This window comes from Nothobranchius furzeri, chromosome 17 (assembly GCF_043380555.1).
Source record: "Nothobranchius furzeri strain GRZ-AD chromosome 17, NfurGRZ-RIMD1, whole genome shotgun sequence".
Classification (NCBI taxonomy): domain Eukaryota; kingdom Metazoa; phylum Chordata; class Actinopteri; order Cyprinodontiformes; family Nothobranchiidae; genus Nothobranchius; species Nothobranchius furzeri.
Window position 1 is genome coordinate 31,340,227 of NC_091757.1, and position 72,089 is coordinate 31,412,315.

At 42.8% G+C, this 72,089-nt stretch overlaps 2 protein-coding genes across 14 annotated transcripts in view; one reads left to right on the top strand and one right to left on the bottom strand.

Annotated features, from left to right (window-relative positions):
- Positions 1-283: 283 nt before the first annotated feature.
- Positions 284-15,618, top strand: LOC107373459 (zinc finger protein 845). 2 transcript variants are annotated; one of them, XM_054731257.2, is made up of 4 exons: positions 284-582; positions 727-833; positions 920-1,001; positions 11,832-15,618. In XM_054731257.2, the coding sequence occupies exon 4, from the start codon at positions 11,951-11,953 to the stop codon at positions 13,934-13,936; it is 1,986 nt and encodes a 661-aa protein (XP_054587232.1). In that variant the 5' UTR covers positions 284-582; positions 727-833; positions 920-1,001; positions 11,832-11,950; the 3' UTR covers positions 13,937-15,618. The 2 variants fall into 2 exon arrangements, with proteins under 2 accessions (XP_054587232.1, XP_054587233.1); XM_054731258.2 differs by lacking the exon at positions 920-1,001.
- A 15,522-nt stretch (positions 15,619-31,140) lies between these two features.
- arvcfb (ARVCF delta catenin family member b) overlaps positions 31,141-72,089 on the bottom strand; it is a 364,725-nt gene continuing 323,776 nt past the window's right edge. For 11 of the 12 annotated variants that reach the window (XM_054731269.2, XM_054731267.2, XM_054731259.2 and 8 more), the window contains 8 exons: positions 48,744-48,871; positions 46,926-47,076; positions 44,962-45,154; positions 42,862-42,973; positions 41,811-41,898; positions 36,894-36,985; positions 34,415-34,527; positions 31,141-31,353 (listed from right to left, as the gene is read on the bottom strand). In XM_054731269.2, coding sequence (XP_054587244.2) covers positions 34,426-34,527; positions 36,894-36,985; positions 41,811-41,898; positions 42,862-42,973; positions 44,962-45,154; positions 46,926-47,076; positions 48,744-48,871 — 866 coding nt within the window. In that variant the 3' untranslated portion in view covers positions 31,141-31,353; positions 34,415-34,425. The remainder of the gene's footprint in view (positions 31,354-34,414; positions 34,528-36,893; positions 36,986-41,810; positions 41,899-42,861; positions 42,974-44,961; positions 45,155-46,925; positions 47,077-48,743; positions 48,872-72,089) is intronic. The other variant, XM_070546407.1, reaches the window with a different exon arrangement.

The following is a 72,089-nucleotide window of genomic DNA, read 5'->3' on the forward strand; positions in this document are numbered from 1 at the left end:
TCAGAGCTGCTAAAAATAAAAGTAACAACATCAAAAGTTTCTATCACATTCTTTATAGAAAGTAAGATTTTTTACTTTGTTTGAAGTTCATAAAGAATAAAACTGGTCAGATTTAGATTAAAAACATAATAAAGAAAAACATATTTTACTTGTTTTTCGTGGCTTTTGAAGAGACCACCTAAAATAATAAAAATATAATATATGTTATGTGTGTTTTATTAGTCCCATTCTGAACACACAGGTGTGTTTTATTCTGCTCCAGCAGGTGGCGCTATTGCACCTTTACGCTAGTCACCGACCACCAGAAGAAGCAGAAACCGAAAGCTGCTAGCAGAGCTAGCTTGTTGTTGTTCTGGTGTGTGAGGAGAATATTTGAGGCTCTGCAGTAAAAGTGTCTTCACTTCAGTCTCTGGGAGAGTTGGTCAGCTAAAGCGACTAACTGCTGCTGCTGCAGAAATCTTCTCACCAGGCTGTGGAAACTTTCTTCTCCTCCTCAACAACAACTTGGTGGAGTTCTTTCCAGAACCAGAGAAGATATTCTGCGGTCTTCGTGACAATCGGAGCTCCAGAATCAGGTTGTGGGTGAGAAAAGCTTTTCTCTAGACTTCCTGCCCTCTGGATCTGCTGCTGTTCCTTTGGCCAGAACCAAAGCGTTGGATCTTTAATCTCCTGCGTTGTTCTGACGTAGCATCTTAAATCAGCTCTCCTGCTTTGTTTCTATTGCAGCTGTTAGCTAAACACGGCTAAAGAAAACCTGCTACCACTTCAGGATCATCCATCAGCTGGGACTGATTCATCGTGTGTTCTTCACCACCTGGACAGCATGGACACAGGTAGGGCTGCCACCTTTCAGATATGTAAATAAGTAAATGAGTTGGAGAAGTGGTTTTTCTCTTAGACAGCTGTGTTATTCACACAGGTGTGAAACATCTGTAAAAGCCAGATCTGGTGCAGGAAAATAGCTGAACAGGGAGTGGGGACACACTTTGCCTTCTGCGGTTGTAAGTGATAATAATAATAATAATAATAATAGTACTAATAATAATAACAATAATAATAATACATTAAACTTGTATAGCACTTTTTAGGTCAGTCAAAGAGGCTTCACAAAAAATGCAATAAACATAATAAAACAACATGAAACATAGTAAACAGACTGGGGGGTGCTGGGTTGATCTTAAGAGAAGGCCAATTTAAAGAAGTGGGTTTTAAGCAGTGACTTAAAAGTAGAAAGAGAGACGGCATTCCTGATGTTTAGAGTTCCAAAGTGTGGGGGCAGCGGCTGCAAAGGCTCCATCCTAGCCTAGTGAACTAGACCAAATTCTACATTTATTTAGTCTGGCTTGCCAGGCTAGCTCCATCCCCCATGGTGCCATGTTTTGTTCTGAAAGGGGAAAGGAGGTCGGAGTCAGCAGAACGGAGGTGCCGGGAAGGAGAATGGTGATGGACTGATTATCTTTTTGATTTAAAAGTTGTGAAACTATTCAGTATTTCCATGCTGCAATAAATGGTCTGCAGTAGGGCTGCACGATATTAGGAAAACCTGCGATATTTGATAACAGTGCTTAATATTGCGATATCGATATTACTCACGATAAATGAACAAATACTAAAGTATGCAGTGTTGATGTCGTCTGGCGTGTGACGTCTGCTCTGGGTTCAAAGCAAACAAAATCTAATGCATGAATTCCATTACAACATAACATTTTTATAGCAAAAATATGCAGCTGCACCTGCTACTGTATTAGCAGCTGCACCTGCTACTGTATTAGCAGCTGAACCTGCTACTGTATTAGCAGCAAAACAACAAACTGCATGCATGCAGTTTCTCAGTGACTTTAAAACATCACCTCCACCATAAAACTTTTTCTGATGCTCCAAATACAGAAAAACATCCCTTACCAGGGTTTTTTGAATAAATAAAATAATCAGAAAATAAGTTTAAATGTTAAATAATAGTTAACATCACTTACATGCAACAGCAAATTCTCTCATTGCTACTGAGCATTTTCTCCACTTATGTGCTTATGATATAAGGCTGTTGCTGTAATTGGGAAGTGAACTGTGCTGGGCCAAACTAGGAGAATATTAAGATTTTCTGAGGGAAAGAGAAAAACAATTGTCTACCTTTCAGAAGAGGAACTGGCAGAAAAAACTACATGGAAAATATGTGAAAACGTTTGTTTTTAACCCCAAATTGAACAAGTTTACCTAGATCTTAAAAAGCAGCTCAGATGATGAAACTGCAACTATGATTCTGATAACAAGCTAACAAATTGAACTAGCTCCTCTAAAGCCGGGCGGACACTGTGCGACTTTTTCACTCGTAGCACTCAGCTTCAGCTCAAACTGTACGACTTCCTCGCAGAGCAGATCTCACGAGTCATGCGCTCACACTGTACATCTGGTAACAACACGTCGGACGTAAAAATATGCTAAAAATAGCAGTTTTTACTCAACACGTCAGACTTTTTTGTCTCGTTTTGCCTGTTGTCCTTCGGGAGTGCTGCAGGAGGACACACAGGGATTTATGGGGGTTGGATGAACGAAATAAAGAAAGTAAATCTGTGTTTTGTGATCAGTTTAATTTGACATGAACACGACAAACATGCTTTCTTGACAATCTTTGTGAGTAAAAAAACGTGTAGAAATTAAAACGAACAACGTGTGTTATCAGGGAAATAACGGGCGAGCGGTGTTGATGCAGGATTGCGCATGCGCCGTGAGCGGTTCTGATACTTTTTGGGTCGCAGCTGCTCGCAGCACCGCTTCAACAGTGCGATACCCTCACGAGGGATGAGCAAAATATTAAACACGCCAGAAGTCCGTGCGAGCTCATGATTGCTGATTGGTAGCTGGTCACGTGGTGTTAATCGCCTCTCGTAACCCCCTGTACACTACACGACCGCTCGGCGCAAAACTCGCCCCGATGTCGTGGATTCTCGCACGACTGGAAAATCGGCTCAAAAAAGTGAAAAAGTCGCACAGTGTACGCCCGGCTTAAGATAACCGGCTAGCAGAGCTTCTGACTGACAGTTTATGTGCAGCAGCAAATCAACTATCCTGATTAACAAGGTTATAAAAGCTCATAAATGAAAAATCACTTTGATGTGTGGGGGAACTTTTCCAGGCCCTCTTTAGCAGGGTGGGACTGGGAGGAGAGTGCTGTAGCCTTTTAGCTGGAAGCTAACCGGAGCCTGGGGCTAACATCACCAGCCTGAGGAACACTAGCGACATGAAGGTGGGTTGGTTCACCGGCATGTGTCGGAGTCAGCCCGTTCGTTGCTCTGAGCCAGCATGATGAACAAGGGAAGCGAGCGGAAAGCGGGGGCGGCGGAGCGGAGATAGTGGAATTTTGGGGTAAGGGTCTACGTAGGGGGCGGGCATATTACGTGAACGGACCCATCTGATTGGCCGCATATCAGAAGGGCTGCATTTGATTGGTCAAATAATACTTCCGCGTTAAAAACAGAGCTGGTTTACAAAAAGTTGATGTATTATACGGATGGAAATGTTTGAACCAAACATTTATCGCCGTTTTTGATGTGCTTTGCGATGGGCCTATCGCACGTCCTGTTATCGCGATGACGATATTTTTTTGATATATTGTGCAGCCCTAGTCTGCAGCGCTACAGACAAAAACAAAATGCTTACTACAGCCTCCACATGTGACTCCAGAGTGCAGTCGCTAAGTCAGCATGCAGCTCAGTGAATTTAATGTCCTAGTCGAGTGGGTGGTGGTCTTATTCAAACATGAGAGCAAGTCAAATAGCAACTTTAAGAGCTCTCTGAGCAACAGTTGTTTTTCTACACATCTGTGTTTGATTCACTGTTTAGCAGTTGTCTGAATTTTCTATATTTTTCTAAAGGAAAGCTGTCATTTACAACTTTTTCTTGTGTTTCTTGTTTTCTATTTTCATATTCAGGCCAGTTTACACACGGAACTCCAGTTATTGCTTGTTTTGTCCAATCTGGGCTGCAGCCAAATCACACAGTCAGTACACCAACATGCTGCTCCTCTCAGCTCACATCCTCTATACACACACATCCGACGTCGGAGCTGCACACAGGCAAACTCAGAGTGAGATCATGGAATTGGATCAGGAACTTCCTACAGACAGGAAAAGATCTCAGCTACCGTAGCTGTAGATCACACTGGATAACTTCCTGTGGTTGCATTTATTTGACTTATTTTATTTTGCTCATATTTTACCACCTCTTACATGAGCTGTCTTTAGTCCATTTCCAGTACAAATACAGACAGAAGGACGATATGGGACCAGCTCAGTGGCCTTGTGGTAGTGTCCTCCCTGGGACTGTGAGATCAGGTTCCATTCTCGGTCGGGTCATACCAAAGACTAAAAATGGGTCCCAATGCCTCCCTGCTTGACACTCAGCTTTAAGGGGTTGGATTGGGGGTAAAACCACCAAATAGCTCCCGAGCCCAGCCACTGCTGCATCTCACCACTCCCCTCCAATGAGATCACCAGTGTGTGATGATGACTATGGGACTTTCTCCATTTTCTTCTTCTTTTTTAATGCATTGCATCACCACCTGGTATCAGAACAGGACTCAGTATTGGAAGATAATCAAAAATCAAACAACTTGGATTCAGCAGATGAGCATGGTTGTGTATTTATAAGCTGTTCACAAGTCTAACGGCAGATGGAAAGAAGCTGTTCTTATGGCGGGAGGTTCTGGTCTGGATGGACCGTAACCTCCTGCCTGAGGGAAGCGGCTCAAAAAGTCTGTGACCCGGGTGAGAAGGGTCAGCTGCTATCCGACCTGCACGCCCCCGAGTTCTGGAGACGTACAGGTCCTGGAGAGATGGAAGGCTGCAGCCTTCTCAGCAGAGCGCACAATGCGCTGCAGTCTATGTTTGTCCCTCACCGTGGCTCCAGCGTACCACACAGCGATGGAGGAGGTGAGGATGGACTCAATGATGGCCGTGTAAAACTGCACCATCATCTGGGTCGGCAGCTTGGCCTTTTTCAACTGCCGCAGTAAGTACATCCTCTGCTGGGCCTTTTTGAGCAGGGAGCTGATGGATGGCTCCCACCTAAGGTCGTGTGTGATGGTGGTTCCGAGGAAGCGGAAGGAGTCCACAGTGGTGATGGGGGTGTCCGTCAGGACGAGGGGGAGAGATGGGGCTGTGACTTTCCTGAAGTCCACAATCATCTCCACTGTCTTCTGAGCATTGAGCTCCAGGTTGTTGCTGCTGCACCAGTACACCAGCCGTTCCACTTCTCTCCTGTAGGCGGACTCATCACCGTCAGAGATGAGCCCGATGAGGGTGGTGTCGTCCGCAAACTTGATTAGTTTAACGGAGTCATGGCTCGAGGTGCAGCAGTTTGTGTACAGGGAGAAGAGCAGAGGAGAAAGTACACAGCCCTGTGGAGATCCTGTGCTAATTGTCTGAATGGTGGAAACATTCTTCCCCAGCCGCACGCACTGCCTACGGTCTGTCAGGAAGTCAGTGATCCACCTGCAGGTGGAGTTGGGTACGTTGAGCATTATGTTGTTTGAAACCAAGGGTCTCATTAACTTTTTAACTTGTTGGATCGTGAATCTGTTTAAAACTTTGCTCTATGTCAGGGTTTTTTCCTGGCTCAGACTGAGGCAGAGGTGGTACCATCCTGACCGTGCACCAGCACATGCATACTCTGTGCATTCAACTGCCTCACTTTTTTAAAGGCCAACTATGTTATCGTTAAGTGTTCTAATCTAAGCTTCTGTTGATTAATAGAAAATTCCATTTGACAATGTTTCAAGTGAAACAAAACTGGTTTGCTACTAAAAAATATGAAATAAAACAACAAAATTATCAGGAGGGCTGCGCAGTGGTTAGAGCTGTTGCCTTGTAGCAAGAAGGTCCTGGGTTCGCTTCCTGGCCTGGGATCTTTCTGCATGGAGTTTGCATGTTCTCCTTGTGCATGCATGGGTTTTCTCCGGATACTCTGTCTTCCTCCCACAGTCCAAAAACATGACTGTTAGGTGGATTGGTCTGTCTAAATTGTCCTTAGGTGTGAGTGTGTGTGTGTGCATGATTGTTTGTCCTGTGTGTCTCTGTGTTGCCCTGCGATGGACTGGCTCTCTGTCCAGGGTGTAACCCACCTACTTGCCCGTTGACTGATGGAGATGGGCACCAGCACCCCCGCGACCCAGCATGGACAAAGCGGGTTCAGAAGACGGATGGATGGGAAATTATCAGGCTGAATAACAGACTCTTATTAAGAAAGGCTCAATAATATGCATTAGATTGGTGTTTAGTTCCTTTTTCCATCTGATATTTATAGTTAAAATATTTGTATAAATTTGACCTACATTTCAGTAACATTTTAGGTTTGTATTAATAACACTCATCTTAGTCTAAATGACACATAAATATATGCAGTAAAATATAATGCATTTCATTAACATGCATTTGTGTTGGAAATGCTAATAACTTATAATTTCTGCTGCTAACAATGTAGTGGTGGCATGTCTATAATGTATGGGTTGGCAATAATCCAGTTTAAATTATGTTCAGAGATTGAAGTGTTTGTGAATTAAATACCACAACAGCTTGCCGTAGCCTTGTAGCAGTAATGTGACTCGTATCTGCAGCGGTTCTGATCCGTAGCGCTGCAGGATGCAGAATAAACAGGATGGTGGTGACTTTTCATCCGCTTGTAGAGTTTAGTCTTTCTTAGTTTTACCATCATCATCATCATATATTTTTCTGTGCGCCACCTGATCGTGAGACTGTTACTCATTAGCTTTAGCATTAGCCAGTCTGCGTGTAGCTGCACTTTTGATCCCAAACTTTGGACCGGTTCTGCCTTTGTGCCTTTGCTGGTTCCTTTATTTTCCTCCACTGCATCCAGATGGCCACACTGTGCGCCAGTAAAAAGCATTTTCTTACACGTAACTTACTTTTGTTCAACAAAGTTCTGGGGAAAATAGTAATTCAAAGATGTTGCACCCGTGCTACATTTAAAAATAGACAGACACGCACAGACAGTTACAGCCCTGCTCTGATATGGAAGAGCCTGGGGGAAAATCAGGACGTTAACAGCACCAACCATAGAGACATATGTACCACCTAGCAAGAAAAAGCTATTTTTGATCTTTTTCTGCTGCGGTTTTAGTGCTTTTTGGTGCACCGCTGCTGATACAGCGCCCTGTAGTGGCGCAATGCTGCAACTACAGTTAAAATAACATCCATATAGCTGGGGGCAGAGTGAAATCAGGCTGGGGTGGCACAAAAATAGCTGGAGGCGGCCGCCACGCTAATTTGAATGCAGGAAAAACCCTGTATATGTGCCCCTTTTTTTAACTTTGAGCACCCACCCCTTCAAAGGTCTCTGCACGGCCCTGCTCTATCTGCTTCCTTTACAGCACCTGCTGAGCTCATTTATAGGAATCTCCTACCGTCTTCACACGGATGACATCCAACTGTACTTTAAGCCCCATGAGATGTCTAAGCTGCAGCTGTTACACACCTGCTTAGACTCTATCAAAGCCTGGATGGCTGGGAACTTTCTTCAGCTGAATGAAGATAAGACTGAGATCCTCATCTGTGCCCCAGACAAGCTGGTTCCCAAAGTCAGACTCTCTTGGTCAGCTTGCTTCTCACACCAACCCTTCTGTCAGGAATCTCGGTGTGACCTTTGACCCAGCTCTCACCCTGGATTCTCATGTCAGTTCTCTTGTTCGCTCTTCCTTCTTCCATCTTAGGAACATTGCTAAGCTGAGTCCCATTCTGTCCCGCTCTGAACTTGAGAGTGTTCTCCACACCTTCATCTCCTCACGCTTAGACTACTGTAACTCTCTTTTCACGTGTCTGAGTAGAACCTCCCTGAACCGTCCACAGGTGGTTCAGAACGCCTGTGCTCGGCTTCTGACCAAGTCCTCTGTAAATGGTTAATTTACATGTTATTTAATGAACCCTGAGACATGAGATTCCATAGGAAATATGGAATCAACCTTATGGATCTGTGGGTACCTTTAACCAGAAGATTGGACCTTTTTATTGCAGGGATTATGTAACACTCCATATTCACTCAGAGACAACAGAAGAGAGAGTCAAGTTTTAAAAGTTTAAAGATTTATTACTAAACAAATTAAAACTAGACTAACTTAAACACTAAAAGTATGGTGTAACTAAGGTGAAATGAGACGGAGAATGGTGTAGTGTGGAATGTTGTTCGGAACCAGCAAATCCAGAGAAACGGTTAGTTCTGGTAGAAGTGAAGGTGATGTCTTTGCACTAAGCTTTAATTCGGAGATTCATAAATACATAAGGTCTACGTACCCTGGTGGAAGTCCCCGTCTATATCAGGAGGTGTAGAGGTCCATCTTGGACGTTTGGAGCCGCAGCTTGTAGAACAGCAGTGGCAGCCGACCAGTCCAGTCTTTGAGATACTTCCGGGTCACGACAGTTTATCGGCATCTAACAAGACCCAAAACGGGGTCGTGATGGTTCATCTGTTATTCTGAAAGGAACCGTTGCAGCAGGTGGAACGGCAACAGGTTTATCCAGCTTGTCGTTGGTTCTTTCGGCTGAAGAGGAAAGTTACGGATTGGCCACTCCGTCAACTTCTCTCGAACGCTTTGAACTGGCGTTAAAGATGACGTGGGCATAGTTTTATACTTCGGATGCTGGCAGATTCTGTTTGGATCAGTAAAAGCAATGTGTCATGTCGTAACGCTACGTGAGATCAGTCCTAGTGGGAACATTTAAAGTTATATTACTTATTATATTCTATAGGATTATAATAAAGTCATTAATATTTTCATTTCACAGATTGGTCACATCTTGCTATTAACTAACACTTTGTTTGATTAGCTTTATTAAAAATAGAGTTCTTTGATTTATTAAAAAGAGAGTCCTTTTCTTCATTCTTCTATTGGGCTGGAAAGGAAAACAGTTTAGAGCAAATTAGTGTTGTCAAAAAAATCGATACCTAGATATAAATCGATAATAAAAGTGGTATCTAAATTAGATATTCCATCCCTGTGGTATCGATATTATGGACTATTATACACAGCCTTCTTCAAGTACACCGACACACACGGCAGCCAGATGCCGTAAAGCAGCCTCCGCCTCCCAGACAAACAGAAGAAGATGCCGCATGGCTACATTGCAGTTTCCCACGCGAGTTGTCTCCGATCCAAGTTTTGTCTGCCAAATAAATAAACAAAAACATAAACAGTGAATTTGGGAGGCGCTTCACAGCCCAACTTAATTAGCATACCAAGTCCAACACGTAGTTGTATATTCACGCTTATGTGCTTAAAGGAAACTCCTGTTTATTGCAACCCGGACTTAATTTCTAGCATGCAGTAAGTTTGTTTACTCACGCTGACAACTTTGGTAATACTTGGATTCCCCGGGGTAGTTAGATCCATTGGCGAATCACCATCAGTGTATATCCATATAACGGGTGCGGACGGGCACCCATGGTGCAGCCTCGAAATAAGACATTATCTGCACCAAAACATCTTCATGTCGAAAGGTTTTGTTAGGAATCATTAACGTGATTTCCCTGTTCGTTTGGAGCGAGTCTGGGATTTCTAGGCGTGAACAGACTAGCCGCGGCTAATCTAACCGGCGCTTTTAATGACGTCACTGCCGTGCGCCAATCTGTTTTCATTAAGATTACCGGTAGATGTACCTTTGTCCTACTGTGGAGAAATTCGTTTTCTCCCTTTATTGACCAACAGAGTTGTTCAAAAGTACAGAACAAAACATATGGCATTACAGCTTATGACAAAAATGCTACTTAAACAGAGTTGAAGCAGCAAAACATCACTGTGTATATATAGTGAGACAATTCATGATTTAAAGTGTTAACTTTCGCCAGTTTTTGTATGCACGTTTTAAAAAAAATGCTGATACTTGAAAGGTTTAAGCACTTTACACACTTAATTCTTAACATTTAATTTTTGCAATATAAATTGAGGAATGTTATTTTTTGAATAAACTTGTTCAATAAATTGGTGTTTTAAATAGTATCGAAATCGAGCATCGAGGTTTTTTTTTCAAGTATTGAATCGAGTTTGAAATTTTAGTATCGTGACAACCCTAGAGCAAATGCATGAGACCTTGGGGCAATATCTCATGCAGATTAGTTCTGTGTCAGAGGAAAGGGGTAAACAGTCATTTCATTTCGTTACATACCCCCCCTTTTCAATGGTATGGTGGTCCGTACAGAGACCACCTGGCGTTGAACAAACCAGACTCCTAAAGGGACCCAGACGAAGGTGCAGTTCCCCAGGAAGAGGCCAAAAGTGGTGAGGTACGAACCCCACTCCGAAGAACAGTACATCAATCAATCAATCAATCAATGCTTTATTAATCCCAGAGGGAAATTAGAGTTTCAGTACACACAATTCAGAGATCAGACATACATGGGCAAGACACTTGACAAGAATTGGTGACTATAGTCATTCTCAACCCGAGTCGAGCTACCTTAATAGAGATAAGAGGGTTACATGTGGATTGGTTCAGGTGGAGGGAAAAAAAAGCACTTCAGAATTACCCTCCACCAGGAGGGCAGCTTTGCTCTGCAAAAAATCACCTCAACAAAAATGCAAAAGACTTCAGACAACACAACATAACATGAGACTCCAATAGGAAGGCACGGGGAGCTAGGATCTTGTTTCCCCCAGCGAGAGCAACCATCTGCGGCGCTCATCTACTGTACAGTCACAGGTCGGGTTTTCACAGCATCTGTCTGCATTCCGTCGTGGGGGTTTTAGTTGCTTGCAGCTCAAGGCTACCAGGGCGTATGATTCAGATAACCAGAATTTGTTTGGGTCAGGCTGAGGTAATTTTCATCTCTGCCTTCAGTCTTTAAACTGATCATTTCCAGTCCTTCAGTGAAGTCAATTTTGGGGTTTTAAACCTGCGTGCACTAGCACCGTGTCCTCAGAGAGATTAGTTATTATTTATCAGCGTGAGGAACTTATTTCTACCTTATTTATAAACTATTTATTTACAAGTCCATCAGTTAATGTAATAATTGTCCCAACCACAGCTGCACCTCCCACCCCCCAACCCAGTCTCACAGCAATCAGGGGCAAGCACGCTCACATTAGGTGTTTTTATCAGCTCAGGAGCCTGCAGGTATGGTGTGTGTCACTCGACTGACACATCATTACATCATTCCCTTTCCTAATGTCCTGAAGAATGGTCCGGAGCGCAGGCGGAGTGTTTATCGTTGACATTTCCTGCAGGTTAGCTAGTTATCCAGAAAGTAGCTAAGGGTTACCAGAGATTGTTCTGGGGTGTTCGCTAGGTACTTTTAGGATTTAAAAGTAAAGAAGGAGGTCTGAAAAGCTGCTAGAAATAGCATCAAAGTCGCTAAGTTGGCAACACTGTGGGAGGAGCGCTTCATTTGGAACTCAGGGCAGCGCAAGTAGGAGGAGCAAATAATCGGATTGTTTTGTTTTTATAATCGTTCAAAACTCAGATCGTAATTTGGATTAAAATTCGATTAATTCAGCAGCCCTACTCAAAATGATTGAATTTTTTATGTTTGAGCAGGGCTGAAGTTGTTCAACAGATCTATGAAAAAAAAAGTAAAAAAAAACATTAATGTATACATTTTTATAGCCACTTTTACAGGTGGACGTTTTTGTCCTCTAATGACTCTTTTGTATGAAAATTAAAGTGAAGCCTGAGGGTTAAGGCTCATATGATTTATAGAGGCTCAAAGTTCAGTTTCCAATTGTAAATACATTTCATTCTACTGTCAGTTTAAAGAAATAATACAACTGTTATATGTGTGAAAACAAAGTTACAGCTGTCTGTAATTCATATATGTTTCTGTGTTTCCTACAGATTTTCAACAGGTGGTTCTGGTTAAATAAGAAGCTTCAGAAGAACAGAGTGCTCGTGTCAACCACCAGCACCTAGATTTTCTCCACAAAAAGGAGGAACAGGAGAAACTCTGGTCTAGTATGGAGGGAGAGCATCTCCATTTGAATAAGGAGACTGATGCTGCCAGGTTTCAATCCTTTAGCCATAAAACACATTTAAACAAACACACAAGAGTTCACACAAAGCAGAAACATTTTGCTTGTGAGCACTGTGGACAACGGTTTCACCAAAAGAATAATTTAACCACACACATGAGAGTCCACACGGGACAGACACATTTTGCTTGTGAGCTCTGTGGAAAGAGATTTAGACAAAAGACAACTTTAAACATTCACATGAGAGTCCACACAGGAGAGAAGCCCTTTCCTTGTGAGCTCTGTGGAGTGAGATTTAGCCAAAAGACAACTTTAAACAGTCACATGAGAGTCCACACAGGACAGAAGCCTTTTGCCTGTGAGCTCTGTGGAAAGAAATTTAGCTTAAAGTCAACTTTAAATGGTCACATGAGAGTCCACACAGAACAGAAGCCCTTTCCTTGTGAGCTCTGTGGAACGAGATTTAGCCATAAGACAAATTTAAACAGACACATGAGAGTCCACACAGGACAGAAGCCCTTTCCTTGTGAGCTCTGTGAACAAAGATTTACCTTAAAGTCAACTTTAAACAGTCACATGAGTGTCCACACAGGAGAGAAGCCCTTTCCTTGTGAGCTCTGTGGAACGAGATTTAGCCAAAAGACAACTTTAAACATTCACATGAGAGTCCACACAGGAGAGAAGCCCTTTCCTTGTGAGCTCTGTGGAGCGAGATTTAGCCGAAAGACAACTTTAAACATTCACATGAGAGCCCACACAGGACAGAAGCCTTTTGCCTGTGAGCTCTGTGAAAAGAAATTTAGCTTAAAGTCAACTTTAAATAGTCACATGAGAGTCCACACAGAACAGAAGCCCTTTCCTTGTGAGCTCTGTGGAACGAGATTTAGCCATAAGACAAATTTAAACAGACACATGAGAGCCCACACAGGACAGAAGCCTTTTGCCTGTGAGCTCTGTGGAAAGAAATTTAGCTTAAAGTCAACTTTGAACAGACACATGAGAGTCCACACAGGACAGAAGCCTTTTGCCTGCAAGCTCTGTGGAAAGAAATTTAGCTTAAAGTCAACTTTAAACAGTCACATGAGAGTCCACACAGAACAGAAGCCCTTTCCTTGTGAGCTCTGTGGAACGAGATTTAGCCATAAGACAAATTTAAACAGTCACATGAGAGTCCACACAGAACAGAAGCCCTTTCCTTGTGAGCTCTGTGGAACGAGATTTAGCCATAAGACAAATTTAAACAGACACATGAGAGTCCACACAGGACAGAAGCCTTTTGCCTGTGAGCTCTGTGGAAAGAAATTTAGCTTAAAGTCAACTTTAAACAGTCACATGAGAGTCCACACAGGACAGAAACCCTTTCCTTGTGAGCTCTGTGGAATGAGATTTAGACAAAAGTCACATTTAAACAGTCACATGAGTGTCCATAGAGGAGAGAAGCCCTTTCCTTGTGAGCACTGTGGACAAAGGTTTCACCAAAAGACTTTTTTAACCACACACATGAGAGTCCACACAGGACAGAAGCCCTTTCCTTGTGAGCTCTGTGGAGTGAGATTTAGCCAAAAGACAACTTTAAACCGTCACATGAGAGTCCACACAGGACAGAAGCCTTTTGCCTGTGAGCTCTGTGGAACGAGATTTTGCCAAAAGACAACTTTAAACAGTCACATGACAGTCCACACAGGACAGAAGCCTTTTGCCTGTGAGCTCTGTGGAATGAGATTTAGCCATCAGACAACTTTAAACAGACACATGAGAGTCCACACAGGAGAGAAGCCCTTTCCTTGTGAGCTCTGTGGAACGAGATTTAGCCAAAAGACAACTTTAAACAGTCACATGACAGTCCACACAGGACAGAAGCCTTTTGCCTGTGAGCTCTGTGGAACGAGATTTAGCCATCAGACAACTTTAAACAGACACATGAGAGCCCACACTGGTTTTTCGCCTGTGAGTTCGGTGGAAAAGATTTAGCGAAAAGACAAATTTAAAAGGTCACAAAAGAGTCCATAAAGGACCGAAGCCTTTTGCTTGTGAGCTCTGTGGACGTAGATTTCACTGAAAGAAAACTTTAAACAATCATCTAAGCATCCACTAGGGCTGAATGATCTATTGCAGGGGTCTCCAAGCTTTTTTGGCCCGTGAGCTACTTTTACACAATGAAAGTACAGCAGAGTTACTGCCATATGATTTATTTACATTGATACTTTCCATGTGTGAATGTGCTTATGTTAAACATGCTATGCTTACTATATTAACATGCATTGTACTCACAAGTTGATTTCTCTGTATTTCAGTACATCAGTATATATGTTTTATTAAAGTATAAGTAAACTAGTGACATTCTGAAAACCAAATTAAACAAAACATATTTAGTTTTTTAGACTAATCAGATACTTTCAGATAATGAATAACAAATCTACTTCATGTGAATGATTTGGTAATTTTTTAGAAGGTTAGTAACATAACTTTTTAAGCACACAGGAACAGCTAACCTGTAAAGCTGATTATATTTTATATAAAATACAAGCTAAATGTGATGAAAACACAAAAGTCTAAATAGTTTGAATTGAAGTAAAAAATGTAAAATCAGAAATAAGACTTGTTCCTGCTCTCCTGATTTACTGAATAATTTTTATGGGGTTTTTTTGGTCATGAAAGTAAAGTTTTGCTGCGTTTATTGCTGACAATATGAAGGTTGGAGGTTTATCCTTTTTTTCTGCATCTTGTAGGTTTTTTTCTCCGCAGGTCTGAAGGCTGTGCGTTACACAGAGCAGAGAGACAGGGAGCAAGAGACCAGAACCAAAAGAAATGATCACATCACACCAATCTTAAAATATTTACATTGGCTTTCCGTAACTTACAGGATTGATTTCAAAGACCTTTTACTTACTTTTAAATCATTAAATGGCCAACGACCTCTGTATGTAGCAGAGATGTTTGAAACGTATCACCCTTCAAAATCACTTAGGTCAGCAGATAAATCCCAACTGGTACAACTCAGAGCCCGCACCAAGCACGGAGAGGCTGCCTTTAGCTGCTCTGCGGTCCGTCTCTGGAACTGTCTTCCAATAGACATTAAGACCTCTCCCACCATTTCCATTTTTAAATCCAGATTAAAAACTAAACTTTTTCATGATGCCTTCCATCAACCTTTCCTTGCATCTGTGCTCTACTAGGCCTTTTTCTTTACTGTGTTAAATTTATTCTACCTGTATTTTTATGTATACCTATTCTGTGCTGTTTTATTGTGTATTATTGTGTAATTGAAGTGAATAGTTGTAATAACGTGTAGTTACTGTGTAAAGCAGTATATACTAGGAATGATTTATAAAAATAAAAACTAGAATTGAACCTGACTTACATGGTAATAATTAAGAACTCAGAAACAATACACAAACTTACTAAGTAATTACCATGTAAGTACTGAGTAATTAGAGGACCGTAAAAGAAAGCGCTACCAATAATTGTACTTGATATGCTTTTATTTTTGTGTACTATGTTCTGTGTCAATATTCTTAGATTTTATTTTACACAACATGATGTGACATTTTAACTATTTCATTTCACTTGTGATTGTTTTAACTATGTGAAGCACATTAAGCTACCGTTGTGTGTATGAAATGGGCTATATAATAAACTTGACTTGAGAGAAAGTTCACAATCATGTTTTGTTACTAAATGAGACACTCAGCTGAAACTGGGGGAAATATATGATGAATCTAACAGAGCCGTGTCCAGGACTTTTAAAATGGGGTGGCCCATGTGGGGCACTTGTTTATGCATGGGTGGCACCAATGGTTATGCTCATTTATTTATTTACACAATTTGTTTATTTATTTACTTTCTAGTGAATTTTGGAGTTTCACATTGCACAATCACCATTTTTTTCTATTCATCTTCTAGTTTTGTGGTTAGCAAGTCACTTCTTGTTGCATTATTGCCACCAACTGGAGTTGAGTGGGACTCAATACTATTTATGTGAGTATGAAAAAAACAATAAATAATATTAATACTACAGAAATGTTCTGTATGCCTGGGCTAGAAGACAATGTTAAAGGTTCATGCTACCACACACTATTTTTGGAGTTTTCAACTCAAGCCTTTTGTCGACAATGTAAAGTCATTTTAAACTGGAACTTAGTAGGGTGGCACCTGGGGTGACGAATCAGATTCTAAGGGTGGCATGTGCTACCCCAGGCCACTCCACACGCCCCTGTCCTCCGCACATGCCCTAGCTCAGAGGTCGGCAATCCACGGCTCTGGAGCCGCATGCGGCTCTTCCATCCATCTGATGCGGCTCTCTGTGCTTGTAAAATAATGAATGGATATTTAAATAAAATGCTTTATATTTTACTGCATAAATTTTACATCTGTAAGCTAATTCTAAATGTAAAGATTGTCTGCGTAAACCTGAACAGGTCCAACCCGGCCTACTGTGTGACCGGGTTGACGCGTCACGCTTGTGCGTAATATAGCCGCTTTCTGAGCTGAAGACGATGTGAGATTCTGGGACTCTCCTCAGACGCCACATTGGAGACAGGAACAAGCACATTTCAGCCAAAGTTTCATCATCAGGGAACATTTTCTAAGTGACAAGTCTCTCTGAGAGACCGGGTTTGGAAAACTCTCGCTTCAGTGGAAGGAATCTTCCCGCATGCGCTCTGGTTCTGCGGCACGCTCCAAGCCCCTCTCCACATCTTCAGCTCGCTGTGCACCTTATGTACGCGCTGACAGCGAGCTGCGCTGAGAGGTGTCCAGCTCAGATGTTCAGAAGGAAATCTTTTCTTGAGTGATTTAGCTACATCTGCGATTTGCGAAACGAATAAAGTGTCAGTTCGTCTGCATGCGTCGGGGTAATTCTTTCTATTCTTTCTCCGTCAAAATAAACGGCCGAATACGGGAACTGTCCGGTCAACACAAGCCCTGCTTTTAACTGTTCTGTTTTCTTGTGAAAATTGTTGCAAAGAGATAAAATTAAGCTTGATTACCACCAGAGCCAGGCGCACTGCACTGTTATCTCCGTCGCTGTAAATGAGGGAAAAACAAATTGATCGGATCCTTTTCTGACCTTCCCCACCTACAAAGTTTAATTACAACAATCAAACGTGACAGAGCCTGGATTTGTATTCTGAACAGTCTAAACATGTTTTAAAAAGAAACGTATGACAAAAGGGGCACCTGCTCAGTAAAACCACCAACAGGGTGAAAAATATATTGTAGGCAGAGACGGGCTACAACTTCTGGATCCACTTTATATAAATCGTTTTATTGATCATCTTTTTATGAAAGATAGCTTTGACGTACACGAGCGACCGGTACCGGCTGCTGTCACCTGTTGTGAGCAGCGCTCTGCTGTCTGAGGGTAGGCCCCGCCCACAACGCCGCGGCTGTTGCGGTATTTCTTTACTGTGGGAAACGGCTAATAATGGCTCTTTGATGGGAACAGGTTGCCGACCCCTGGTTTAGCGTGACGTCCGATTATATATATATATATATATATATATATATATATATATATATATATATATATATATCGTCTCGTCGTCTCGTCTTCCTCCGCTTATCCGGGTCCGGGTCGCGGGGGCAGCATCCCAACTAGGGAGCTCCAGGCCGTCCTCTCCCCGGCCTTGTCCACCAGCTCCTCCGGCAGGACCCCAAGGCGTTCCCGGACCAGATTGGAGATGTAACCTCTCCAACGTGTCCTGGGTCGACCCGGGGGCCTTCTGCCGGCAGGACATGCCCGAAACACCTCCCCGGGGAGGCGTCCAGGAGGCATCCTGACCAGATGCCCAAACCACCTCAACTGGCTCCTTTCGATCCGGAGGAGCAGCGGTTCTACTCCGAGTCCCTCCCGAATGTCCGAGCTCCTCACCCTATCTCTAAGGCTGAGCCCGGCCACCCTACGGAGGAAACTCATTTCGGCCGCTTGTATCCGCGATCTCGTTCTTTCGGTCATTACCCAAAGCTCATGACCATAGGTGAGGATTGGGACGTAGATCGACCGGTAAATCGAGAGCCTGGCTTTCTGGCTCAGCTCCCTCTTCCCCACGACAGATCGGCTCAGCGTCCGCATCACTGCAGACGCCGAACCAATCCGCCTGTCGATCTCCCGATCCCTCCTACCCTCACTCGTGAACAAGACCCCGAGATACTTAAACTCCTCCACTTGAGGTAGGACCTCTCCCCCGACCCGGAGGTGGCAAGCCACCCTTTTCCGGTCGAGAACCATGGTCTCAGATTTGGAGGTGCTGATCCTCATCCCAGCCGCTTCACATTCGGCCGCGAACCTACCCAGCAAGAGCTGAAGGTCAGAGCTGGATGAAGCTAGGAGGACCACATCATCCGCAAAAAGCAGAGACGAGATTCTCCTGCCACCAAACTCGACACACTCCACACCACGGCTGCGTCTAGAAATTCTGTCCATAAAAGTGATGAACAGAACCGGTGACAAAGGGCAGCCCTGGCGGAGTCCAACCCTCACTGGGAACAGGTCCGACTTACTACCGGCTATGCGGACCAAACTCACGCTCCTCTGGTAAAGGGACTGAATGGCCCTTAACAGAAAGCCACCCACCCCATACTCCTGGAGTGTCCCCCACAGGGTGCCCCTGGGGACACGGTCATAAGCCTTCTCCAAATCCACAAAACACATGTGGATTGGTTGGGCAAACTCCCATGCCCCCTCCATCACCCTTGCAAGGGTATAGAGCTGGTCCACAGTTCCACGGCCAGGACGAAAACCACATTGCTCCTCCTCTATCTGAGATTCAACTATCGATCGGACCCTCCTCTCCAGTACCTTGGCGTAGACCTTTCCAGGGAGGCTGAGGAGTGTGATCCCCCTATAGTTGGAACACACCCTCAGGTCACCCTTCTTAAAGATGGGGACCACCACCCCGGTCTGCCACTCCCTAGGAACTGCCCCCGATGACCACGCAATGTTGTAGAGACGTGTCAACCATGACAGCCCTACAACATCCATAGCCTTGAGATACCCAGGACGAACCTCATCCGCCCCCGGGGCTCCGCCGCTGTGTAGTTGTTTGACTACCTCAGCAACTTCTGCCCCCGAGATCGGACAGTCCATCCCCAGGCCTCCCAGCTCTGGTTCCTCCTCGGAATGCGCATTGGTGGGATTGAGGAGCTCCTCAAAGTATTCCTTCCACCGTCCGACTATAGCCTCAGTTGACGTCAGCAGCTCCCCATCCCCACTGTAAACAGTGTGAGCGAGTTGCTGCCTTCCTCTCCTGAGGCGCCGGACAGTTTGCCAGAACCTCTTTGGAGCCGATCGATAGTCTTTCTCCATGGCCTCACCAAACTCCTCCCACGCCCGAGATTTTGCCTCGGCAACTGCCACTGCTGCACCCCGCTTGGCTGTCCGGTACCTGTCTGCTGCCTCCGGAGACCCACAGACCAGCCACGCCCTGTAGGCCTCCTTCTTCAGCCTGACGGCTCCCCGAACCTCTGGTGTCCACCAGCGGGTACGGGGGTTGCCACCACGACTGGCACCGGCCACCTTACGGCCACAGCTAGCAACAGCCGCCTCGACAATCGCAGAGTGGAACAAGGCCCACTCGGACTCAATGTCCCCCACTGCTCTCAGGACGTGGTCAAAGCTCTGCCGGAGGTGGGAGTTGAAGACCGTCTTGACAGGTTCTTCTGCCAGGCGTTCCCAGCAGACCCTCACTATGCGTTTGGGTCTGCCAGGTCTACGCGGCATGTTCCCTTGCCATCTGATCCAACTCACCACCAGGTGGTGATCAGTTGACAGCTCCGCCCCTCTCTTCACTCGGGTGTCCAAAACATACGGCCGCAGGTCAGATGATACGACTACAAAATCTATCATCGACCTGTGACCTAGGCTGCCCTGGTACCAAGTGTACCGGTGGGCATCCTTATGTTCGAACATGGTGTTTGTTATGGCCAAACTGCGGCTTGCACAGAAGTCCAATAACAAAACACCGCTCGAGTTCAGATTAGGTGGGCCGTTCCTCCCAATCACACCCCTCCAGGTCAAGCTGTCATTGCCCACGTGAGCATTGAAGTCCCCCAGCAGGACAATGGAGTCCCCTGATGGAGCACTATCGAGCACTCGTCCCAGGGACTCCAAAAAGGGTGGGTACTCTGAACTGATATTTGGCCCATAAGCACAAACAACAGTCAGGACCCGTTCCCCGACCCGAAGGCGCAAGGAAGCTACCCTCTTGTCCCCCGGGGTAAACCCCAACACACAGGCAGAGAGTCTCGGAGCTAACAAAAAGCCAACCCCAGCCCTCCGCCTCTCACCCGGAGCAACTCCAGCAAAGTAGAGTGTCCAACCCCTCTCCAGGTCTCGGGTTCCAGAGCCAATGCAATGTGTCGAGGTGAGTCCGACTATATCTAGCCGGTACCGCTCAACCTCTGCCACAAGCTCCGGCTCCTTCTCCGCCAGCGAGGTGACGTTCCATGTCCCAAAAACTACATATATATACATATGAGCACCGTTCTGGCTGTATGAGCGCCGCTCTGGCTGCTCTCGTGGACTGCCTGTACCTGTTTTGTCTACAGGTGTGTGTGTTTAACCTTGGTCAGGTTGTGTTTGCGGAGGCAAGTTCCTATGCTCTGGGTTGCTGGAGCGCTGGCAATAAAGCTTATTCTGATTTTGATATATAGCCATGCCCTGATGTGGGGCTGGGGGGTGCGTCAACATGATCGGGACATAGAAGGGGGTGCGTGGCTAAATAAGTTTGGGAACCACTGATGTAGGGTTCCTCAGTATCAAACACAGAGCATCATTATAGGCAACCTGCAGCCTGGAAGTCTCCATTTCTTGTTGTTAATTAATGGGTCATGTAAAGCTGTGTACAATAAGCCTCAAATAAGGTTATCTTTACTTTATCAGAACAAGACCCAAACTTAGGAGCGAGAGCATTTCCCTGAGCATATAACATACGGCACTGCCTGCACATATCATCATCTCTCAGTCCTCTGTGATGTGACCAAGATAGTTGGCTTTTGTTGGTGACGCCAATCACTGAGTCTGACAGATACACATCTGGAAACTTCATTTGCTTGTCCTCCTTGGCCCAGCAAATCATAACCACACTTTTAGTGGCATTATATGTTGTGTTCTACTCCATAGTCGGAACAGATGTCAGTAACTGCTGTAGATTTAGAACCACTGCATACATCAGATGGTTTATGACAACACCCCCAGCTGCACAGCCAGTCCTGGTAAGTCATCCATATACAGGTGTAATGATGATAGAGGATAAATTGGGTTAAGTAAATTGCTTGAAAAGCTCTTTATATTACTACCACTACTTGGGACCAATAGCTGTGATAATCTAAATAAATATTATAGATTATCCCCTGCTTGTCATGTTTGGGGGAAGACACCTAACCCAAGACATGCAGAACACAACACAGACCAAGAACGGGGTAAAAATAAAATAAATTTACAGAAAATAAAAATAAATAAAATAATAAAAATACAATAAAGTTTATCTTTCACCAAATAGAATATTTACTAAGACATCACAATATAACTATAGACACATTACTAGTCTGTGTGTGTGTGTGTGTGTGTGTGTGTGTGTGTGCGTGCGTGCGTGCGTGCGTGCGTGCGTGTGTGTGTGTGTGCGCACGCGCGCGTGTCTGCTCTGTCTTCTCGATCCCCAGTGAGTCGTGGAGGATGACTGCTTATACTGAGCCAGGATTCTCTGGAGGTTTCTTCCTGTTAAAAGGGAGTTTTCCTCTCCACTGTCGCTTTATGCTTGCTTAGTATGAGGATTGCTGTAAAGTCACTGACACTAGTCAGTGACTTGATGCAATTTGCTGGGTTCCTTATATAGGAAAAAATATTTCTGATTGGCTTAATGAACTGACCTGAATTGGAATTTTTATTATGTTAAGTGCCTTGAGGCGACTCTTGTCGTGATTTGGCGCTATATAAATAAACTTGAATTGAAAAAAAATTGAAAAAGGAAACTGAGGATGCACAGAATTGTCTGTGGCTGGCAAAGCTACGGGAGCTCTGCGTCTGGAGGAGGGAGAACACTGGTGAGCAAAAGTCTTAGTTTCTGAAGTTCATTTCTGGTCAGAATAGTTCAGCAGAACATACAGTAGGATGTGAGTTGCTGGCTGGAGGAGGGAGCAGGTTGAAAGCCGGGGGAGAGATAAGTGGGGTGTCCTGGTGGATGGGGGCACTGAGTAGTGATGACAGAGGAGAGTTTATGGATATCGGTGAGTGGGTCCAGTGTTCTGTGTATCCAAAATCCTGGAGTCCTGAGGCAAGTATCCAAAACGTAGTGACCAGAGAACACAGGAATACTGAAGGAGGGAAATAATTCAGAGTCAGCTCCTGGCAGTTAGCAAAAATTCCAAAAATCTAAAATACCTAGAGCAAAAACACTACAAGTAACAATAATCCTAGAGATCCTAGAGATAAACTCGAGTGGCTGGGTACTACCAAGCTGAGGCAATCTTCCGGCGTCGAATTGTGTCCTCCATCCACCTTCAGTAGGAAACACCCCGCTGATTGCTGATCGGAACAGCTGGGCACTCCCTCTCCTGGCAAGAGACTCAAAGATGGGAAGGTGAATGAGGAGTTTTCACCCCGGCTCATGAAACTGCTTGGTTTTAGGATGATCAATTAGAAGATCCTAGCATTATTTTATTCATTAAGGGATTGTACAGACTTCCCTTTGATTCAAGAAAGAGTCAGGTTTATAAACAAAGTAAGAATTTATTTACAAACATTTAAGACTTGACAAGTGGTTTAAACTCTTATTTACTGTGAGTGGATGTGAACTAAAGGATAGTCTGGAATCTATGTGTGAATATAATGTATTCAGAATCTCCGTTCTCAGAGCTGAGTTGTGGATATAAAAGAATTTGGTTTGCGTTAAGCTATAAGTTGTTATTATCAAAACCACATGCAGATGCTATCTTGCTGTGCTCTACCTCACCCGTTTGGAGACCCCGTTTGGATCCGAGATGTCCAGGAGCCGACGACCCCACTGCACCTGGTTCGTAGAGAAACCTCGATGCGACCAAATCAGTCCTCAGATGTCTCCGGGTCACAACGATAGATGAATGAAACCAAGCGTCTTAAAAATAACTCTGAAGGAGTTTTGAGTCTGCTTTGTTCTGCAGGAAACTATCTTGTTGTTTCAGCTTCGCAGGTGCAAAAAAGGTTTAAGGTTTTGACAATGTGTCAAAATCCTTGGTTAAAGAGGTCTGCTAAAGATGGCCGGTCTAAAGCTTGCTCTCCTAAAACACTCGAACTGTTGAGCTGTTCGAACTGTTTTGTCTGAAGTTGAACTCAGGGACAAACCAGAGTAAAACTAGTTTTAATGGATTGATGTTATCTTGAATAGCCAACCAGAAGTTGGCACGCTGAGGATGTTACCAAGCATCTCAGAACATGCCCTCTGTGATGGAGACTCCGAATCTAGGCAAACGGTTAACTTATGTGTCATGCATTAACCTAACTTTACTTGTGAGTGCAAATGTTATGACCTCGTCAAATAAACAAATAAACATGCTAATCATATGTCATTAAACACAAATCGATGAAACATTTCATTATTTATAATTAGCAATAACAAAAGTTCATTCAATGATTATTTTTAATATAAAATCTCCTTTTCTTCTTCCATCTGGGAATTAAGGAGTTTATTTCTCTGTGAGGGACCTTGGAGGAGAAAATGTTTATTGTTTATCATTTATTTCCAGCTGGTGTGAGGAAGTAGGCTCTGATTAAAGAGACTACATGCAGACTTTGAGTCTCCTGTTAGGGGAAAAGATACTGTAGGATGTCATAACCAGAGTAAGTTGACCTGGCTGTGCATTTGACCTGTGAGATCTCATAATCAGGCCATTTCGTGACGTTACACAGGTTAAAAGGAAGAGGAGATAGAATGACTCCGTTACTGACCTTAAATGGCTCTGAGATACTGTTGCCCTATTTATCTGTAACATTTGTTGTTATTTAAGTTTTTTTATTAAGTTTTCCAATTTTTTTACACACAAACAAAAACGAAATACAAAAATAACCCACCCCCCTTACAGCACAGGCTAGCTGAAAACCACACACAACCACAATTCATAATAATTTCAAAACATGCTGTCCAACTATCTTTTTACCAATAAAAAACAAAAATGCATTCCAGGTATCAAAATGTGAGTCTTGTTTTCCCTTCCTTTTAGCAATTAATAATTCATAAGATGCAATCTTCGTCATCGTTATTATCCAGTCTCTGTAAACAGGTGCCTCAAAACTTTTCCATTTACGCAGTATGACTCTAGCTTCTGAAATAAAACCTGTAAGAGCCAGGGCCCCTGCCGTTGTACAGTTGTGGTCAGAAGTTTACATACACTTGTAAAAAATATAATATAATGGCTCTACTGAGTGTCCCGTTATTTCTAAAACTCTGATTTTTCTCTGATAGAGTGATTGGAACAGATACTTCTTTGTCACAAAAAACATTAATGAAGTTTGGTTCTTTAATGTCTTTATTATGGGTTAACAGAGAAAAGTGATCACATTTGCTGGGTCACAAATATACATACAGCAACATGAACTAGCAATTTTGGTGACTTAGAAACGTATCAGTGAACTGAGCTTCATAGCATGGCCTCTTAACTTCTTGTGAGTGATTATGAGTGACTCCAGCGGGTGACTTCTCTTAGGCCAGGTAAATAGGGCTCATTGGATACAAACGCCCACAAACGCTACAATGGGAAAGTCAAAGGAGCTCAGCATGGATCTGAAAAAGTGAATTATTGACTTGAACAAGTCAGGAAAGTCACTTGGGGCCATTTCAAAGCAGCTGCAGGTCCCAAGAGCAACAGTGCAAACAATTGTTTGTAAGTATAAGGCACTGTTTCATCACTGCCAAGATCAGGAAGAAAACGCAAGCTATCACCTGCTGCTGAGAGAAAATTGGTCAGGAGGGTAAAGAGTGAACCAAGAATCACCAAAAAGCAGATCTGCCAAGAATTAGAAGCTGCTTGAACACAGGTGTCATTGTCCACAGTCAAACGTGTTTTGCATCTCCATGGACTGAGAGGCTGCCGTGCAAGAAGGAAGCCCTTGCTCCAAAAGCGGCACCTTAAGGCTCGACTGAAGTTTGCTGCTGATCACATGGACAAAGATAAGACCTTCTGGAGGAAAGTTCTGTGGTCAGACGAAACAAAAATTGAGCTTTTTGGCCACAATGCCCAGAAATATGTTTGGAGGAGAAAAGGTGAGGCCTTTAACCCCAAGAACACCATGCCTACAGTCAAGCATGGTGGTGGGAATGTTATGCTGTGGGGCTGTTTTGCTGCCAATGGAACTGGTGCTTTACAGAGAGTAAATGGGATAATGAAGAAGGAGGATTACCTTCACATTCTTCAACATAACCTAAAATCATCAGCACGAAGGTTGGGTCTTGGGCGCAGTTGCGTGTTCCAACAGGACAATGACCCCAAACACACATCAAAAGTGGTAAAGGAATGGCTAAATCAGGCTAGAATAAGGGTTTTAGAATGGCCTTCCCAAAATCCTGACTTAAACCCCATTGAAAACATGTGGACAGTGCTGAAGAAACAAGTCCATGTCAGAAAGCCATCAAATTTAACTGAACTTCACCAATTCTGTCAGGAGTGGTCAAAGATTCATCCAGAAGCTTGCCAGAAGCTTGTGGATGGCTACCAAAAGCGCCTAATTGAAGTGAAAATGGCTAAGGGACATGTAACCAAATATTAGCACTGCTGTATGTATATTTGTGACCCAGCAAATGTGATCACTTTTCTCTGTTAACCCATAATAAAGACATTAAAGAACCGAACTTCATGAATGTTTTTTGTGACAAAGAAGTATCTGTTCCAATCACTCTATCAGAGAAAAATCAGAGTTTTAGAAATAACGGGACACTCAGTAGAGCCATTATATTATATTTTTTACAAGTGTAAACTTCTGACCACAACTGTATAACACACGATAAGTCTCCTAATAAACAAAGTCGAGCAGTCTCCGGGAGCGGTATACCCAACCACTCTTGCATTGTGTTCAATATTTTGTCCAAAAAGGTTGAACAACATAGCATGACCACATAGAATGAATAAAAGTACCTTGCTGCCTTTTACATTTCCAGCATAAATTATTCTTCATTAAACCCATTTTATAAAGACAAACTGGTGTATAATAATATCTATGGATTATCTTATGTGTCAGCTTTCCTCGTGCTTCCCTGGTAAACCATCCCATATTGGACATTATCCTTTGCCATGAATCTCTATCCAACCTTATGCTTAAATCCCTCTGCCAAACATGCCTTAAGCCATCATAATTTCCATATAATACTTTGGCTGACATCTTATAAAACATAGATGCTGACTGATACTTTTCTGCTAATTTTAAATAGAGCTGTACAACATTGTCCTCTTCAGGCAACCCCTTAACTAAACTGTCCAAGCTACTTCTTATTTGGAAATATCTCCATAAATTACCCATACTATCCACGTTAAATTGTAGCCTCAAGTCCTGATAAGATTTCACTCTTTTGTACTCGATTAGATCCTCTAATTTTCTCATGCCCCTCTCTCTCCACGTATTCCAACAGATGACTTCCTTTCCCACCCTTATTGCTGGGTTATACCAAATTGATGAATATAGTTGTTTATACTGGGATATCTTTAACCACTTGTGGAGTTTGATCCAAATATTTTTAGAATGCTGTAATATTGGATTTTTCTCTTTATACTCAGCTTCCTTCTTTTGAGCTTTTTTTTGTGACAAAGCTTCTAAAGGCCAAAAGGGGGCAGTAAATTATTTTTCTATACCTACCCATCCTAAATAAGTGTCCTCTTTACCACAATGGTTTGTTAATTTAGCCACTTCAAAGGCAATGTTATACAGCTCCACATTTGGCAAAGCAAGACCCCCATCCCTTCTTGTTACATACAGTTTTTGTTGATTTATCCCTGGTTTCTTTCCATTCCATAGATATTCCTTTACCATCTGATTATATTGAGAATAGTACTCGTCACTTATTGAAATCGGAAGCATCATTGACAAATAATTAAATTGTGGCACAATCACCATTTTAATGGTAAGAATGTTTCCCCATAATGTTAAATTGAGTGCTTTTCATTTCTCCAGACTGTACTTTATCTTAATAAGGAGAGGATCCATATTAATGTGCATTATATCTGTTATATTAGCACACAGTTTAACCCCTAAATACTTCATCCCGGAAGAGAGCCATTTAAAATTCCCTGCACTCACCATGGTAGAATAACAAGCTCTAGAAATGGCCATAGCCTCTGACTTATGCCAATTAACTTTATAACCCGAAATTTGAGAGAATAAATCAACTTTGTCAAGAAGAGCCTGGGTAGAAGATGTTGGCTCTGAAATCAAATAAAGAATATCATCTGCGTAAAGAAAAAGTTTATGTTCTCTACCACCTGCTTCCACCTCTTTAATCGCTCCCTCTTTTCTTATTGCAATTGCTAATGGCTCCGTAAACAATAAAACAACAACGGGGACAAAGGGTAATATTTGTTGACCGTACCAATAAACCAGGATGTGTGCAGTGTACCTTGAGACACCTCTTTGCAGCAGCTTTATGAATAGTTTCCTATGGTTACCTCTATCAAATGCCATGGATGCATCTATGAAGCACATAGAGACTGAGGAGTTCTGGTTTCTGTATTTGGTCCCCATCTCCTTTAGAGCACACATACACTACTTACTTACAGGAAGCGTTCATGCAAATAAATAAATACATATAAAAATAATTAACAGCACTTCCTGTAGATGTCTTCAAAATAAAAAATACCACTTAAAATAAAATAGGTTTTAAATTTGTGTTAATAGCATAGTTCATCTAAATAACAGGAAAGTCAGAACATCTTCAATTACACTACTGCTAAAATTCAGCAAATTTATTTTTATTATCTATGTCCAACAAGATTAAATCAAGTAAAAGCAGGAACTAATAGCAGGTAGCTACAAAACAGGGAAGCTTTTTTAAAGCTTCATTAGGATAAGAAAGCTAAATCTTTTCTTCTAAATGGCTAAAAAGATCAAACGTGTAGTACCAGCTTTCAGACACTGGAGGGCAAAAACTCCCAATCTTCCCTACATTTCTAAATGTTCAAATCATACCTAACCCTCCCACTGTCTTTATGGGTGACCCCGCGAGGAATGTTGACCATTGAGCAGGATTGATGGTTTATCCCTTGAGGTCCATGTGGCAGGGGTGAGGTGCTCACTCCTCACCCCTGCCACATGGACCTCAAGGGATAAACCATCAATCCTGCTCAATGGTCAACTTTCCTCATGGGGTCACACCCATTAGGACAGTGGGAGGGTTAAATAACTTAAGTTGCCAAATCCATACCCTGATAGCGCTTTTACAAAACAAACCACTGAAAATCAAACGAGGCCGTCCTAACAGAATGAGACAAACCTGCCAGTTTTATCCAGATCTTTGTCCCTGGTTCTCTGTTGTTTCTGTTGCAAAATCAGAGGCCTATCACACCAGATTTATTCAACTGGTGATAATCAGATCTTTAGGGATAGTTCAAATCACCACAGTTGAAATTTTTGGTTGCAAATCAAGGACGTGTGTGTGTGTGTGTGTGTGTGAATGTGTGTGTGCTTGTCTTTATGCTTTTAATTGGACAAATTTTGGCTTTTAATGTGGACATTTCCACACAGTGCAGAAAACCCCAACACTTGGTTTTAGAGATATGGTGTTACCTTTTCTTATTGGTCAGGGTATGGGTTAGTCAAGGAAGGGTCCACACAAGGATACGTGTGTGTGTGTGTGTGAATCAAGAACAACACAGAGACAGATGACACATTCTTTCCAGGCATGATTTATTGAAAACACACCAAATGTATACTCTACAAACCGGTATTTTTCCATTATGTTTAACAAGCGTAATATTTGCCTCTGGGTATTAGTAAATTTCACATAGTACATTCTGTCACTGCGGCATTGCTTCTGCTCGCTACGAAAGCATTAACACCTCACTCCTCTAAAAAATCAAACCCATTTCTCAAATGACTACCTCCTTAAAAGTTTATAATACAATGTAATAAAGCAGAAACCTGCCAACAGTCTAAACTACATAGGGGGTGGGGGCAAAGTGTGACATTGATGGGGAAGGAGGAGGAGGAGGAGAGGGGAGGCGAACAGACAGTCGAGGGGGTGGAATGGAGTTATATAAAACACATTTATCTTGATCTACCATGGAAAAGATTAAGGCACATGATAGGTACAAACACATCTGCTACTCAGTTACTTTAGTTTGACGGTCTTGAATCAGTCCTGTCTACACAGGTAGGTTTGTTTGATTCCATGTGTGTCCGGGTATTTTACAGCACAGTTGTGAGGTTCTTGGTTCTTCACATCCACAAAAACCAAGACGTCGGTTTTATTCTGAATTCATGTGAACACAACTCCAGATCCTTTGGTTGTGGTACGGCGTAGTGCATTTTAGAGAGACAGTCACACACGTCGATGTCCAGGACACACAAAAGGGATGCTGGGTGTTACGACACTTTTGACCCATCTTTAGAAATCTGAAGTTAATAAACAGTAACTTTTTCATGTTCATAGTTGATTGAGTTTTAACCACAACGTACATCTTTGTAAACACCGTAAAATATGCAAGCTTTACAAAGTCACATACGTCACAAAGAGAAACGAAAATCGGACTTCAACGCAGGCACATGCCGTTCGCCTCGAGTGGTAGATGCACGAGTGGAACCAAGCCGGGTCAGATCCTCTCCAACGGGAATGTCATGATGCATCCCAACGTCCCGCTCTTCACCCACTGTAAAAATATATACTATGAGACCACCCATGATGCTTCAGTGCTTGAGTCTCCACCCACATCCATCAGCCACCCCTGCACATGAATGAATTAGCTCGTATTCAATGACACCACGAAAAAAACTGGCACTTGGAAAGAAACATAGAATATAAACATCTGTAAAGATTTTCTTCATGCTCACGACTTAACGGCGTTAAAGATGCAGCAGAGAAGGTGGGGTTGTGGTGGTTAAATGTTCTGTAAGTGCACGAGGAGAAAAAACATACGTCACCCCCATTCCCCCCCAAAAGTCTACTGTTAGTGATGCAGGAGCAGTTGAACACAAACCCACCCTCCTAATGAAGAAGGTAGCTACACTTCTGTCCTTTAACCTTTTTGACAAATACAAAATATAAATAGGTGAACCTGGATGTGACACGTTTAAGTTACAGGTGGTTATTTGTGGTTTACAAACATGGTGAGTCTTTATCAAATGAAATGTGCTTCCCAAACAACGTGTTATTAATTTACAACTAAAAAGTCGTGTTTTGTTGTTTTTTATTCTTTAGTTTTTCTATTTTTGTTTGTTTTTGCTTTGTTTTATTGTAATATACATTTATATAAAAGCCAACTTTTAGACCTTTTCTTTAAACAAGGAACCAATCTCCTTCTCTTTGCAAAAACAGAAATCATTTATAAACATAATGCCTTAAATTCTCTTAATACACAACGCCGACAAACAGCAACCAGCCGCGTGCCAGAGTGTTCACAGGAGTGAGCACGGCTCTGTTTGGCCCATACAGGCCACCGTAAAACACAAAGTCTCTCTTGATTTGGATCTGCTTGCACTCAATATTCTTCTTGAGATGCGACGTGAATAAAAACGCTCCCAGATGGACTCACAACCTGCAGCCTCCTAACTTCCTGGTCCACACATCTGATTTCAAAGCAGTGCACTCTCTTTTTTGTTTTTTGAAAACAACACGGTGAACCCAGATGGATTTTCAGTTGGGGTAAATGTTTCTCTGCAATGCTACAGCTCTTCTCAGGCTCGGCTTCCTTGTTTTTCTTCTCTGGATTTATCTCATCAAACCCAAAACAAACTTTCAGTAGCCTTCAAACACACCAGTCCAAACCTGTTCATGTCAAGATATCAAAGCACGACAACACACTCAAAAGAAAATCATTCAGAATTCCACTAAACCACTTTTGAAAACTCAAATACTTCTTCTTCCACAGGTTTTCATCCAATACACGTTCTTTTTCAATCCAGGCTGTCTCACGTTGCTTCCCCCACTCTGCCTCCAGCATCAGCCTCCGTCCTGATTGTCCTAGAGCTCCGTCACGACTCAACACTGTAAAATTCACATGATGTCCAGGAATGTAGATATGACAAAGTAGTAAGAGTTTTTTTTCTTAGTTCACTTTAAAAACCTTCTCTGACTGAATGCTGACTGCTGCTGGGTAGTCGTTTTTGTGATCAGTCTCTTTTTACAAAGTCCAGCTCCAGAGATGAGTTCCTGTGAAATGGCAGTGGTGACATGAGAGATCCTCGTCCAGCTGGGGTGTTGCTCTGCTGCTGCTTAAGCCTGAAACACGGGGAGGACAGAAGGAAAAAACAAGTGAGATAAATCTCAAACTCTCACAGGTGGAGTTTCAGTCCCAAAATATAAACTCCAAATCTTAAACCAATTTCTCGCAGCCAGGTATATGGATGGGCAGTATGTCCAGTGTAATCGATATTCCAGGAGCTGTTGCTTTAATGACATTTTAGAAAGACATTGTAGCAACTTTCAAGTATATATTTTAACTGCAAACCTTCAGCCATCTTAAACAGATACTAGGCAGTTTGCTTGCTTTTAGCACCCCCTAGTGTTTGTTTGCAGAAGCAAAACCATCTCCACGGCGTGCGTTCTCTTTAACACCTTAATCTAACAGCTGAAACGTCTCCCAGCATTCCTAGGTGTCTACAGGAGTGATTCATCACTAAATTAACCAAATCAGCTGTGTTCATGATCTAAAACATGCAGGAAACGTGCTGGAACCAGACAGCAGCGTCAGGTGGGACAGCCCAATTTTTTTCTCCACAACCGTGATGACGCAAGTGCAATATTCTGACCACAGGGGGCGATAGGGGCTGGGTGGCCTTTCAATACCCTGTACAGAGTCATTTTAGTACATTCTGGCTCAAGAAAATGATTTAAACATATGACAAAGTTGCAAATTGTTCCTTGAAACTTCTAGGATCATAGCTTCTCCCACGGGCCTCTAATGCATCACAGCTCATGCCGTCTCCCACCTGGAGACATCTCCAGAGCTTTATGAAAAGTGAGGGATCTAGTCTGGCAGAAGACACAATGAATGTCTCAAGAGAAGTTAGTGAGAGGAGGCTAATTAGATGGATCTTTTCTCCTGGCTTGGTTTGAAGTGAACAAACATGGCCTGATTAGGATGAGCTGCTTTTGGTGCTGATGGCCTCATGTCCATTTGTTCTTTTGTTGTTTGAGTGTTGTGACTCTGGCCTATTGACCCATAAAGCATTTGCTGTGATCACTGGTCACAAGGATTTAGGCTTTTCCTGTATTCCTTGATTTAGGGACTCAGTGGCCTAGTGATAGAGTGTCCCCCCCCTGGGACAGGGAGATCAGGGTTCAAATCCCGGTTGGGTCATACCAAAGACCTTAAAATGGGACCCAATACCCTCCCCCCACTTGACACTCAGCTTTAAGGGGTTGGATTAGGGGGGTACAAACCACCAAATAGTTCCCGAGTGCAGCCGTGTCTGCAGCTCACTGCACCCCACGGAGATGGGTCAAATGCGGAGAACAAATTTCACCACACACCAGAGTGTGTGACAACTGATGGGACCAAAGAGATTTCCTCTTTGAACTTTGCTCCAAACTGCACATTAGTGGAGAGGTCTGTTGCTTTTATCTTGAGTTAATCTAAGACTTACTACCGCATCAAGATTCAAAACTTTATTAATCCCTGAAGTGCGATTTAAATCCAGGCTATAGTTCAGACGCAAACGTTGATTCAGTGGCTAAATGTGGATTCTAAAACATCCGGATAAGGATCATGTGTTGTGATTCAGCATTCGTATTTGCTTTAGGCCATACTGCCCAGCTCCACATGGGGATTTAAGTTACATTAAAAGGTTTTTGGTAGAAAACCTATCATGACAGAACATTTCTCTCATGAATGGGTTATGGATCTGGAATGAAAATCTTAAGCTGCTTTCATTTCAGGCATCAAAACCACCTGCTGACATTGCACTATTTATCTAGGAATCATCACTGAGAACGACTCAGAGATGTCATGGCAGATGGAGAGTGGAGGCAATGGACAAACAGGTGCTTGGTGTGTTGGATGAAGCCCTGAAAGCGCCAGATGGAGAAACATCTTACCTGATGACACATTCATTACCTTCTTCTTTACTTTTTCTACAAAATTTTCCTGAACAGCACACATCTACAACTTCACAACTCTAGAGTCAGAGTGACGCTTTTCACGTGACAGCACAATAGATGGGATGGTGAACGGATCATCGCTAATAAAGAAGAGTTGGATGAAAGGATGAAAATCAGGGGGACAGAAGGAAGGAAGCAGAGGAGAGAAAAGCAGGAGCCAGAACAATGACAGGCAAACCCAGACCAGAGAGCTTTGAAAATGTCGTTTTTAGGGGGGTTCTAAGAAAAGCACAAGAGAAACGGTCAGATATTTAACTTGGAATTTTTAAAAGAAGCAGCTTTAGCAGATTTCAGGTTTTTTGTTTTTGACACTGCCGATTGTTCATTCTCTACTAAAACCTTTATAAACGCTGATTTTCCTGCTATAAATATGAGTTCTGAGACTATAGACACTCAGAAATCTACTAAAGCACCAAATACTCAGAGGAAGCCGAACTTTCAACCTCAAAAAGTTAATTTACAATTCATGAGCTTTTTTCCCTCACTGTAGTTCATCCGAGTTGGCTTCCATCATCCAGTCATCAAACTGCATGAGTCACTCATCTGAAATCGTCTCAACATCAAAAGTGGCATGAATGAGAAATTCAGACGGGATTTTTCTGAATGTGTGCACATATTTCTTTTTCTTCAAAACTGCATTTCATTACGGGACACCCGAGTCCTCAGAGGATCCGTCTAGGGTGCAGAGGAATGACTTCCCTTCATCATCCGCCTCCACTTCCAGCGTCAGCTGTCAGGGGAGGCGGCGAGTGAGGTGCTGGGCGTGCGTTCCAATGAGGCAGGCGGTGCTGAATGGTAACCAGAGACCAGAGTCTGTCAGCGCTCTGCTAGTGTTCCCGAGTCAATAAGACACGTCGGTGTGTGTTTACAAGAGGATCTCCCTGAACAGCAGTGTTAGCCTCCATGGCAGTTTGTAATTTATAAAGAAAAACCTGTACCCTCTGCTCTGGAGAGTTTGTTATTCTACACAAAACACTGAAACATAAAAATTGTTTTCAGCTGATTTGGAATATGTTTCAACATAATGACTCCTCCTGCTGACTGCTCTGGGAGCACGAGGACACCAGTCGTGCACGATGAGGTGAGAAAGTGAGAGAAAAAAGGGAGAAATGACAAAAAAATAAAGGATGCAGAAGGTGAAGGTGTTATTTTTGTTTGTGCTTTGGTTTTTCAGACCTACCATGCATGCATTTAAACCCAGGAGTCAACAGGCTGGGGCTTAACGTCACACGCGTCCACCAGACTGACCGCAGGCCTGTTACTCCTTATATAGTGTTTCCTATTTGTGTCATTCTGTAGCCACAGGTGGAAGGGTTAGGGAGGGAAATAAACACAGTAAAACAAAAAAAGTCATTACATTTGACACATATAGGCTTTGCACACACATGCATCCAGGATCAGAGAAGCCAGCGTTAGTTCTCCGCCTCAGCTTCGGAAAGCAGTCAGAGTGGTTACAGAACCGCATAAAAACATGCAAATCAAAAGAGGGCAAAGTTGAGGCGGCGTCCTAGGGAAGTGCAGACAGGAAGACCCGTAGAACCGCAGGCTGCTGCTGGAGGTTGTGAGCTGTCCTGTCACTGCTCAACCTTTACTCATGCTGTAGGAACTCTTCATCTTACCACTTCACTCTGCCGTTTACGACCAGGACTTCAAAACAGAAGAAAAACAATACTTGTGCACAAAAATGGAGAAACATTATCTTCCATTTATGAGTTGTAAAATTAAATAACCAACAACTTGATTTTAGCTTTGGTTTTCGGAAATGTTAAAGACCAAGTTCACTAATTTTCTCTATACATCTGCAGTGGTCTTGAGTAAAACTGAATGCCTTGAGAGTCGATGTCTAAGAAAAAAAAAAAAGCTCTGGCGCTCCTGTTTCGGTAACTGAGCCAGAGGAGTGGGGAGCAGAACACAGCAGGTTTTAAAGTTTTATTTCCTGATATTCAGACATCTCTCCTCTGATTGGCTAACAGCAGCACAGCTTTTCCAATGACTCTGCTACATGGATGTTTTATCTCCACAAATAACACAAGCCTGGAGGAGTTCTACCATTTTGTGAGTCGCTAATGCTAACAACGGTTAGCTTCTACTAGCTGCGACGCTCTCTGAGCTGGATGCTAAGTCAACAGCAACCTTCCCATCGCAAACAAGATGTGAGTCCATTAATTCAATGTGATGCAGATCAGAGCTTTTTCAGGTCTATTGTCTATCAGCAGCTAATGCAGGAAATAGGGGTAGAAGACTAGTTTCACGTGAAACTCAGAGTGGCCAATCACATTTCAAAACAACCATGTTTCAGTGAACGTGGGCTTTAAGATGGCGATGTTTACTAACAGATGGAATAAACAGTTTCCAACTACACCTGCAGTCTCAGCAGCAACATACCGATGCTTGGATCTCATTTTAATCAAACAATTTTTATGTTTTTGGTTGATAAAACCAGAACACCTAGACACTGTGGCACATAGCATAGTAGCACATCTGAGTTCTTCCCACTGCATTTCAACAACGATTACTTCTGTCTCTCCAGTAGTTTGTGGATGTAGAGAGACACATTTATGTTCAGATATTTACTAATATGTCTAGTTTTGACGACTGCAAATGAAAATAATCAAAATAAATATTTTTTTCATTATTTAAATGATAAATAACCCTCACTTGTAAAGCCTTTCAGAGTTAGTAGACTCCAAAGTGCTTTCCACTGCAGTGTATCATTCATCTGTTCACACACACATTCACACGCTGATGGTGATGAGCTGCCACATTACCACAGCTGCCCGGGGGCTGCCAAGCACGAGCGACGCTGGTCCCTCTGAACACCAGCAGGTGGGGGGGTTGAGGGCACCACATTCTCTGTCGAGAGCCGGGATCGAACCTGAAGCTTCCTGATTACTGCACAACCCGCTCTACCTCCTGAGCTACTGCGGTCCCAACTACACAACAATCACATATTTGTTGACTTTTAACTTGATGATTTCGGCTCTCGTTCAGAAAAGTGTAAACACCCTTGATGCAGACGATGAATCTCAGCACAGGCACGCCCTCAGAAGTTAATTTAAACCTGCAGAGGAGTAAATATGTAACCATAAATATGTTTATGGTAAATGATCGCAAGCAGACTATTACCGAATGCATTTCTGACTCACTAAAGGCAATTACCAAGCACTCTAATAGATCAAAACTAAACAACCAAAAGTACTTGAAAGTCGTTTGACATGTCAGCCATCCTCTGAGGCCATTATCTTCTGACTCCACTCGGTGGTTCAGCTCAACAATAAACACGCCGTGGCTGCAGTGAACAGGCTGCATAATCAGCAGACGACCTCTTGATAATTCCAGGGCGTTCATTTCTGAAGCATGGCTCGTCTCCAGGAAGTGTGCTCGTCGGCGGTTCTTTTAATCAGGCTCAGAATAATTACTAAACAAACTCCAACAAGCTTACACTCAATTAACTGGTGGCTCCCACATCTGAGACAGTGGCAAAGCTAACAGAGCCTCGTTAAAGAGTCCACGCTATTAAGAGCCTCTAATGAGGGCCACCACAGAAGACAGAGAGAGACAGAGATAAACACACAGACAGTACATGTGACTGGATTTCCACATGAAATATTTATGCCATCATCTGTACGATCAGTCCTAAATCAGAGATCTGACGTTACCTTTAATGGTTCCCGTTCTGTTAGGTCCGCTGAGCCGTCATCTGTTTTATATTTGCAGTCCTTGTCCCTCTGATCAATGGTGGAGTAACCATCTAGTAGGATCAGAGAACAGCGATCAGTTCAGTCCTCTGAAAGATGATTTGGTTTTTGAGATGTGAGAAGCTTTTCACACATAAGTCACACGTGCGTCCACACTCTTAGTTTGTGATTTGTTCCGGTTCACGCGTGGGAAGCAGTCCGTAGATTTTTTAACGAACAAATCCCTCCCCTCTGGGTTGTGTAAAGCTTTCTGAATTCTGATGGTGTCACTTGAGAACATCACAGTTTGTTGTACAGGTGGTGTGATCAGACTCGTTTTAAATTTGTGCCTCTTGACTTTTTCCTGTCACACTGATGAGCGTGTGGCTTTAGCAACTCTACACAAGTAACGTTTCACCACACCTGGGCTCACTTAAGATCCTCTGTTTGCTGTCAGGAATAAAAAATAGCAGCTACAGGTGAGAAACCATGCTTCACCCACCCTCAACCTCAAAATCCAACATGGCTGCCCCGTGTAAATAAACACCTGCTCTAAATATCTTAACTTTTATACATTTAGGTCCCACTAAAGCAGTCGCATCCATGGTCCTGCACCATCTCCATGCGTTTAAATGATGACAAATACACTTTAACCAACTTGTTGAAAGCAGTTGTCCTAGTAAAGCACTGCCGACAGTAAAGTTAGAGGTGACTTCATTCTCATATCTGAGTTGTGATTGCAGACAGAGAAGAGAGGCTGCAGCTCATTCATAAATGAGAGAAAGTGCAGTGTTTGGTTTGGTCAGTTAGCTTGACAACATTTTGAGGGAAAGATATTTCTAGAATGCTCTTTAAATGCTTTTCGGATATTAAATATACAGATCCTAATTTTGGTCGTGTTTCTATGCAACAGTTAGAATATACCTTTCTGAATAGTGTTCACACCTGACAGGACTGACGAGCTAACAGCTAGTCTACCACAGCCAAGACCAAACATCTAACTCTGCTGTTCCTAAAAAAGCTTCAGCCTCCTTCATTTCACAGCATTTGATGTAATAGATGTTATAAGCCTCAGCACCATCACATTTGATTATGTCAGAAGAGAGAAAGCCTGCAGAATTTGACCCCGACTGTAAAAGGCGCTACATTTATGCTTCTGCTGGTGGCCACACCCTTTGGTAGGGTCAAGTTTGTAAATCGGTTCTCAAACATTTTCCCTAAAATAAAGGATGCAGATGAGTTGTATGGTTATAAATGACCAAGATTCCCTTTAAAGTGTGATGGATTGTAAATAACAGTCGTATGAACCTCAATGACATTTTGGAAACTGAAGTTGTTTCAACCTCCTGTGACCCTGCAGCCACATAACACCACATTAGCTTCTTAATCAATAATTTTTCATTCTCTTCAACAGAGACTTTTTAAAATTTAGAGACACTTTATTTTGATTTTAATTTGATGGTTTAAAACATGTAAACATTGTTTTATGTAATTCTGAACTGTCTGTAACAGTTTTTAGTCTAAACTCTGTCATTCTGTCATAGATAGCATTCCTGTGCTGAGGGTGTGTAAATCTTAACATTGTTGAACAAAAGCAGCAGATTACTTCACATGTCCTCGTGTTTCAGCGTCTGTGTGACACTGGGCGGGTTAACGGCACTGCAGTGCGCATTTCTAGTTTGAACTCTGAATTCACCTGAGGGCTGGTTCTCTGCCGTCATCAAAGGCGAGAAACCACAGCAGCTCCCAAAACTCCATTTAGTGTTTTCAGAGCTACAGTTTTCCCCACAACAACACATTGTTTTGCCACAAAAGTTCAACCTATAACAAGCAGGCTGCGCCGTGGCAGGAGCTGTTAAAATCCTGTCATTTAGTTTGTCACTTTCAACAAGTTTTGTTTTGCTTGCTTTTCTAAGGCACACAAAAACAACAACAAAGACACACAGCAGGTAATTACTGAAGGTGAGACTATGGAACGGAAATGATGAACAACAATGTTGGAAGCCAACATAACCTCCCGCTGGTGTCTGTCTGCTAATGTGACTGCTGTTTGACACAAACATTCTTCTTAGAAGATATTTCATAATTTTTGGTAACTCATCTGTATTTAGGAATGAATAATACCAATTATGATCAAACTGCTGATGTCATTAGGTTTGTGTATCTCATTAGTTCTTGATAACCCTCAAACCAGTGGCTAACCCTAACCCTGGACTTACAGAAAAAGGATGAAAAAAAAAAACACACAAAGGAAAAACTAAATCCGTTCTTATCAAACTAAAATTACAGCTGAATAAATAAAGACTCAAGAGAGGCTTAAAGGCCAAGTTCACTCATTTTTTCAATACATCTGAAGTGGTCTCTTGCATAAATGAATACCTTGTGAGTCAATCTCTGTGGGAAAAAAAAGCTCTGGCGCTCCTGTATCAGACATTAGGGGTGTTTCTCAATGTCATGGCGAGGCGATGTCTTGCGAGGCCAGGCGCCTTGCATACAAGGACACTGTCCTTCCTTGGTCAAAGAAAACAGTTAAATGGAACAGACTTGCATCACGTGATCGCGGCTTCCACGACGGTCACGTAACTTCACGTGACACGGGAGATAACGTTATATTTTATACGTATTGGTTTCAATATAAATTTATAACAAGACTTTTACTTTTTAAATTGAGGAAATATTTGTTAAATTAAATATGGCCACCGAAGCTGCAACTATTAAGCAACTAACCAACCATAGATAACGTCTTTGGATCTAAATAAACATTTTAAATGAGTTGACTTACTTTTAAACTTACAATTTGCCCCCGAAGTAGCTGCCGGCTTCTGATTCACCATCCTTTTGAAAATACCGCGGTGTATTCTGGGTAATTTTTTACCAAGGCAAGGCTACAAGACACCTCCTGTGTATCCTTGCTCAGCTAGCTAAACGGCTAACAAACCGAGAACACACGCCTCAGTAGAACATGAACATTGAAACACGTCTTGGCGGCTCCTAGGCAACCGGGGTGGGGCCAAGACATCAAGGCGAGGTTCCTTGGCATTGAGAAACACCCTAGAAGTTAGCCAGAGCAGACGGCAGGATTTGGAGTCTTATTTCCTGATATTCAAACATCTCTCCTCTGATTGGCTAACAGCAACGTGACTCTACCGCTGACTCCGTTTGCTCTGTGATGTCGATGTTTAAACTCCACAAATAACACAAGCCTGAAGGAGTTCTGCCGTGTGGTGGAGTTGCTAAAGCTAACAGTTAGCTACTAGTCGAGACATTCTCTGCTGTTCCCTGGACGCTAAACCAACAACAGCCTTCTCTGTTGCGAGCCAAGATGGGTGAATCCATGAATGTGACATAGATCTGACTGGCTTTAGCAAACTAAGCATCTGTTCTATCAGCGGTTAATGCAGAAGATAGGTGTAGGAGACTATTTTCACGTTCAGCCTGCACGTGACAGAGTGGTCGATCAAATTTGAAAAATAACAAGTAAAAACAGTTAACTTGCTCTTTAAACCTGGTTAATGGGCTGAGCGTCTGATGAAGAACAGTCTTTCATCAAAGCTCAAATGTTCACACCAGAGTCAGACCGCTATAATCTTCAGAAGGTAAGAAGGAACAAACAGGACAAATGTTGACTCCACCAGAGATCTGTTGGATTATGGACAGAGAATAGTGGAGGGTTTGCTGTTTTCTTGACTAAGGACCATCGGCTCGTACCTGGACCCAGCTCATCCATAGGTATCATATTACCACTGCCACATTTCCTGGTGCCTGAAAAGCATTCAGACACCATTTGTACAAAAGTGGCAAAACAAACTAATTGTGTCGTCGAGCCAAAACACCAGAGCTTTGGAAGGATAGTGTTTTTTGGTCAGTGATTGAATAATGCAAACTGAGAGTGTGGAGGCATAGGTGTCACCATTCAGCAAAGGATGCAAAGAAAAGAACTAAACACAATAAAACTTTAATGATTCAGGACAACAAAGTGTGGGTTTCCTACTGTCTTTCTACAACTTAACCTGAATGCTGCTGGTGGAGAAAACCAGTTATTCACTGAACACAAATATAAACGCAACACTTTAGTTCATGAGCTGAACTCAAACATCTGAAACATTTACTAAACACACAAATGACCCATCACTCTCAAATACGGTTCACTAATCTGCCTAAGGCCCTGTCCACACGTAGCCGGGGATCTGCCAAAACGTAGATATTTTTCTACGTTTTGGCCTGTCATCCACACGAAAACGGAGTTTTTTTCACATGAAAACGGATCTTTTTAAAAACTCCGGCCAAAGTGAAGATCTGCGTTTTCTCCGTTTTGGGTGTCTGCGTGTGGACAGACAAAACCGGAGTTTTAGAGTCAGCAACGTCACTTTCCGCGACAAAACAATCTGACATCACGTGTGCGACCTGTGTTTACACTAGCCGACAGCATGGAAGCCCTCAGAGCTGCGCTCGCTTTATCAATTGTCCAAGCGCTTTTTGCTTGTTTGTTTTTGCAAGCGGAATTACTGCTCCTTACGGAAGACCACAGACGAAGGACGAGGTTAAGAACGGGGGAAGTACTGCCGCCTACAGGTCTGGCATGTCCTTAACAACGTATTTATCCGGGTACGTGTGGACAGAGTTATTTTATTTAACGAGGTGGTGTGGATGCAAGCTTTTGGAGGGGCGGATATTCGTTTTTTCTACGTGTGGACTAGGCCTAAATCTGTGTTAGTGAGCACTTCTCCATCCTACCTCACAGGTGTGGCCAATCAAGGTGGCAGCATGAAGTTTACACAGGTGTGCCTTTTGGCCATGCTGAAATGTGCAGTTTTATCACACACACACACACACACACACACGCACGCACGCACGCACGCACACACACACACACACACACACACACACACACACACTAACCTTGATTCTTCTCCATCAGCGGCAGAGTGGTGTCATCATAACCTGGTTTGCCGTTCTTGGTTGCTTTAGGAGTAACCGCCACTGTGGGCTGAGTGGAGAGATAAAACAAACAGCATCACACAGCTGTTCTCATGCTGGGTGTTATGTTGGATTTCGTAAATTAAAAGACATTTCTAGCATAGAAACCTGCATAAGGCAAAGCGGACCAGAAAATAACTCTCATTGCCCTGTTGAATATTCAGTTTATGTGTTGGTCAGGGACCCACGAGCCAGAGACGTGGGCTCCCGGTGGTTCATGGCCATGCTGTTACATATATAGGATGTTTTGGCAGGCTTAGACATGTCTAGATTATATTCTAATGATGTGTTTAAATGTGAAACCTAAATATAAATGTATACATTTCTTAAATAATGTATTTCTAAATCTTTAAAACTACGATAATAAATCTGGAAAACAAATGAGCTCAAAACATGTTTTTTATGCCTCTTAACATTCTAAGACAATACAGCTGTAAATATATTGTGGACTTAAAAATAATAAAGTGATTCTCTCACTTTAGTCTAAAAATTGGACCTTACTAGTACAAATACTTGCACTTCCCTGGGTCTTCCATTCATCGCACACTCACGTATTTAGCAATGACTGCAGCTGCTTGGAGATGAAATTTGTCTTGAAAATTATTTCAAAATGTTCAAACAGCAGAGAACGTCTTACCTAGCAGAAGCTAACCGTTAGCATTAGCAACTCCATCACACAGCACAACAACTCCAGACTTGTTTTATTTGTGGAGATAAAACATCGACGTTGCAAACCAAATGGAGTCAGTGGTAGAGTCACGCTGCTGTTAGCCAATCAGAAACAAGAGGTCCTAATATCAGGAAATGAGACTCCAAATCCTGCTTTTTTCTGCTCCCATCTCTTACAGCTGTTTCTAGTTAGGGGCGCCAGATCTTTTTCCCCACCGAGATTGACTCACGAGGCATTCATTGATACTAGAGACCATCATAAATGTGTTGAAAATGAACCTGAACTAACACTAGAGTGGTGTACCTGAAAGTGGCTTTTGTTCCAGCCATCCTTGGTCAAAGCATTCCTTAGTTCCTTATAGCTCCACACCGTTTGCAACACGTGCGATGCGGCCTTAGTTTCACGAGCTGATTGGCTGAGGGGGCAGACAAAATAGAAGCATTAAATAAGAACCCTGATCCCGCCTTACCTCCGGTCTCTACAGCTATTTTGAATCAGTTTGAATATGTCTCCATTTCTCAGTTGTGTGACATAATCAAGGGGTTGAAGCCTTCCTTTTGTTTAAAGGACAGTATTGCTCCTAGACTGCTAAAGGAGGTCTTTAGTGCTGTGTGTCCCTAGATTGTTAACTCAGTTAACACCTCTCTTTCTCTTGGCTGTGTCCCAGCTGCCTTGAAACACGCTGCGGTCCAGCCTCTTAAAAAAAAGAGCAACTGCCTCATCCCAAGTGCCGGTGCCCACTTCCAATTTTAAACTGCACTTAGACACAGAGGACTGTGGGGGGAAGAGGGGTGGTGTGGTGGCATCAGCTGGCGTAGGCCAGACGATGCCTGCACTGCCCGCTCACCACAACCACGAATACACCTCATCAACACGCACTAACACTGTACTGGAGCAGGGGAAGTGAGACTAGGGGTCTCAGCGCACCTCTGTAGTCGCTTGGCTTCCCAGGGCTGGAGGCTAGGAAGGGGATCTGGCCGTCTGGCTGGGGTCTGGGGTGGTGGGTCGCTTTGCTTGACGTTGGGCGGGGGAGCCTGCTCATCAGCACCCCAGCAGGAAGGGTCGAACTCTGGGAACTGGTGATGGTTGTACCCTTTGTGCAGCAGTACCAGAGTGAATAGGGTGTGTATGGGGAGTGTGAGTGGGTGTCCGGTGTGCATTTTTGTAAGTCTTAGGTTGTATGTGTGAGCATGAGGGAGGGAGTGTGTGACTGTGTTTGTGTATGACTGTATATGTCAGGTGGGGCTTTTGACTCCACCCCTCTCCTGGGACCTTTTTTTTGCTGCTACACATCTTCGCCTCCTCTCCTCTGCCACACTAGGTGTGGGGTGTGGTGCCTTGGTCTGCCTGAGTGTTCGCGGCTCCCAGGTCAGGGGGTTTAAGATTTTTGGCGTCTGCCTGATTATTCTCGGTGGCTGCCTGGTAGGATCTGGGTCCCCGGCGGGGGTGGTCGCTCCTGGGACCCCGGGTCGCTGGGTTCCGGGCTCAGCCGACTTGGGGGTGGGAGGCTGCGGGCGAGCCTGCGGGCTTGCCACTGATATCCCCCGGGACTCTGCCAGCTGCTGGTTGTGGCCCCATGGGGCAATCCTCTGCGCCTCGAGGGGGGCGGGGGCTTTTGTTGCAGTCTCCCTGGAATTCCTGTGCTCTGGGGCAGCTCCTGGATCTCTGGGACTTGGAGCTCCTTCCATCTCCTGCACATCTTTGGGGGGGCGGGGGGTGGGTGGGGGCAGATCTGTGGCCCCTCACACTCTCTATTGGACGCTCCTATAGAGAAACCTTACATAAACAAGCACGTGTACGCACACAGGTGCTCACATGGTGCTCTCATAAGTATGGACTTGGGCACGTTCAACACAAGTCTTAAGGCTGTGGTGGGCACTTAGTGCACTGTTTATCTTTTGATTGTTCAGTAAAACAATGTTGATTTTATATTTCCTCATCAGGTTGACGCAGTGATAGCTTGCTGCTGTTGTATTGTTGTGTTGTTTTTCTTTTTTTTTCTCCTTCTGCAGGTCTAGAAGCAGACTCTTGTTCATCATTGATTGTTTATTTGTGTGTGTGTGTGTGTGTCATAAACAGCATAAACAGCTTAAATTTCCACATGAAGCACTTCTCCATCGTTGCTCCTCTCTTCCTCTCACCTCATGATGTAGCTGACTTTCAGGGTCAAACTAAAATAATCGTGTTCATTATCTCATTTCTTTCCATACTCCATCACATTGGTGGTCTGCACATTAGTGTAGTTTAGTAAATCAACATGACTGACATGCACACACAGAAAACCCAGCTAACTCATCACACCGCCACCCATCAATGACAGCGTCTCAGTTTTGTAATCTGTTCCCAGAAGCTTCATCACATCAAAGATCAGGATGTTTGGTCTGAGGACATCTCTGGTTTCACCTCGTCCTGTTGATGGCGACCAGCTTCTCGATGGCCAGGGCCTGGACGAGAGAGCGAGCGTTTTCTGAGCTGTCGGTAACAATCTCATGAATGGTGTTTAGGATGGCGACCACAGTGTCCTCCTCCAGGTTCTTGGCGGGTCGCTGCTGACCACTGGGCAGGTTGCTCACCAAGTCCCGCATGGCATAACTCCCTGTGGAGTGAAGTTTTTATTACAATTAGCCAAGCAGTAAACTTTTTAAACACCTTCAAGGTCAACAGCAAGGACTCCTCATTTCCTGCACAACATGAATTAAAATATACACTCAGCAGCCAATTTATTAGGTACATCTGTAATGATTAACAGAAATATCTAAAGCCTGGTTCACATGACAGAATAATTGTGCTGATTTTTGACCAGATCCTCTCCATCCCATCAAATAATCCATAGAACACACCCAATTACCACAAAAGCTCCAAAGATGATCTAATTAGATATTCCTACCTTGTGTGGTGTGTTAAGAGTGGTCTGGTCAGCTTAGACATGTCCAGGACCTCTCCGATCATAAATAAGGGCTTTCAAACGTGTTGGATTGTCTTGGTCTAATTTTTGAGGACAAACAAACGTGCTGTTTGTTGACTCTATCCAATCAAAAAGCGAGGCGACTAAAGCACGCTGCCCACTCCCCCTCCACCATGTTTGTTAACTACAAAGTGTAGCGTGTAGTTTTTGCCGTGTTTACCACCACACACTGTAGGACCAAAACTGGTGTACCTGTGCTTTTACATGTGGGGTCTCTCATGTTGAAAAGTGGCATCTTTAGAATTCTGTTGCGTGAATCGGGCCTAGCCAGCCAATCACAGACTGCAACTCAAATTTTAGATATCTAGATGTGAAAATGGCCTACAAAGGGTTCTTTCATATAACGGACCATTGTTCAAACACCACGGCCTACCTGTCAGACGAATATCTCCAACACCCTGTTGAATCCATGCTACGAACAATCAAGACCACTCTGAAGGCTAAAGAGGGTCCAAGCTTGCACTAATAAGGTGTATCTGACAGAGTGGTCATCGATCCATCAACTTAACCACTTCATCCTCACTAGTGTGGTGGAAGTAAAGTAATGTGTGGGCTAAATCTGAAATGGTCAGTCTTTGCAAAAACACATCGGACAGTCGTACATTACGACAGTCACACAGAACTTTAAAACTTTGGACACATTGTCGACATGCGTCTTCTGCTAACTTTCCAAAATAAAATTCACTTCCTGAAAACAACAAAGTGCAGAAAGTAGAAAATTTGCTCTGAGTCTGTGACAAAGGCAGAGTGTTTGAACTGATCAGTGCACCGGAGGCTTTCAGCAGCTTTTAATTTTTATTTTTATTTTTTTTACAAATGCTGAGTAACTTAAGCTCATTTCTTATTATTGTAACATTTGTGCCGAGCTAAAACTGCATTTTGCCCCAACAGTTCCACTTTCTTTAACCAACACATCTCTTAAAGTACCAGCAGCATTAGGCTACAGCAGCACTCGCATTAACCCCTTATGGATCATTACCATATTTAGAAATATTTTCTGATGTTTCACAATAATTCCCAAAATTACATGATGCTCTCTAATCATTTTGAACTATTTTCCTGAGCAGAGGGACTGTCTAAACATCATGGTAGAAAATTGTTATTTTTTCTAATTATTTCAGCAGATTATCGTCACAATAAAACTGTGTATAATGTAAAGGTCAGAGGTCACTACAAAACCCACTGTTGAACAGAGACAAATCTGAAGCCCGCGAGGACATTGTTGCCGGTTTTTCAGCGTGGCTTAAAAGTTTCCACAAACACTGTGGTATTAATCCAAGGAAGATATGAAAAACTATAAAAGTGGGAGTAAAAAAAGGATCGCTCCTCCTTATGACTGGTATGATCTCAGTCAACAATTAAGACAGCTGATTTTTTAAAGAGTAAGTTCAATGCCTTGTACCAATCAGATCCTTGTTGCGGCGGTCGATGGACAGGTTGCGCAGGGCGATGGCCACAGCTCGGACCACCTTATCAGAGTCGGAGCGCAGCAGCTCCACCAGGATGGGGAGACCTTTCTCCTTCCGCACTGTGGCTCGGATGTAGTTGGACCACTGTGGAGCAGAAGGTAGACCATGATGTCACTGATCATGTTCACACAATCACTCAACCATGCTCTACACAGCGAGGCTCTAAATAGACATGATCTCATTTGTCTAAATGTAAACATTGCTGGATATTTCTTTGCATGTTGTGTAACAAGAAACATTAACTTTGACATAAAAGGGATTTTCTTCTTGGTGCTGGTAACCTAAAAGATGTAATTAGGCATAGAACTAGCTCAACTGAGCCACTAGAGGGCAGTAGTCAGCTGTGGGGAAACATGCTAGGCTGTTGCGGGAAGGAACGAGATGGATCTACAACAGAAGCTCTGATGTCCTCTCAGGGAGCAGGACATGATTTGTCCAGCTAACAGATGAGATATATTAGTGATGCCAAAACATCCTGAGCACGGCTTTCTGTTCTGATCCACTCCAGCCATAAAGGTGGAATGATTCCTCCCATAGAAGGCTCCCTGACCCAAAAATCACTTCACCTGAATTATTCAAAACTTTATCTTAAAGAATCAGGGATATATAAACACAAATATCTCAGATAATTCCTGTCTGAAGTGCGAGGTCGGCAGTGCTGAACGTGGAAAACAGAATGATGCGTTTCGACCCCGACGCAGGCATGAAGAGTTAGTGAGAATACCATTGAGGGCTGAGTGCAGACAGTCTGTTGAAGAACAGGTGACCGCTCCGTCCTGCGGGGCTGAGTGTAAGCTGGCATTTGACTGCCAGCCTTCCGTGTTGACAATTTACAGCTGCCTGCAAGCCGCTCGACCTCTCAGCAGCTGCACAGCCTCTGATTGGAATAAATACCTGAATATGGCTGGAGCGGTGCTCCTCTCATCCACTATCGGCTGCACTACACATGAGTGGGCTGCACCTTAAGTACTGAGGAAGCTTTAATTATTCATAAAAATTTAAAATGAGTTAACTCTGTTCAACATGATGCTAACTACTATGCAGAGACCAGTGTAGAGGCACAGCCCCCTAACACCTTACACATACTTTACATCTTTTATTGCTACTTTAGCAAAGTTTTTACAAGAATAAACGTCTATTCCAAGTATATTAGCTCAGAAGTGCTGTTTTAACAAGCAGCTGATATTCCTGAACGCTTTCTCTGTCTGAGCAGCAGTTGGAAACACGCTGCTGCAAGAGGTTTACACCCAACGTCTGAAGCACAATCACTAAACAGCTGGAGAGAAGAGTCAAACATACCTATGAATAGTGTTTCAAGCAACCTAACTCTAAGCCTAACCCTTTATTTATGAAGGAAAAAAGTGAAGGCATGACTATACCGTACTACTTAACTTTGCATTAACCAGTTGACCTAATATTTTAAACTAATTTTGCTTATACCTTTTAAAAAGCCTATATTCAAAAGCTATATAAGGAAATTTAGGATAAAAGTTTACTGCATTGTTAATGAGGCCCGAGGCGCACACCTAACAGGAAGTCGGCCTCTGGTTTAATGTGTTGCTGCTATCCCAGCTTTAGCATTCTTACTTTTATCTGGAGCTAACTGTGTTCCCTTTCTAGCCTAATTGCTAGTTCGTGTAGTAAAATGTGTCCTGCTGAAAGGCCACGACCAAGACAGAAGTTTTCAGAAAGTCAGTGATTAAGCTGAACATCAGATAGAACATTGTGCCCTTCCCTAACCCAGGACTCACAGTCCACTGTCCAGCACTGAGGTTCTGCAGAGCCCCAGCTGCTGCCTCCAGGGTGTTGTAGTTCTGGCTCTCCGTCAGCAGAGAAAGGTACAGCCTCACCACTTCTGGCTGGTACAGCAGCTCAAAGCCTGCAGGGGGACACAGAGAGAGATACAAACGCGCTGGTTAGAATCCTGGCAGGACAGACGGGCTTTGTAAAGGTGCCGGCAGAACAGTGATGACATTTATCTCAGTCTGTAGGGAGATTCTGTTGGCACAGCATGAGAAAACAGAGGCTTGGGTTTGTTAAAAAAACACAACACCTGTGGTGATGGCAGAAAACACCGAGTTGAAGGAGCTTAACGAAAATAGTTTCAAACATTAAAAGAACAGCTCCTCTGAATTCCAAAGTCCAATAATTAAAGAAACAGATTACAGCTGAAAACACTCCAGAGGAGGTTATTGATCCAACATTCAAGGTCAAACCCAGAGCGTTTGAGAGGGAGGATTATTGGACGAACACGGGACATTCTGCCACAGACAGTCATTAAGCTTCTCTCTGATGGGAACCTAATTACTTTTATCAGCTATTAGACCAGGCCGGCACTGGCGCAGGGAGGGAGACGCACCAGTCACATCAGATTCATCCATCAAAGGTTTTCCTTATTTCTAAACAAAACAGACTCACTCGAGTTTCACGACTAAAGAAAAGTAACCTTTTGGGCCCTAGGGCTCATGCTGCTACACTTGTTTGTGCCCCAGGACGCTCAGGCTCGATTCAAGCATGAGATGGAGGAACAAGGTAGCTTAAAGTAGCTTTCCAGAGTTTTCTACTTTCACAAATTATGTATGATTTTTCAGAAATCTGTAAAAGTGATTATCTTGTACTTTGATATAATGTAAGCAACACGTCTTTTTTTTATAAGCACGCCCCCTGCCCCGCAGAGCTCCATGCAATAGGAGACTGAGCGCCAACCAGAACTAACCAATAGCGTTAACTACCGCTTAGAACACATATGTCAGAGTCTAGGTCTAGAGCATTTTTATGTGGCCCGCGAGATAAATATCAAAAATATATTAAAACTGGCCCGCTGGCCGATTTTACCGCAAAGACTACAACTCCCATGATGCTTTGTGGCGCCAGCGCGGAGCAGACGCGCCCCCTCCTTTGTGTTTTTTCAGCGCCGAGGCAGTCAGAGGTAGTTGGGTGTCTGCAGCTCCGCTGTCTCGGACAAGCTACACTCTCAGTCAGCGCCGAGTTCACTCAGCTGTTTTCTGACGTTGACGCCCAGAAACGGAGATTCTAGCCACTCAGTAATGTGTTCACGACTTAAAGAGAAAGTTTTCCAACTAACGTCCAGACAGAGCCGATATAACTCCAGCGAGCAGCGACACGCTCAAACCAGCACGGCTCTGTGGCTGCTGTCGTGTTTCCTCCCCGACACACAACAACGTGGTCACGCTGCTCAGACATGTTCATCAGCACAAACGTATGTGTGCACCTGTTGTCATCTAATGTTGTCATTATTATGATGAAGATGAACAAAACAACAGGAGTCTCCTCCTCAGCTCAGATCAGCCCCATGATGCAGGTATCTGGCTGGAACAGGTGAGCATCACAGTAAACCAGTGGAGCAAACTGAGCTTTAAATATGTTGGTTTTATGCTCTTTTTCTGCTCCAAAACATGAAAGTTAACAGGTGAGATGTTGCATTTTCATTTAAGATAAAATGATATTTTTATTTTGTTGTTGGCCCGTGAGAAAAGATTTAACCTACAGTAAACAGGAAGTGGAAAGGCTGCAGATAGATGAATAGAATAGAAAATCCCTTTATTGTTCCTCAGTGGGGAAAGCTAGACGTCACCGCAGCGATGACACTTATTACAGGAGAAAAAAGGAGAATAAAAAATAAGAAAAATGAATAAACAAGAAAACATAAATCCTGAATAGATTTATAAAATGCTGATTATACCACAAGTAATGAATACCACTGATGTGTTTTATTTGTAACGGACTTGCTCGTGTGTAATTTGGTTATTCCACATTCAGTGTTAATGCAGAAATAAGTTTGTTTCCAAATTTAAAGGTTCAAAATTGCATATATGTTGATAAAGAAAATGTGCAAATTTGCCGTCACTTTTTCAAAAAATATTAAGTTTGGCCCTCGACTCCGTCCCAGAGTTTCATTTCGGCCCCTTGTGAGTTTGAGTTTGACACCCCTGGCTTAGAAGCTTCAAATTTAAGGAATCCCTCGGCTGATGCAGATTTGATGAACTTTTCACGGACAAGCGCGTCTCTAAAATATAAATAAATGAAAACAAAACATGACAGGAGAATAATACTCGTAAAACATGTTTTAGCTCTGTTTGTCGGCTACAGAAGGACATAAACAAAAAAGTTGCCATTTAAAAAAAAACGGAAGGAGAAATTATTAGTGTGATATGCTTGCCAGCCACTAGATGGTGCCATCAGATAAGAGAAATACTCCGGAAAGAGCCTTTAAGGGGGGTAAAACCCCCTAGGGGGGAAAAAACAGAGAGGGTGCTCGCTGCAGAACTACAAAGGCGGAGCTGCACCATAAGGTGGAGCTGCACCAGAGTCAGCCCCGCCCATTCACGCAAACTCAGCCTAGCCCACTGACTTCCGTTTTTGTTTTCAACTTTATCGCAAACTGACCTGACCCACATGAATTACGGCTGTTACTAGTTTACAGTCGTTAATGCTATGTTCTATGCTCCAATTAAACAAGATAAATATAACTTGCTACATGACAAAGTCTGAATATATCCCGAAATAAAAAAGTTTCTCTTAGCGAATATCTGCCCACAGCCGCTCTAATAAAACTCCTGTACAACAACATGTACCACCACCATGTGGGTTTCTGGTAGTCCAGTGGCAAGATCGACTGAGTTAAGTTTTGCTTTCCCCTCAGCTGATGGTGGTGCGATTCTCGGTGGGGTCGGCAACAATCTATTTAGCCAGCTGAAACATTTAATTTGTTCATATTTTAGTTGTAATGTTCATTTTCAGCAAAATATTTATGTCTCTACAAGTTCTTTGAATTTGGTCGTTCCTAAACAGCATTTTAGTTGAAACTCTGCTCACAGATGGACTCACACTGGCTAAATAAACGAATGAATAAATAAAAAAACACATTAGTCATTATATGTTAAACGGCATACCAATAAATTGTAAACATAGTACTGGCAAGTGTAGCTAGAAATGAGGAAAAGAGATTATAGGATATTTCCACTGCTGGGAGGCGAACCCGCGCAAAACTGCATGTCAACCTGACACCATCACCACTACACCACCATATCTGATAAAATCTAGGTGGCGTTACATTTTATTATGCTATTTAGTGTGTCTTTGGAGATGGGATGTATGGTTTATTGGCGGTGTCTCAGTAGAAGTCATTTCAGAAATAATTTGTCAGAAAATTCACAGAATATCCAGATTTGAGAACCAAAACCAGACCCGCTTTGGGGGAGGAGACCAAATTGAAGCTGAGATGGGAAGAAAATGCATGAATGAGGCCAAAAATGGCTTTGGCGTGTTTCTTATGAGGAAATGACAATATAACATGATTAAAAGTTCCAAAAGTTAGATTTTTAATTATATGGAACCTTTACAAAAACTGTTCAATTCACTTCTCAACTCCGTCCTCAATCTTGCATTTTTTAGCCATAACACCCTCTTTGGTTCCAGAATGCTATAAAGCCTGACAACTGGAAGGAATTGGACTGACTCTGATAGAATGGGTGGGGCTGATTCTGGAATGGGCGGGGCTGACTCTGGTGCAGCTCCACCTTCTGGTGCAGCTCCGCCTTTGTGGTTCTGCAGCGAGCACCACTTGGAAAAAAACTGAGTTTGGCAAATCTTTGATTTTATATTTTTTAAGACTAAATGTTTTGGCGTTTCTAATTCACTAAAAACATCAGGAAAATGAATGTTCTGACACTAAACTAGAGGTGAGGGAAGCTCGGTGGTTCCATAAAGCCTGGACCGACTCCTGCCTCCAACCCCAAAGTTAGCTGATGGAAAAAGAAGAAAAAAAGTGTTGGATGAAACTTTCCCTTTACAGAAACACAGCTTTCTTCCCATTCTCTAAAACATAAAAGATATTTCACACTCTCCTCCCAAGCCTCAAGGCTCAAATAAAAGAGAATAGAACTGACTGTGTCTTCCGAGGGCAGCTTTCATTTGAACACCCCTGCATTACGTGGCCAGGGATGTTTAGCAACCTGTGTGATTGATGCTTGCAGGCTCAGGATCTCTGAATCATCATTATCATCATTTATGACGTATAAATAGTGTGATTTGATACAGGTGTGACTTAGTAGAACAACAGAAAACTGTGACTGAGGGTGGGGTGTGTGTTTTTCTGCTCGGGAGCTAACATAAAGTTACATTTGTGCCTCTAACATCTCACACCCATAATTTACAGAGTGGAAGCCAGGGTGCACACACAGATTCAGACTCATGGCTGTTAACACTCGGAAGCGATGGTTTACTTCCCTCTGGCATTTCCCCTCAGGATCACTCCACCAGAATGTGTGTGGGAGGAACTGCCAGATTGGAAGAACGATACCCGAGGTGCCGCTCGAGAAATGTCCAACTTCTCTTCAAAGAAAGGAGCGTTTACAAATCTTTGAAAATCTGGTATGTGTTTTGGTATATAAGTGATCTCAATATCTACAGCGTGCAAAGAAGTGATCCTACAGAAGCAGCACAGTCAGGGGCAGTCAGAGTCCCGATGTGACCATGTGCTAAAACATGAACAGATTTGTTCTGGGCCAGGGGGAGAGCAGCTAAACTATACACTCAGCAACATTCTGCATGTGCCTCATATTTCTGGGTCTACTAGGTGCACAGTCAGCAAACTAAGGACCACTGGGCTTCGTGACAGACGTTTCACCTCTAGAGCAGGCTCTCTGGACAAAGGCAGCCATATTGAACCTTTACAACTGTCCATAAAGGTGTGTCGTCTGCTGCAGCGTCTTTATAACGTAATCCCGAATGTCCTCCTTTCTGACACCAAGACAAATGTAAGTTATGGTCTTCCTGGAGTAATGTTCTTTTTGATGAGCCAGAAACTCATCAAGTCTTTCAGGTGATGTCAGAAATCTTTGACTTCACCGCTGCTTTGGTGACAGGTCCTCTCGTTTAAACCCTTTTAGCAGACGTCAGCTTTTACTCAGATCTATTAACTTTGTATCAGAACACAAAAGAAAGATAAATCATTTTATAGACATCAAGATACAACATTAGATCCTGTACTTACAGTAAGTGTGTGTGTGGAACATGTTAAAACAAAGCTAGCCATAACACAGACCTAGCTGCCCATTGAACAGCAGCATGCTGGTGAAGGCTCTCAGTCATCCCTGTCACGGTACTTCAAAGGGGTTTGAATGACGGCAACTGTACTTCTTTGGTTCCTTGGAGATGTTTTGCTTCTCATCCGAGGATCTTTGTCAATTCTGACTGGAATATATACTGTAGAGCTGTCTGCTGTTGCTTAATGAGCAGAAACTACTTATGAATACCCCTTCTGCCTGCCCCTAAGAAGTTGCAGATGTTACTGACACTGTTCAGCAGTGTGTGCTTCTAGTCTGATAAAATCCTTAGCCAGTATTTTATCTGTAGTAAACTGACAGATTTTTAATAAATAAATGTCATTTCAATTTTTTATTCTAATTAATCCATCCATCCATTTTCCACCACGTATCCAAGGTTTGATTGCAGAGGTATAATGCAGAAGGGAAAAAATAAACAGACATCCTGCTCTTCAGCTCCTCCTGAGAGACCCCCAAGGTGTTCCAAGGCCAGAGAAGATCACATAATCCCTCCAGTGATTTCTGGGTCTGCCCTCTGGTCTCTTCCCTGTTGGACGGGCCCAGAAAACCTCCAAGTGAAGAAAAACTGAAGGGCTGTATGTTGCAACTACCCCATCAACACTTCCATAAATCAACGTCATCAAATTGATGTCATCGAACCAGACACGGAGAAAAGATGAGGAAAAATGGCTGTAAATTAGCCCTTTGATGCATAATGGTCACTACAGTGGACAGGTACTCAAAATTGTTATTTATTTATTTTTGCTATTAAGCACAGCTGTTGAAGACTTTATTGCATGTGAGCCCCTCCCTTTGGACTTCATTAAGGCAATCCAACATATTTCATGTTCAGAATGCACGCTGTCCACTGAGGTGGACATGTAATAAATTATTTGTAAATTAACAAAATGTCACAAAAAATATTTGTTGAAATTTGTTTCATTCACACCTAAAGATGAATGAAAAAAATTGTTTAAAAAATCATGGTTGAAGATTTCATAATTCATGCATCAGAGGGTTAACCAAACTTCTAATCCTTCCTTCAGGAGGAAAGATCCACCATAAATCTGGCCATGTGGTAAGTAGCAGCTACGCTAGGGGAGAGCAGATTAAGTGTCCGACATACCCACATCTGATTTGTAGTCATAGGAATTACACATTTTTTACAAGCTGATAAATCTTAAAGTACGTGACTGGCATAGTCGAAACACACATTACTTTTCATTTAAATTAAAATGCAACATATGTGAGATCCAGGGTCTAAGGCAAAGCGGATTATAAAGTAGCTCTTTTAGCCTCGTTGACTTGCATTCATCTTTTTGTTCTTCCGGACACCCATGAGCTGATCGGAAAGGGAGGAGGCTTGGGCTCCCTATCGTGTATTTGGCTTTGGAGGTGTTATATAAAGCAATGGTGCAACATCAGCTTTGCATTGTACATTACCAAGGGGTCAATTTTCTCTTACATATGGACCACATAATAACCTTTCATTTGCAGACAGGAAAACACCATCTGGACACCCAAATCCAAACAATCCTTTGCCACGGTTCTTGCTACTGCTAGGAGTCATAACATTCTCACTCAAGGCCTCTTGCAAGTCTGCTGCATTTTCACTCTGAGGAAGTCATCTGGAATTATAAATAACTTTACAGCTTAAAAGTCTAAATAATCATGTGTTGAATGAACAAGATGTTTAAATCAAATATTTGAATAATATGTGCCTAAGTCAATGATGGCTTTAAAATGAATATTGCTCTTATAATGATCCATTTCAGATCTCATCTACACCAGATCAGTATGTGCTTGATTTAACAAGTTAATCAATATTTCCACTAATACACATTACAATAAGATACTTATCAATGTTAATATTCACATTACATAAGTGTTTTAAAACATTCTTATTCACAAAGTGTTAAACACCTTTGTATCTGAAGAAGGCGTGTCTCCTGATGACTGTTTGGTAAAACCCTCAAACGTGTGAAATTCTGATTTGCCAAACTTGCCCTTAACTTATCAACATTGTGGTTAGGGATGCACCGATACCAGTATCGGCATCGGTGCCGATACTGATACCGATTCCAGTATCAGTATCGGTAAAAATTAACCGATACCAGGAACCGATACCAATGCAGTTGCTTGAAAGTGGATTCACTGTAACTTGTCATTTCTGTTCACCTAATATTTTAGTTTTATGATGATTTTAAGTCATATATTTTACTTTTTATCCACCTCACAGTATTTTCCTGTTGAAAGCAGAGAAGAAAATAAAATCTGTATTCCAAATCATTGCATTTTTTTGTGTGGCAGAAGTATCGGTAATCGGTATCGACGAGTACTCAGATCCAAGTATCGGTATCGTATCGGTTTGGAAAAAAGTGGTATCGTTGCACCCCTAATTGTGGTTCAATAAAACAAGAATTACTTCCCGATTAATTCAGTTTCCAGCTGACTCCTGATTCGGCCAAATCGGCGAAGAAGCCTTTTTGAAACCATCTCCTTTGACCTCCAGTCAAAGCCTCTCTGTGATGCTGCGGGAAATTACAGACAAAACAGCTCTTTTCAGAGCTACTCCACACCTCAGACATCTAATCTGCACACCCCGGGTTGCATCTCATGGCCAGTGAAGCTGAACTCAGAGGAAGGTACTAATCTCTGAGTATTGTGTTTTCGAAGTCCGGTGACCTCACCACTCAGACCGCAAACCTAAGAACCGCTGTGAACAACTCATACCGTGGGTATCGTACCCTGCACACTGGCGTCGGATGACTTTCATAAATAACTCTCTAGTTTATAAACAAACAACAAATTCTTTTACAACCCAGACTTAAAAAATTCTCTCAGATACAAATAATGGTTTTGCTACAACATCAAGCTTCCATTACAATATTTCACACATCACATTAAATCACTTCATGTCCATTACATCACATCTCATTATTCATATCTTTTCATGTATAATCATTAGCTTAGGAAAAATAATTAGATTCATTTTATAAACTATACTTGACTCTGAATTGATACGAAGTGTGTTTATGGTCCCTGAAGAAGCAAATAACCCTAGAATCTTCTGTGGAAACATTGAAAGACCAATCAGGTTGATATTTCATATTTATATAGAATTATCACATCTTATTGGTTATTATAGTGTAAATTATTTTCACTACATCATCAAAAGAGTTAAAAGCACGTAAATAAACCTTCTGGTTTAAACTCAGTCAAAGATTAATTTTTTTATGCAAAATATGTATGTTTACTGAATGCTTTCATAAACACATGCATTTAGTTATCAGCAGTATTTTAATGTGGTAACTGGTTAAATAGCTAATTTTATTTGAAAACCCATCCATCCATCCATCCATTTTCTTCCACTTATCTGGGGTCGGGTCACAGGAGCAGCAGCCTAAGCAGAGAAGCCCAGACTCCCCTCTCTCCAGCCATTTGGGCCAGCTTTTCCAAGGTGTTCCCTGGCCATCTGAGAGACATAGTCCCTACAACAGGACCACATCATCCTGATCCTTAGGCCACCAAAATGGATCCCCTCAACACCTTGGCTGCACCTAAAAATCCTGTCCATTAAAGTTATGAACAGAATCGGTGACAAAGGGCAGCCTTGGCGGAGTCCGACTTTTACTGGGAACGAGTCTGACTTACTGCCGGCAATGCGGACCAAGCTCTGACATCGGTCATACAACGCGGTCGAACGCCTTCTCCAAATCCACAGAACACATGTAGATTGGTTGGGCGTACTCCCACGCCCCCTCCAGGACCCCCCTAAGGGTATAGAGCTGGTCCAGTGTTCCACATCCAGGACCAAAACCAACTGCTCCCCCTGAACCCGAGGTTTGACAATCCGACGTACCCTCCTCTCCAGAACCCCTGAATAGACCTTACCAGGGAGGCTCAGGAGTGTGACCCCCCTGTAGTTGGAACACACCCCGTAGTCTCCCTTCTTTATTTAAAAAAACAATCACATTTGTTAACAACTAGCCCGCAAAACAAACTTATAAACAAATGTTCCTCATAATTTTATTACAACAGGATCAGTAACTATGAAGAAGTAGGCCATTGGCTTTCCACAGCCGTCTATCATGCTGATGTTGCATTAAACAAAACAATATGCCATAAATACCAACGTTAATGTGTAGCTAACATCAGTACCAACTCCCTGTGAGCTCAGCCCCATGAGCCCATTTCCAACACTTGTATGTTGGCGGGGCACATCACACACAGCTGTGGCCTCCTTATGAGACCCCTGCTGAGCTCTGATATAAAACGAATACACACAAACACACCCAGGAAGCCCGCTCTGCTACACAGGCAGGCGGATACAAACGGGCAAGAAATGAGCCTTAGATCGGAACTCCTTCCTCGGTGAGGTGAGAGGGGAGGAACAGCAGGTTATGTTTCAAAGTGGAAGACGATGGTGACAACAGACGCAATGCTCAATTAGCGGCCGGGTCCCTTTGATGCGGGTCTCTGAGAAGCTGCGGAGCAGGAAACTGGGTTATAAACAAAGTTGACTCAAAACCATTGAAGGATGCTTGGAGAAGAGCTAGCAGTATCTGGTACTACTGGTTACAGCTGGACAGGCTGCCAAATAGTAACGGATTTATTGGAGTGCAGTAAAAAAGCACACACATTAGTGCATTTGCACATTAATAAACACAAACAGGACTGTTGCATATTCACACACAGACAAACACCTCAGACTCGATTCTCCAAAGCAGCAAGCCTTACTCTAAGAAAGCTGAGTGTATTGAAGCAAAACAGGATACACACTTCTGCAAACACATCCATGCACACACTTAAATCCATGAACACACCAAAGACTTGCACAGGCTTGTCAAAAAGTGATGTTCATCGATTCTGTCTGCCAACAACAAGCATACGGTCCCTTCTTGCATCAGCACAGGCGCTTTCCTTATTTACAGCTCCATTTCAAGCACACATCACCTCCATGAAGAAGGAGAATGTTAGCAGATCACTCCAAATCCGCTCGAAAGGATGAAGAAATCCAGAAAAGCAGGAAAAGGCAGATAATGATCAGACCTTCCATATTCATTATACCAAAACATATTTCTGTAAGCACACCGCAGGAGCTGCCTCTAGGTAGGATGTGGAAGACAGAAGAAGGAAAACAGAGGTGTGCTTACGGAGCACTACCCGCCACAAGGTCACACTCTCCCCAAGTGAAAGGCCACGTAAATAAACAAAATCATTCCAGCGAGGGAAACCTCAAGTACCTGGTCCGTACATCTGAGACTCGTACACATTTGACCCCACATGTTAAAGAGCTTTTATGTAAGTGCACGCAACACGTGGACCAATGCTGCAGTGCTAATGAAGACTCTCCCAGGGCAGGAGATGCCACCCTGCAATGGCCTAACAGAGCATCATTAAAAACAGACAGAATCATGCTTGTGACTCTCCCAGGTTCATTAAAAACAAGAAGGAGCCACATAAACAAAACAAGTGAATTGGCAGAGTTCACAGAGGCCTTCGACACTCCAACCCCCGGTCACACGTTACCTCTCTGATGTTGTTATGTACGCTTCACAGAGCAAAACCAGATGCAGGATCTCAAAGCCACACTATGCAAATCTTTCATATTTTTTAAATGATTTTCTTGAGCCAGTATGTGCTAAAATCACCATTTACAGGGTTAATAAAACGTCACTCAGACCTCCACCGCCCTCTGTTGCCAGAATACCACATTTGGAAATTCGGAGTGCCGGTCTGGTTAGCTGGACTTAGAAAAAAAAGAGTTTACATACTTGGCGCTGAAGTCTGCTTCCAGCACTTTTCCTGCATTATTTAGATCACAAACACAGCTGATTTGTTTGATTTAGTGATGACCCACTCCTGTAGACACTAATGAAGACTGGGGAGATGTTTCAGCTGTTAGCTTAAGGTGTGAAAACGACAAACACACAGCGAGAAGATAAGTTCACTTTTTTACTAAACAGACACAAGGGGGTGCTAAAAGCAAGCAAAACATCCAAGTGTGCCTTTAACAAACCTGGCCGGTTTTCACTACATGAATAATAGTTTTGATAGTAACGGTCATCTTACATACAATTAATCAGGTGGTCCTAACTAGTGTGTAGAAATGGAGACAAACCTCAGCAGCAGAAAACGATTGTGCTCTGCAGGTTGGTCTAACCACACTTGATAGTAGTCCGAACAAATTTAGGTGCCGCCAATCACAGCGCTCTGTTTATAGAGCTGCTGTGCGCTCTTAGCACCAGAGCTGCGATGGAGAAAGACTACAAAGACGGCATCAGCTCAGGAATGGCGCTAACTTGGCGGCCTGCCTAGTTTACTGATTTCCGTAGCAATGAACATGTCACTGTTCGTTGCTCCGACTGGTTGTTGCGCTCCAATGTTGTGCAGAGACAGCTTTAAAGGCAAACGTAGATTCTGCTCCACAACTGAGCTCTGCCTACGGGTCATAGCCAGACTAGACAAGGGTCACATGGTGCTCTGACCAAAGTCTTTCTTTGTTAAACTGACACTACAAACGACCACTATTTGGGTAATAGGAGGTAAAGATTTGAGATGACATCAGTAAGCATCAGCTGGGGCTTCATTTGGATTTGGCCGTTTAAAAAGGCTTTACCAATGCTCCAGCTTTAGAAGTGTTGTAAATCTAATTGTTTTAGTTGTGCCATCATTTTAAAATAAAAATCATCTGTGGTGCATGACAAGTTTTCCGTCGTTTTTCAAGCCTAAGTTTTACCAAAGGATATGACATGAGCTGACACCTGAATATCATCTGGGATAATTAGAAATCTGAATTCTATTCGTATGCTAAAGATGTATCTTAATGTCAGGTGTGAATATAATTAGTTCCTGATATGAGATGCATTTTAACGCTAGGAGTGAATCTCATTGAAGTACACCCAATTGACTTTCAAATTCTCTTCCCACTCCTCTTGTTGGTGTAATTTCTCCACAGAGAAAATCTGATATGCCTCCTACAAAGGACATTATTTTACAAAATATGCAAACATCTTAATCCTGAGCATGATGCAGGTCTGCTAGGGACTGGCTTTTCACCCTGCAGTCGCCCTGTCAGACTGACAGCATCTCTAAGTATGATTTCATCCTTATGCGACCAGTAGGCCCCCGCTGCAGATTGGCACATCTATGAGCGTCCTGAAGGCAGAATACATTAGCATAACCACATGTTGGCCTTAAAGGGACTTAATGGAGTTTTGAATTTTTATGGTCGCGATTGCCCTCCTCAGGCCAAAAGCGTAACGGCAGCTTCAATAGTAGGCTCGTGCACGAGGCACACATGCTGTACGTGCACACTCCTTAACAAAAATAACAGCTGAGACAGTCCCGTGTGTGTGTGTGTGTGTGTGTGTGTGTGTGTGTGTGTGTGTGTGTGTGTGTGTGTGTGGCCCGGAGGACAGGGGACAAGAGAACGCACAGCTAATTAATTAAATAATTTGGTTCTGTACCTTTCTCTTCAGCACAGCTGACAAAGGTTTAAGATGGGTCAGTCCTCCTGCATGCTCAGATCATTCCCTTCCCTTGCTTGAAAAATTGTTCCAAAATGAAAGTTGAACCCACATCTTTTTCATCTGTGAATTCAATGCCATTCGGCGAGTCTCAAATAAAAATTTGGGCATCTTACTGTAAAAAAAAAAAAACATTAATGTAAAAAAGAAACTCTAAATAAACTGAGTTCACATCCAGAATCGAACCCAGGTCTTCTGCACGAGAGTACTACATCTTCCTAGGTGAGCAAAAGCGCCAGTGACATCTTTTGCATCTGTAATATTTATATGCTTGATGACAGCTGAAACAACGTTTAAAGAACGGTTCGGAGTGAAAATGGCTATTTTGTTGCTAATTTGCAGGAAATATCTAGAGGAAAGTAGCTAAGAGTCCTCAGAAATGTAGCTAGGTTCATCACTAGGCGTTAGGAACAGCGACAAAGTGGCACTGCCTCTCTCTCTGCTGCTAAAGCTACGGATAGCAAATGCTACGGGCGATACCTGAGCGTGAACGCGCATGAAGCAGCCTGCTCGACCCGAGCAGCTCTCTTTTTCTGTGATTTTACAGAAAAACAGGCAATCACAGTAAAAATGCCAGGGCTCATTCTACAGGACCAGGGCATTGCAGGAGATTGTATGAAGAAGACATTTATTATTTCTACACGTTTTGGCTGTCAAACTTCCATAATGTCCCTTTAAGTCGGTTGTTGACAGTGACTAAAGGTGGCCGTTAGCTCATCTCTTGGACAGCTGCCCATCATATTTGCACCACAGAAATGCTCTGGCATGATGGGTTGACTGAAAGAGAAAAGATCCTCTAAAAGACACATGGCTGCACAGACCTCTATGCCATTGCCTTTCTTCATTCACTGCCATCTCACAGCATGAGTTTGCACCAGCTCTACTGTAAGTCTGGTCCATGAAAGCTGGTTTCCAGCCATTTAGCATAATAGAACATTTCACAACAAGCGGCTGTTGCAGTGACAGGGGAGCAACTTCTTTCCTGTCTTGATGGGCCAGAGGAGTCCTGCTGGTCCCTTTTAGCACAAAGAAGACACAACAGCACTGGTAGCAAAATACCTGCTGATAAACTGACATGAAAGAGGCTGAAAACGTCCAGGACTTCTTTCACAAAGTCCGACAGGAAAAGTCCATCACTCAGACAACAGCCTTCGAACTTTGGACACAGAAACACCAGCTGCGGGTCTTGTGGCTGACTCAAGAATGTGTCTCACAGCTTTCCAGAGTCCCTCCTGCTAACAGGAATTGGGTTTTGAAGCCCCAAGGTGGAGGTGTTCGTTTAAATTAGAACATCCGTTACGTGGAGGGGTTATGTTCCTCTGGATGAAAAAGATATGAACTAGATTTGTCACCTTTTTATGCTGGCATATGGAACTACTCTTTATGACAAGTTGCTATTGAACAAAAGGCTTTCACACCAAATACAAGCCAATGATAAAACACAGTGTCATGTACACAGAACTTAGGAGGCGCAGCCTCTCCCTTACTTCACTCTGTAACAAGCAGTCGGATTTCAAAGGCAATATCAGCGTTTGCTTTCAGCACCAGGCTGTCATGCACATAGCTGCATTAAAAGAATAAAGAGGCTCCAAAATATTCAAATAAATCCCAAACGTTCCACAGAAAATAGTTACTATATTTGAAACAAGTTATTCTGGTTCCAGCCCAGAGGACAGGGTGAAAGGTCATTTAGGAATCCAACAGATAACCCTAACCCTAAGCTTAAATAAATCCAATACGACCAAATATTGTTTAAGGCTTTTAGAAAAGGAGCTCATAGAAACAAGTATTACCTTTAAGCATTGCATAGTTAAATTACCTCTATTTATGGATACAAGTAAGTTTTTGGTAAGCATGTATTTTCTGAAGGCACCAGCAGCATGCCGTACTGCTGATGCCTCTAATGTGGACTCGGGATAAAGGGAGAGCCCAGACATCCTGGATGCATTTAATATTTTTATTTTATTTTAAAGAAGTTTTGATTCCCACTGCATTCCACTGTGGAGACCATGGGCAGCTCCTTCAGAGGCAGGCTGGTACATCCCATATGTGTAACAAATGCTCCCACAGGCCATTCATCCCCTCTGCATCCTCAGTTGAACTGGTACTGGCATTATCCTGGTACACAATAACATCAGTATGTGTTCAACACTTGTGCTATACCCGATGTTCATCAGTATGTATGTGTCCCTTATGCTGCATCGTTCTGGAAACCCAAGTTTCCTTTTCTTCGTTGCTTTTAGTTGTTGAAGGTTACAGTAATAGCTTACTGTCTTTGTGTGTTTACCTGTTTTCTTCTTATTGTTTTTCTTCTTTTTCTCTAAGTGTTTGTGCTGCTGTTACGAGTGAGTTTCCCCACTGTGGGGTTTTTCTATTCTATTCTATTCTATTCTATTCTATTCTATACATTAGACACCAAAAGTATTTGGTGGGTACTTTGAATGCTGTTCTGCATAAAGCTATAGTGTTATACAACTTACACTTATTGTGAATAGGTTCTAAAGCTAACAGATATGTACAGTTCTTTACCACAATCTTTTTCATTGTTTTAATTTCTTAATTTTTTGCATTCACACACACACACACACACACACACACACACACACACACACACACACACACACACACACACACACACACACTGAAGTAAGCAATAAGTAAAAGGGGGCAAAATGACAGTGCCAGGGTTGCTATGGAGACTATCTTAGACGTCATCACGAATGCAATCTGCTCATTTGTACATCGACACAGTTGGGTCAGAAACAGGGGAAGAAGAAGAGGGGAAGTTTCTGCTTGAAACACCAGGACGAGCTGAATTCCACGAAGTGTGTTGAGGACGGGGGCTGAAGAGTTGTTTTGTCCAGCAGAGTTTATTAAGATGGTTCTTATCTTTACATCCAGCAGCTGATAATTCATGCAATTAGTAGCTACACCCTGCTCGCCCCAGGGTTGCAGTACTGGTTCAGTCTGAAGCTGAATGCGAGTGTATGGGCTTTAGGTGTTTTGATATGGGTGCTGGGGTGCCCGTCTGATTCCAAGACTGAAGAGCGAATCAGCAATATGTGCTTGCTCTCCCCACTGCAGGCAAGTCACGTCCTCACGCAGACACAAACGAAAGTGGAAACTCCTGCAAGAAGCTAACAAAGAGAACGATTCAGAGGAGAGGAACGAGGCTGGGAGCCAAAGAAGGAGGCCAATCCCACAGAGAAACTCTGTGAAGGACAGTGGAGGTGTCCCTGCTTTCTCTTTCTCTTGGTGGCTCATTTGAGAATAAAAGTTTAAAGAATAAAATCTGTCAGAGTTTTGCTTTTGCTACACCAAAACTTCCACTTTACAGTCGATTCCTAACATGATCAACAATGTTTTTACTGTAAAAGAGACCATGTAGGACGATGAGGTGCGGTGAAAAACATTTTTAAACGCAACACGATATGTGGAGAATAAACTAATAATACAGACAGCAATGAGTAGAGAGATGATGGAGTAGTCAACATTCATCACAGCCTATTCTAGGTCTAAAAGACAAAAAAAATTAGAAAAATATTCAAAAATCTACAGCAGGGAGAAGTAATTAGGGATGGGTACCTTTGACATTTGAATCGATCCGGTACTAATTCCCGGTACCTAGGAATCGATACCGGTACTTAACGGTACCAATTTTAGATACTTTTGAGTGTTTATTATTTTAATTCTCTTTTATAATTAAATATATATTTTTCTTAATATATAACAATATTTGATAAATATCACGATAAATAACATACAACTGTTTGTATTTTAACATCGTCCTTGTAGTTTTATAAGCTGATAATTAAACTGAAGCAAGCATCTTTACTGTGAACTAAATTTACTGTGTATCTTCATTCCTTTTGCCGTCTTTTTTCATTTGATTTTTCCTACTGGGAAGTTAGAATTTCCGAGGAGAAAGCGAACTCACCATTAGCTGATAACAATGGTAGCAATGGAAGCTAACATATCGAGCTAACGTTATCTTAAACAGTTTATTTAACTGCTGGAGCAGATTAAAACGATGATGCCTCACACTTAGATCGTTGTCGCTGGTTTCATCTTCACCCAATCACCTGTCGCATTTAGTAAAGTGAAGCCAAACTTTAGAGCGCGTTCATGTTCTTCTAGTCGGAAATTCGGAGTTCCGAGGAGAAAGCGAACGCACCATTAGCGAAACAGAAGCTAACATATCAAGGTAAAGTTATCTTAAACCGGAGCAGATTAAGATGAGGATGTCTCACTTAGATTGTTGTCTGTCGCTGGTTTCATCATCACCCAGTTACCCATCGCATTTAGTGAAGTGGACCCAAGCGTTAGCGTGCGTTCTTTCTACCATGCTGCTCTGTTTACAACTCGCTCGCAGCGACCGACGACATAACGCTCTTGCGCAGCTGTCTTGGCAAGTTCTCGTTATGAAGGACGGGTACCGAAACGAGGCACCGTTTAATGCACCTGAAAGTTGGTTGCCACCCGCCATTAAACAACAGAAGAAGAAGAAGAAGAAGAAGAAGAAGAAGAAGAAGAAGAAGAAGAAGAAGAAGAAGAAGAAGAAGAAGAAGAAGAAGAAGAAGAAGAAGAGGAAGAGGAGGCACCGTTTGAAACAACGTGAATCGGTGCTTGGTCGGTACCTTAAAAAGTACCGAATTCGGTACCCATCCCTCTGGAGTTTAGAGTGGGGGTTGGAGTTCAGGTGTCTCGTCTTAGGGAATAATCCCAGAAAATACTCTGAATTCTAGTGTGTGTGTGTGTGTGTGTGTGTGTGGGTGGGTGTTAATGGAGATGTGGCAGCATCTGGCACAGAGAATGAAGACAGAAGTGGATGCTGGGGTACGTGTGGAGTGAGAGAATTGAGCAGATTGATCAAGGCCTGAATCCAGGGTCCAGATGATGGAGAGGAATGAGATAGGATCTAGTAGTGATAAATACAGAACACTGCTGTTTTTGTCCTCATTATGGCTTTTCTTCTGATAAGCCTTGCTTACAGGAACATGGCAAGATTACAGAATGCACAACTTTCTGTTTTACTGAATTAATTTAGCTTTTGTCACCATTTGGTTGGATTATTACCATGCCCTTTATTTCAGACTCAGGCAGAAGTCACTTTCTACCCTGCAGTCAACGTCGCACAGAAGTGCAGATCATGTCTATATTGAGTCCAGACCAGGTCTGTAGGACGTCCAAACTAGGTCTTTGCACAGTGTGTAGAGTCCAGTTGGCCTTAAATGCCAATATCCAGGTTTTACCTTCTCAGTGGTAGAGTGTCTGCCCTGGGACTGGGGTTCACATCCCTGGTCAGATCATACCAAAGACTTTAAAAATGGGACCCAATGCCTCCCTGCTTGACACGGAGTTTTGATTCAAATTTCAAGAATCAATTTGATTCCGATTCTCAGGGGTTGGAATCGATTATCATGATCCGATCCAGTTCAGTCTGTTCCAGTTTGATATTGCTATGGTCCAGTGTTATTAAAACATTTGTCTGAGCTGTTACCTTCATTAAATGCCCGCAACTCAACGATGCACCACTGGGTGAGTTACAGTTCATCGGGGGAAACTGTATTTGCCCTTTCAGACCCAAACCCTAAAATGGCCATGTGGACTTTTCCTTCTCATTTTAGATGTAAAAAGGGAAAATTATGTTAAACAATTAAATAGAATTTTGGACTCATGACTCAATTCAATTTGATTCTTGGAATCTTTATGAGAATCGATTCAGAATGGATTCATCGATTTCGTTAACACAGCACTTGGTCAAACCACCAAATAGTTCCCGAGCCCAGCTGCAGCTCACCACTCCCCACGGGGACGGGCCAAATGCGGAGGGAGATTTTCACCACACCATACCACACCACACCAGTGTGTGTGACAACTACGGGACTTTAATCTTTAAAAGCCGAGGTGTAGTTGGTGTACGCTGGAAAAAGCAGATATAAAGGATAAACTTTCATTGCTAAAACAGAATCAGGAAACAACAAACTTATGCTGTGTGCATATTCTGCTGCAACAACAACTTTGTCCATCTTGTAGGTCGGGTTCAAGGAAGATAGAAGTGTTTGTGGTTTTGCTGCTGGTTTTGTTCACTTCTATTTCAGATCATTTAAAAAGGAGAAAACCCAAAATGCTGCAACTAAATGACCCAACTAGACCGGCTGAGCAGAGCGTGATGGTGTCTGGCAGTGGAGGGATTTCTTGTGTCTCTGCCCGTATCAGCACCCATCTTTCATTTGATTCTGCCTTCAGCTTCTCCAGGACGAACGAACACACACACACACACACACACACACACACACACACACACACACACACACACACACACACACACACACACACACACACACACACACACACACACACACACAGTATTTTCTCTGTCAGCAGCCACAAACAAACACCAGGACCTCTAATTGTTACATAATATCAGTGTTGTGGTTGATGGTAAGGTGCATTGTCTGTGTGTGTGTGTGTGTGTGTGTGTGTGTGTGTGTGTGTGTGTGTGTGTGTGTGTGTGTGTGTGTGTGTGTGTGTAAACAAGCTAGGGTGGCAGTGTTTGTGGACAGCTGCACCAGCTCTGGTGAGTGTGATGATAAGAGTAAAATGTAAGGCAGCTAGATGAGTAGGCCCCACCGGCGTAAACAAACCCATTCTCAGACCAAACACGTATTAAACACACAGCATTGTGATTAGGGTCCAGTCAACCAGTAGAGAGAACTACAGGAACATCTGTGTTCAGCATTCAGCTTGAGTTGTAGGCAGAGTTGAGCAAGTTACTTCAAAACTGTAATGCATTATTTATTACGTGTTCCCCTCATTTTAAAGTAATTCATTACATTACAATATTACTGATTTTAAAATGTAAGGCATTACACTACTTTTGCGTTACTTAAAGTTACTTTCACCAAAACAACTTCAATATGAATCTGGTAATCTGACGCTCAGTGAGCTCATGACATATATGTGGAAGGTGATGTGGTATCTGAGCTAGGGTTGCTGTTAAAAACAGTCAGATATAATAACAGTGCTTTAAAATGATTGTTTATTAAATAAAAACAACAACAATCTGTACTCTCAGCACGCTGCCATCTTATAGGGCCATCTGAGCAGGGAGTGAGGTGGTGGGGGCTCCAAGCCTATATTTGCCTTGGTCCCCAAATGCCTTGATACGGCCCTGGATGTGGGACTGACTTCTGGGGTGATCTGATTCTATCACATGTATAAATATTAAATGCTTATGTATATTATTGCTTTTCACTGGTAAAAATGTGTATTTGGGATAAATCTACCTACTTTTATTTCTTTTCAAGCACTTTGTCTTGTTTTCTTGATTTTATTTGAATAATTTCCTGCCCTAAACCTTCCTGCATGCTGCATGTTTTCTCCGTCTTCCAGAAAAATGGTTTCCTAGATTTCCTACTTTCTAACTAATCAGCCAAAGGCATCTACCGAAGGAAAAAAAAATACCTTAATATGCGCTGCGCTCCAGCAGCAATGAGTTGAAATCACCGGGGCACAGATTATGAACTCAGCTGAAAAGTACATGAAGTACCGGAGAATATGGGCTGATATAAACGATCACAAACGAATGACTTTGTTTTGGTGGAGCGATTTTGTGAATATAACAGCGGCCGCGCGCAGGACGCAGCTGGAGTATTTGAGTCATTACCACTGCGTCCTCTCTGCTCATAGAATGCCCGCAAAGCTGAGTCCATAAATGACGTCATATATGTGGATACTGGATCTTTTTTCAGGCTTCCCGCAATTTGAATTTTTAGGAAACGCACATCTTGATTCTGTAATTACCGCGTTACTGACAATTGTACTGAGTAAATATTACCATTTTCTTTCCCTGTAATGCATTACATTACCACACTACAGCAAAAAGCGATGCATTACAGTAATTAATTACTTTTGTACCGCGTTACTCTCAACACTGGTAGTAGGACGGTGCATCTGAACCTAATCTGCACTTTCTGACTGATCATTTAAAACAACATACATCATTTAATCAAACTAACTAAACCTGTGATTTCCACGTTGGCTTACCTCCTGAACCAGGATTGTTTGGTCCAGACCCAACATTACAGCAGTTCAGTCACCTTGCAGTGATGCAACTACAGTTAAAGCCCAGGACCGTGTTTGATATCAGCTCTGTCAACATCATTATGTATTAATTACCAGGCTAAAGCGGCTAAATGCATTTTCCTGATGATCTTTTTCTAAAAGAAAACCTCTCCAAAATACTACTAATATCTTATGGTATTCTTATTATTTACAGCTAATGGAAGATGGACCGTTACCTGCATGGAAATGCGGAAATCATTAGCAGCTGTGCTAAAATCATGTAGCTTTTGGCAATGCCACTTAAAGTTTGTCATTTTAAAATGTGTCTTTCATTAAAATTTAATTGACAAACTTTCATCTGACTCTCCAGGGCATCGTGCTTAATGTGATGGTAGAAGGCAAACTTCTAGATTGTTTTAGCCTAAAGTTACAACATTTGTCTCCCAAAACACAAGTTTATGAATCAGTGGGTCATTGTGTCATTCTCTATTGACCTGCAAGTGGTAACAGCCCAACCTATCACTTGTAAATAGAATATATAATAATAATCATTATAACAACAACAGCAACAACAAAATAATAATAATAATAATCATAATCATAATAATGCATTTAATTCAAAGATGCCTTTATTAACTGCAAACAAACAGATAACAATAAAAGCAACTAACTAAGATCAATAAAAACTGTTTAAAAGAGTCAACGAGATTATAAACACTATCGAACCCATTCATTTAAATCACACATGTTCCTGTTGAAGTTATAGGGATGTGACATTGTGACATAACTGGATAGTTGCAATATTAGTCCTGGCTAAAAAACCCTTGGCGGTCCAGAACTCAAATCAATATGGCCACCATTCAGCCCAGCTCTATTAGTACCCACTCAGGGCAGCTCGACCTGGCTCAACACCCCGCGGTCGTGGGCACAAAAGTAGCACAGGTGCCCTGTGTGTGATACAGAAACACAACAATGGTGGACAGGGTGGTGATGTTTGAATTTCTGCTCGGTTGCTGTCAGACTCTGGACCCAGAAAATTCTGCAGGCAACAGGTGGAAATCTCTGGTGCAACCAGGGTCTACAAGCCACTCAATGACTGACAGCCTTCTGATTTTGTATTTTCTCCCTGACCTGGTACCCCTAGAGCCACGCTGAAGCAGGTTCTGAAAAAGGGGTGGCAACCTGGTACCCATTACTGATGGAAATGTCATAAAATCATGTTGATCGAGTCTCTGATTTTTCTACTACTGGGATCACAGGAATCGATTGTGTAATGAACAGCCCACTGCTCAGCTGTAGGACAACAAATGGTCATAACTGGAATGGTATCTTTTTCTATCTGGCTCTGTATGCTTCCCTGCAGCAGCTCTTGTAATCCTAGTTGGTGTTCCAATAATCTGGTTTAATTAAAGTGCATTTTGCAGAAACTGAAAGCACGATTCCTGTAGCTCAAACCTGGAAAAACAATAGCTATGATAGACTTATATCCTGGCAGGCTGGTTGACTTGAGCGATTGGGACAAGAATAATAATATGGGCCTGTATTTGTACAGTGCCTTCTTGAGGTTCTACAACCCCCCAAGGTGCTTCACAACTCAGTCAGCCATCACCCATTCACACACACATTCACACACACATTCACACGCTGGTGGGATGAGCTACAGTGTAGCCACAGCTGCCGGGCGCACTGACAGAGGCGAGGCTGCCAAACACTGGAGTCACCGGTCCCTCCAACCACCACCAGCAGGCAAGGCAGGTTTAGTGTCTTGCTCAAGGACACAACAGCGTCTGGTCGGAGCCAGGATTGAACTTGCAACCTTCCAATTACTGGACAATCCACTCTACCTCCTGAGCTATGGCTGTCCCAGTGAGTATTATTAACTCCACCAAGAAGATGCTCTGCTTTATTTAGATTTTCTACAGAACAACATGTTTGCAAACACAACAAAGAAATGGAATGCAGCCGTCAATAAAAACACCTGTTTATCAATTCCACACGTTCAAGTCCAAATACCTGATGAGCATCTGGCTGACTGACCATACTAGCTTGCTTCTCCTTCTCTGGAGATACTCTTTGTATCACAATAACCAACTTTTTCTGCCTCCCAGGTTTGGGAAGGCAGGGGAGGTGACTGACACACTCAATCATCTCAGAGATTGAGGTTTCTGGCCACCGTGAAGCATCGGAAATGGGGGCTGAGATGCTGCGATTTTCATTTTAATCAGCAAGGACTTCATTCAACTAACAGTGTGAGGAGAGGCTGCTCTCCGTGAGAACCCCTAAGAAGTGCATTATTATGCAAACCTCTGGATTTCAAACAAACACAAGGTGGACCCAACTAAATAATCCTCTGACTTCCCTCATTTGGATTTCACCGCCTGCTTCACAATCTCTCCTTTTCATCACCATCTGTGATTCATAGGGATTGGGG

Coding starts and splice junctions, on each gene's coding strand:
- LOC107373459 (XM_054731257.2), top strand. CDS start 11,951: ATGGAGGGAGAGCATCTCCATTTGAATAAGGAGACTGATGCTGCCAGG.